This window comes from Odocoileus virginianus, chromosome 31, assembly GCF_023699985.2.
Source record: "Odocoileus virginianus isolate 20LAN1187 ecotype Illinois chromosome 31, Ovbor_1.2, whole genome shotgun sequence".
Taxonomy (NCBI): Eukaryota; Metazoa; Chordata; class Mammalia; order Artiodactyla; family Cervidae; genus Odocoileus; species Odocoileus virginianus.
The window spans coordinates 43,097,654-43,152,167 of record NC_069704.1 but is presented as its reverse complement, the minus strand read 5'-3'; the positions used below and the strand labels follow the sequence as shown (position 1 = coordinate 43,152,167).

The following is a 54,514-nucleotide window of genomic DNA, read 5'->3' as shown; positions in this document are numbered from 1 at the left end:
ACACTGTTTTCCATCCATGCTTATCTATCATCAAACACATTAACTTTTGTCTGGGACTGAATACAAATTGGAAGACACAATGGAACCAGGGTACAGAGCCTGTCCCTTGTTACTTAGTCAGAGACTTCCACATATCCAGTTGCTTTCTGGAAAGAAACAAATATTAGAACATCCACAGGACCAATTTTTAAAAAGACAAAAATAAACAAAAAAACTGCAATTCTCAAGTATAAAAATCCAACTCCCATGGCCTCTTTGGAGGCATCGACTGCGCACTTCCATTTTTATTTCCCAAAGCTAGCTCAATGCCTAGCACATAGCAGCCTCCAGTAAATATTTCTTGTGTTGATGACGGGATGGATGGGTTACATGAGAGAGGATGGCTCTTTATGGAAGCTTGGAGTGGCCCTATAGGTCTATACTCTTATGACATTGAAGAGTCATCACTAGGGCAAAGAACATGCATGCTAAGTCACTTCAGTCATGTCCGACTCTATCTGACCCCACAGGTTGTAGCCCGCCAGACTCCTCTGTCCATGGGATTCTCTAGGCAAGAATACTAGAGTGGATTGCCATTTCCTACTCCAGGGGATCTTCCTGAACCAGGGATCTAATTCTTGTGACTCTTGCTTTGACAGGCGGGTTCTTTACCATTAGCACCACCTGCGAAGCCCATGCAAAGAACATAAATAATTTATAAAAAAGCAAATACAACTTTTGAGCAGAGTAGCCGCAGAGTTTTCCTAATTGTGCAAGTTGTAGCCCCTCCTAATTGTCTTAATTAACTGAGGAACTTTCAACTTAGGGCTTAAAAAAATAGAGAGATTTAAAGAAAAACTGGGGAAAAAATAGGAAGGAAGCAACAGAAACAGGAGGAGGAAGGGAGTATATGAGTTTTCTATTGCTGATGTAACAAATTACCACACACTTAATGGCTTATAAAACACAAACATATTATCTTAGAGTTCTGGAGGTCAGAATTCCAATATAGGCATTACTGGGCTAAAACTCGAGGAGCTGGCAAGGTTACAGTTATATGTTTTCAGTTAACTGTAGCCATATTAGTACTTACAGACTAGCCAAGTTTGGAGTGTTCTCATACATGCTCATCATTGTTAATAATCAGAGTGTTGTCTATCAAACAGAGGTGAGTTCTTATCTTCCTCCTGTTTAAATTTCTAAAGTTAGGGGAAAAAAAGATGGTGTGAGTATATGCTCAGTTGCGTCCAGCCCTTCGAGATCCAATGGATTGTAGCCTGCCAGACTCCTCTGACCATGGAATTTTCCAGGCAAGAATGCTGGAGTGGGTTGCCATTTCCTTCTCCAGGGGACCTTCCCAACCCAGGGATCGAACCCTTGACTCCTGCATTGGCAGGAGGATTCTTTACCACTGAGCCATGTGGGAAGCTCAGTATGAATATAGGGAAATATAAATTTAAATACACTATTAGTGTGCAAATAGATACAGTTCTTTTAAGAAGCAATTTGACTTTCTATCTCTTGTCTTTTTTCATTTTGTGGTTTGGAATAATTTTTTAAATTGATGTATAGTTAATTTACAATGTTGTGTTAGTTCCAACACAGTTGGACTAGTCTAATGACACACAGACTGAGCTCTTACTTTTACTGGTGAATTTTTATTTTTAAATGTTTTCAAAATAATTTGCATAATAAACAAAAAGTCTATAGTTTTTGCCATTTAGCATCAGTCAGTTTAGTTCAGTCGCTCGGTCATGTCCAACTCTTTGTGACCCCATGGACTGCAGCACGCCAGGCTTCCCTGTCCATCACCAACTCACAGTTAGACTCAGTTATATATTAATATGTATATATAAATTTTTTCAGACTCTTTTACATTATAGATTATTATTGAGTACAGTTCCCTGTGCCATACAGTAGGTCCTTACTGCTTACCTATTTTATATACAGTAGTGTGTATATATTAATCCCAAACTCCTTATTTATCTCCCCCATCTCTTATCTTTCAAATCATAAAATATCCATATCTTTTAAGCTAGCAATTGCACTTTTAAAGACTCTATTCTAGGAAAATAAGCTAAAATATAGGGGAAATATCACAGGTCCAAAATTTTTATCAGCAGTGAGGGAAAACTTAGAAACATCTCAATGTCCAACTGTAGAAAAAGATTTAAGTGTATGGATTTTAAGGACTGACATGTTGATGCTAAAACAAGGAAAAAAGGTTTATTATGAAGGCTATATGTCAACCTGGAAAAAAATATGTTTATACCTAAATATTACAATGGGAAGTAAATAGTAGAATATAAACCTTCATGTAAATTCACAGCAGCATTGCGCACAATTACCAAAAGGTGAAAGCAAACCAAGTGTTCACTGATGAATGAACAGATAAGCAAACTGTGATATTTGCATACAGTGGGATACTATTCAGCCTTAAATATGAAGGACATTCTGACACATGCCACATGGATAAATCTTGAGGACATTAGGGTAAGTTTAATAAGCCAGTCACAAGAAGACAAATGCTGTTTGATTTCACTTATTTGAGCTAACTAGAGTAGTGAAATTCATAGAATCAGAAAGTAAAATGGTTTCAGGGATCTGGAGGGAGGAGGAAGTAAGTTTTTGCTTTGTAAGCTGAAAAACTTTCAGAGATTGGTTGGTTGCACAACAATATGAATATACTTAATGCTACTGAACTGTCACTTTAAAATGGCTACAATGATAATTTTTTTATTATGTGAATTTTATTATAATCAATTTTAAATTTTATGTGCATTGCAATTTTTTATCTATAAAAATTCCATACGCATAAGACAAATGCATGCATGCATGCTCAGTTGCTTCAGTCGTGTGCAACCCCATAGCCTGTAGCCCACCAGGATCCTCTGTTCATGGGATTCTCCAGGCAAGAATACTGGAGTCGGTTGCCATGCCCTTCTCCAACATAAGACAAATACACCTAAGTTATATTAGTGGTTATGCTAAACGGCATAACAGTCCCATCATCTAAATGCTAAATGGAATCCAGTCCTATCACTTCATGGCAAATAGATGGGAAACAGTGGAAACAGTGACAGACTTTATTTTGGGGGACTCCAAAATCATTGCAGATGGTGACTGCAGCCATGAAATTAAAAGACATTTGCTCCTTGGAAGAAAAGTTATGACCAACCTAAACAGCATATTAAAAAGCAGAGACATTTAGCTACAAAGGTCCAACTAGTCAAAGCTATCATTTTTCCAGTAGTCAAGTATGGATGTGAGAGTTGGACTATAAAGAAAGCTGAGCACTGAAGAATTGATCCTTTTGAACTGTGGTGTTGGAGAAGACTCTTGAGAGTTCCTTGGACTGCAAGGAGATCCAACCAGTCCATCTTAAAGGAAATCAGTCCTGAATATTCATTGGAAGGACTGATGCTGAAGCTGAAGCTCTAATACTTTGGCCACCTGATGGGAAGAAGTGACTCGTTGGAAAAGACCCTGATGCTGGGAAAGATTGAAGGCAGGAGGAGAAGGGGACAACAGAGGATGAGATGGTTGGATGGCATCACTGATTCAATGAACATGAGTTTGAGTAGGCTCCGGGAGTTGGTGATGGACAGGGAAGCTTGGCGTGCTGCAGTCCATGGGGTCACAAAGAGTTGGACATGACCGAGCGACTGAACTGAACTGACTGATGCTAAATGGCAAAAAACTATAGATTTTTTTTTATTATGCAAATTATTTTGAAAACATTTAAAAATAAAAAAGTCACCAGTAAAAGTAAGAGCTCAGTCTGTGTCTCATTAGACTTGTAGATGCTGAGTCTCCAGGACTAATCCATTTCTAGCCGGAGCAGCCTGTTGAGAATAATCTAGAACTGAAATAGAACTTAGAGGCTCTTTGACAGTGGTTCTGTTACCACTCCAGTTAAAGTGGCTGGAAAACAAGCATCATCAGACAGACAGCTTTTTTCTCCAGACCAAAGAACATGTATAAACCAGTTACACTTACATTTGGCTGCGGTCAATGTGACCTGCCAGAGTAGATGGTCCTATGACTGCGATGCAGAGGGTGCTTTTGTTTCTCATTGCTTCCTCTTTCTCTTGCTGTTCAGATATTTAACAATCAGTCCCAACTTCCTCTTATATTAAGTATAGGTCAGCGTTCCAGCCTCAGACTGGAGAGGTTTGGTTCTTGTCGGAGACTTCTGAAAAGGCAGCCAGAGGATTGTTGCATTAATAGTTGTGATCTACATGGCACTGTGTGTGCATGCTCAGTCGCTCAGTCATGCCCAAGTCTTTTTGACCACACCGGTAGGCCATCAGGCTCCTCTGTCCATGCAGCTTTCCAGGCAAGCATACTGGAGTGGGTTGCCATTTCTTCCTCCTGGGGATCTTCCCGATTCAGGGGTCAAACCTGTGTCTCCTGCTTCTCCTGCATTGACAGGCAGATTCTTTACCACTGTGCCACCTGTAGGCCCTGCAAATGGGATCCGTGTCCCCAAACTTGGGAATGTCTTTGTCTTGTAAGCCAGGGGAAGAGCCTGTTTCAGATAAACAGAAAAAAGATGTTTAAAAAACCAAACTCAAAATAAGCTGGAATCTCACTGAATGTATTATAGAGAACTGGTAGCAAACAGCAATACATAAGTAGACTGAGGATGGGGACATTCAACCACCTCCCCATGTGCCCACTAGCATAATTTCTCTTTCAGTGCTCTTAAGGAGAAAGCCTTGCCTATGGAGGCGGCAGACTCCGAGAAACTAGCTCCCTTATCCCTGCAGCCAGGTCCCTTCAGACAGTCTGGACTTCCTTTGGCCAGTGCCACCAAGGGGAGCCTGCACCTGTCCTATCACAGTGGAGAATATGGTAGGAGAATGCCCTGGTTGGACTTGTCCGTGGTGGGCGCTTCTGCCTGTTGCTTCTCATCTGCTTGTTGCTGTTGCCCAGTCACTAAGCTGTGTCTGACTCTATGCGACCCCATGTTTCCTTGTCCTTCACCATTTCCCAGAGATTGCTCAGACTCATGTCCCTTGAGTTGGTGATGCCATCCAACCATCTCATCCTCTGTCACCCCCTTCTTCTCCTGCCCTCAATCTTTCCCAGCATTGGGGCCTTTTCCAGTGAGTTGGCTATCTCACTCTTTTTTCTTTGATTCTTCAGTACAGCCCTAAGCCTCATGTCTATACACTTGGCTATCTGGAACTCTCTGCTGCTAAGTCACTTCAGTTGTGTCCGACTCTGTGCGACCCCATCCCTGGGATTCTCCAGGCAAGAACACTGGAGTGGGTTGCCATTTCCTTCTCCAATGCATAAAAGTGAAAAGTGAAAGTGAAGTCGCTCAGTCATGTCTGACTCTTCAAGACCCCATGGACTGCAGCCTACCAGGCTCCTCCGTCCATGGGATTTTCCAGGCGAGAGTACTGGAGTGGGGTGCCATTGCCTTCTCCGCCTGGAACTCTCTACCTACTATCAACACCCCTTCATCTTCTCTTCCCTGGCCAGGGCCCTCCTTTCTAATTCTTTACTGCCTCTCGTTATGTCATTTCAAAGTCTTCCCTTAACCTGGCATCTTCCCCTGATGACCAGGGGGTACCACCTCTGCCTAATTTGACTCAGGCCTGCTCTGCTCAGGACACACAGCCCTGGCTACGCCTTACCAGCCAGTGTCCCACCTCCTTTCCTTTAGTACCCATTGTATCTATGCAGGAGTTGGTTAAGAACAAAACTGGCCAATATGGGGAGAGGGAAGGATTATTATGAGATCATATGAAATTTTCTGTGTGCAACTTTTAAAAATTGTAAGAAAGAAAGAAAGCAAAGTGTTCAGTTGTGTCCAACTCTTTGTGAGCCCATGGACTGTAGCCTACACCAGGAACCTCCATCCATGGGATGTTTTAGGCAAGAATACTGGAGTGGGTTGCCATTTCCTCCTCCAGGGGATCTTCCCAACCCAGAGATTGAAACCGGGTCTCCTGCATTTCAGGCAGACGCTTTACCCTCTGAGCCATCAGGGAAGCTATCCCCAAAATTGTAAAGTACTACAGAATTTTAATTATTTTCTTGGGCTCCAAAATCACTGTGGACAGTGACTGCAGCCATGAGATTAAAAGACACTTGCTCTTTGGAAGAAAAGCTATGACAAAACTAGACAGCATGTTAAAAAGCAGATATCACTTTGATGACAAAGGTTGGGATAGTCAAAGCTATGGTCTTTTCAGTAGTCATATACAGATGAGAGAGCTGGACCCTAAAGAAGGCTGAGAGCCAAAGAATTGATGCTTTTGAACTGCAGTGCTGGAGAAGACTCTTGGGAGTCCCTTGGACAGCAAGGGGATCAAGCCAGTGAATCCTAAAGGAAATCAACCCTGAATATTCGTTGGAAGGACTAATGCTGAAATTGAAGCTCCAATACTTTGGCCACCTGATGCAAAGAGCTGACTCACTAGAAAAGACCCTGTTGTTGGGAAAGACGGGAGGCAGGAGGAGAAGGGGATGACAGAGGGTGAGATGGTTGGATGATATCACTGACTCGATGGACAGGAGTTTGAGCAAACTTTGGAAGATTGTGAAGAACAGGAAATCCTGGCATGCTGCATTCCATGGGATTGTAAAGAGTTGGACATGACTTAGCTACTGAAAAACAACAATAGAATTTAAATAACCTGGGGCTTCCCTGGTGGCCCAGCAGTAAAGAGTCCACTATACAATATAGGGGAAGTGGGTTCAATCTCTGATGAGGGAACTGGAGAGCCTGTGCACCAAAACTACTGCTCCTGTGGGCTCTCTAGAGCCTGTACACCACAACAAGAGAAGCCCGTGGAGCACAACTAGAGAAAGCCTGAGCATGCAGCGGAGAATCCAAAGGCCACAGTAAAGATCCAGCAGAACCAAAGTTAAAAAAAAATTTTTTTATTTATTCCAATAAATAAAAATAAAATGTAAAAAAAAAAAAAACAAACAAAAAATAAGGCTGACCAAAAGCCAGATGCAGAGATATAATATTTTATAACACTTGTGGCATTTTCCCTTGAATTAAGTTATCTGTTTCTAGACTATAAGCTACTTAAGCACAGTTTCTTTTCTTTTTAATCTTAGTCAACTTTGTATTTCACACAGCACCTGACATCTTGCCCAGTAGAGATGCTCTGTAACTATTTATTACTATTGTCCATGATGTCTATGAATATTCTTGCCTCTCTGAGCGTAAGACTGGCTGAGATATTGGAAGCCCTGAAGGAGTTTTGTTGTTTCTCAGAGCCTCACTGCTTAAGAATGAGAATAAGGAAATTCAATCTTCCATTCAGAATTCAGCTACCAAATGTACCCATCCTTGAAAATGTGAGCAGAATTCCACAACCAGGACTGAGGGTTTTAAAATCCACTGCTAACCCTTAGAATCAGAGCCTCAGTCATGGCCCCTTATTAATTGTATTTATTTATTTTTTTTAATATTTTTTCCATTTATTTTTATATATATGGAATTATTAATTGTATTAAAAAAATTTTTTTTAACCTCACCGCAAGGTACGTGGAATCTTAGTCCCCCAGTCAGAAATTGAATCCATGCCCCCTGCTTTGGAAGCACGGAGTCTTAACCACTGGAGCACCAGGAAAGGCCCTCCTTATTAACTTTAATTTGTAGACCAGAGTTTGTAGACCTAAAAAACCATTGACCAGAAGGCCTGTGGAAATGTCCATGACTTCAGTGTAAGTATGAAAGGCCAATGGTAATTTCTCATAGGAACAAAAGCCACGCTTTCTATAAATATCTTTCTACAAATACCAGGAAACAGAGAAGAAGCACCTAGATTAGCAGAGCTTGGGTCTTACTTATGCCATTTATTAGCTGTGAGACTTTGGAGAAACTATCTAATTTTTCTGTGCCTCAACTTAGAGAGTTTTTGCTAAATTGGCTAATTTATAGTACTTTGTAATTGATTGAGTTCCTGTGAAGATTCAGTGAATAAATGAACAGCAAGCACTCAGAAGAACACCCATCACATGGAAGGTACATATTAGATCCTACACACTTATCAGAAAAATAATAATACATTGACTCTGCTCTGACTAAATTCCTCTGTTTATTGGGGGAATTTCCAGACGCTAAGTTCCCTAAAATCAATTCCTCTTCAAAATGCACTACCCACCATGAACTGCTTCAGAGCTATTACGTCTTGCTAACCATGAGAATTTATGGGACCTTACTCAACAGTCACATGGGACATGCCATATTGCTCCCTAATTCAAGTTAGCCCCAAATTCTGTCTAACCAAACAGATCTGCCTTCCTATGAAGACTAATCTGACCTCAGCAAGGCCTAGATGAGCTTTCTGTTGCCAGTTAGGCAATCTAGCAAGTCACCCCATGCTGTTTCACACCTTCTCTCTGTCAAATCGTACGTGTTCATCTCGTCTCTACAATTTAGCCTTTCGCTCCTGAGAAACAGGGCTTCCCTTGTGGCTCAGCTGATACAGAATCTGCCTGCAATGCAGAAGACCTGGGTTTGATCCCTGGGTTGGGAAGATCCCCTGGAGAAGGGAAAGGCTACCCACTCCAGTATTCTGGCCTGGAGAATTCCATGGACTGTACAGTCCTTGGAGTCACAAAGAGTTGGACATGACTGAGCAACTTTCACTTCACTTCCTTAGAAACATTCTTTATAGTAAGGTTTGTTATTGTTTCGTCGCTAAGTTGTGTCTGACTGTTTGTGATCCTGTGGACTGTAGCCTGCCAGGCTCTTCTGTCCATGAGATTTCCCAAGCAAGAATACTGGAGTGAGTTGCCATTTCCTCCTCCAAGGGATCTTCCCAACCCAGAGATTGAACCCAGGTCTCCTGCATTGGCAGGCAAATTCTTTACCACTAAGCCACCAGGCAAGTTCCATAGTAAGGTTACCTTCACTTTAAAGATGGGGCACAGTGTACAGGAGAAACTGATGTGACACTGCGAAGCAATTACACATCAATTACAAAAGAAGACGTGACACAGGGTCAGAGATTCTCTGCCTGAGGTTACAGAGCTTAGCCCAGTGCTCTCTAGTTCCTTGGAGGCTTTCCAGTGCCTAGCACAATGCTGAGCGCATTATCAGTGCTCACTCAATATGCATGCATGCATGCTCAGTCACTTCAGTTGTGTCCAACTCTATGCAACCCTGTGGACTGTAGCCCACCAGGCTCCTCTGTCCATGGAATTTTCCAGGCAAGAACACTGGGGTGGGATGCCATGCCCTCCACCGGGGGATCTTCCCAACCCAGGGATTGAGCCTGCATCTCCGACATCTCCAGCATTGCAGGCAGGTTCTTTACGCACTGCGATACCTGGGAAGCCTCATTCGATATGCATTGCTTGCTAAAAAATGTCACTCAAGCTCTCAGCCTTAACACCATCTTTTGAGAAACCTCTGTGATATGAGAGCAAAGTGGAGGAAGAAGTGAATGTGCTGGCTGAAGCACAAAAGAAGAAAGATGAGCAGAGGTCCAAGTGAACTTGTACACCCAAGGAAGCAACAGAAACAAGAGAAGCCAGGGACACTGGTACTAATTGTTGGACTGCATGCCTACAATCTAGAACTTGTCTCAGTGGGTCTGGAATATCTATGGCCATTCTGATCACCTCAACCACCTTTGAGAGACCCACCTTGCTCATATCTAAGTGGTCCCTTTTGGTCCTTTGCCCTGGACCTGTTATATTATGGACTAGTTCTCTTCTCAGTTGTGGCTGAATGTAAAATGTGTATAATAAACCATCTCTTGTGCTGTCTTAGCTAAAGAAAACAAAAAATGTCACTCAAGCTTTTACTGCACCTCCCATCATACATCATAAGTAAGCCAGGAAATAAGGCCTCTTTCTGGCAATGGTCAGACTCTGATGTCGAGACAGTACATGCACATTGCCATGACAACTGATGGAAAAGTGGAAATGATCCAAATTAGAATAAACCCCTAGAATTTTTTCCTAAGAATCCCAGATGTTCCAAGTCTAGGTTATCCCCAGGTCATCTTTGCAAGCAAAGAAGGGGCTTCAGACAGATACCAGGTCAGAGTTAGTTCTGGAATCCTCATTTAAGATCATCAGAAGCACCCACCTGTCTTAGAAATAATTTGGTCTTCCAAAGTTTCCCTACATGGAGATAAGAGCAGCTCATCTAGAATTAGCCTGCATCAGAGGGAATCTTCCAGATTTATCCAAAAGCATAATTGGGGACAGAGCCAGAACTGGGCAGCTATGGATGCTATAGAGCAAAAAAAAAAAAAAAAAGCATGGTCTAAAGTCTAGGAAGGTTAGGACTTCCCTGGTGGTCCAGTGGTTAAGAGTCTGCCTGCCAATTCAGGCTACATGGGTTCAATTCCTGGGCCCAGAAGATCCCACATACTGTAGAGCGACTAAGCCTGTGTGCCACAAGTACTGAGCTCTTGTGCTGCAACTACTGAGGTCCATGCACCCTGGAGCCTGTGCTCCAAAACAAGAGAAGCCGCTGCAGTGAAAAGCCTGAGCGCCACAGTGAAGAGGAGCCCCTGCTCTTTAAAACTAGAGCAAGCCCACACACGTCAACAAAGACCCAGTGCAACCATAGATAAATAAAATAATAAGAAAATTAAAAATGAAATCTAGGAAAGTTAGATTTGTCTTCCTAGCCTAGCCACTACCTTGCTTCTGCAACTTGGGAAATCATCTTACTTCCCTGAACTTCAGTTTCCTCATTTGTAAATTGGAGAGGTAAGGTTTAGTTGATCCCCAAGCAGGAGACGCAAGAGACATGGGTTTGATCCTTGGGTCAGGAAGATCCCCTGCAGTAGGAAATGGCACCCACTCCAATATTCTTGCCCGGAAAATTCCACGAGCAGAGGAGCCTGGTGGGCTACAGCCCATGGGGCCGTGAAGAATCGGACATGATTGAACAACTAAACACATACACACACAAGGTCTACAGTTTTAACAATCAAACTAGTCTCAGAGGTAAAAACAACAAGCTCCCATCAAATGTTGAGTCTATGTTGTCCTTCACCACTTTCTTTGTCCCAAATTCCTTCCAGATCTCTGCAATACAGAACTTTAAATTTGCCTGAACAGGTGCTTATTTTACCATGAGTTGAAACTGCTTCCTATTAAAATGAAAACCATAATATTCTAAACAGATGTATCTTAATATTCCTAATTTTATTTCTGATTAAAAAGTATAATGTAAGAGTATATCAATAAAATGACAATTATAAAGAATGCAAATATCCCATAACTCAGAGATAGTCACTGTTAACATCTATATATATATATATATTTCTTTCCAATATTTTCTCAAAGGGTGCATGTACATCTATAGATAATAGAAATTTTACTGTGTATGACATTTCCTATAGAATTTTGACTTAACGCTGTATTGTGAAGAATTTTCCCATGTTTAAGATATTTTTCCGTCTGTCCAAGAGTCTGAATAATATTTGATCAAATAGATGCATCAACATTTACAGAAATGATTCATTTTGTTTGCAACATTTGGGGTGAGAAACAGCTGTCTTTGAAATAGCAATAAAAGGACGTCTTTGACAAAGGGCACCTAGAGTTTCAAGGACACTTTTTCCCATGACCATATCATGATAAGGCCAACATCTTATTGCATAAACATTGGTGCTATATGTTTAAACACTGCTCACTCTTAAGTAGTCATGTTCTTATCATAGGGGGCCCTTTTCTGTCTGCATCCTTTCCACAACACAACAGTGACCCTAGTGACAATGAAAGTGACATGAAACAGAACCAGAGGCCTCAGTGTTCAGAAGGCCAAGGTCAGTTTCAAGTCTATAAAGCTCACTCTGCCTCTGAGAGTCAAAATCAGAAAACACCCATATACATAAATATGTTCAGTTCAGGTCAGCCGCTCGGTCATGTCCAACTCTTTGCGACCCCATAGACTGCAGCACGCCAGGCCTCCCTGTCCATCACCAACTCCCAGAGCCTACTCAAACTCATGTCCATTGTGTAAGTGATGCCATCCAACCATCTCATCCTCTGTCGTCCCCTTCTCCTCCTGCCCTCAATCTTTCCCAGCATCAGGGTCTTTTCAAACGAGTCGGTTCTTCTCATTAGGTGGCCAAAATATTGGAGCTTCAGCTTCAGCATCAGTCCTTCCAATGAATATTCAGGACTGATTTCCTTTAGGATGGACTGGTTGGATCTCCTTGCAGTCCAAGGAACTCTCAAGAGTCTTCTCCAACACCACAGTTCAAAAGGATCAATTCTTCGGTGCTCAGCTTTCTTTGTAGTCCAACTCTCACATCCATACATGACTACTGGAAAAACAGTAGCTTTGATTAGATGGACTTTTGTTGGCAAAGTAATGTCTGTGCTTTTTAATATGCTGTCTAGGTTGGTCATAACTTTTCTTTCAAGGAGCAAACATCTTTTAATTTCATGGCTGCAGTCACCATCTGCAGTGATTTTGGAGCCCCCAAAAATAAAGTCTGTCACTGTTTTCACTGTTTCCTCATCCATTTTCCATGAATATATATGAAAATATATAAATATACATAAATATAATTAGCTTCTTCTCCCATCTCAGGCTGAAAATTTCATATTGATGATATTACTCTTGTTGATGCCTTGTTACATGGAAATGTATAGACCTAGTGATTTAATTTGCTGTGATTTGTCTTCATAATGTTTTCCTTGTCCCAGATTTTCCAGCAAAGAGAGACACACATTATATGGAGGAAATTAGGTCACTGGCATGAGCTTTTCTTTCCCTGCCCTTCTTTAATATAATTTTCTTCCTCTTAATCGTTTGTGAAAAAGAGTAAGTTACATTTACATTTACAGTAAATTTACATTTCTGTTTGCAATGTTGATTTCTGGAAGTCTTCTTTTACATCCTTGAAAACAATGACATGAAATCTTCCCAGCTGATATAAGGAGACTCAGAGACAAAAAGAATTGAGGACTGGTCCAGGGTCACACTGTTCATAAGGGGACAGTCTGCTGAGACGGAGCTGGTGACTCTGAGTCTCATGTTCCAACCACATTCCCTGCTGCTGAGATCCACTGGTCTTGCCTTCCTTGGGGTAAAATAAGGATAGGATTTCAATACAACAAGAAGATAGTAACCAGCATACAATCTGACAGGGTGAGTGTTCCTTAGGAAAAACCCTTCATTTAGAAGTTAGTGGAGAACTATTCATCCTTAGGAAAAGAGAAACTCATTTGTATTCATCTACTAGATATTTTGGAGAAGGAAATGGCAACCCACTCCAGTATTCTTGCCGAGGGTAATCCCATGGACAGAGAAGCCTGGTGGGCTACGGTCCAAAGAGTCGCAAAGAGACAGACACGACTGAAGTGATGTAGCATGTACAAACTAGATATTTATTATGTTTATGTGCAAGTTACCTTGCACTAGGTACTACAGATAACTACTACAGGTAATACCTACAGATATCTAGGTACTACAGATAGAATACACAAGATATTTATAAGATGTGTGTGTGTTCACATGTGTGTGGGCATGCACGTGTGCATGCTAAACCACTTCAGTTGTGTCTGACTGTGCGACCCTATGGATTGTAACCCACCAGGCTCCTCTGTCCATGGGATTCTCCAGGCAAGAATACTGGAGTTGATAGCCATGCCCTCCTCCAAGGGATCTTCCCGACCCAGGGACTGAATCCACGTCTCTTAAGTCTCCTGCATTGGCAAGCAGGTTCTTTACCACTAGCGCCACCTGGGAAGCTCACTTATAAGATATGCTGCTAAGTCACTTCAGTCGTGTCCGACTCTGTGCAACCCCGTAGACAGAAGCCCACCAGGCTCCCCCTTCCCTGGGATTCTCCAGGCAAGAACACTGGAGTGGGTTGCCATTTCCTTCTCCAATGCATGAAAGTGAAAAGGGAAAGGGAAGTCGCTCAGTCATGTCCGACACTTAGCAACCCCATGGACTGCAGCCTACCAGATTCCTCCATTCATGGGATTTTCCAGGCAAGAGTACTGCAGTGGGGTGCCATTGCCTTCTCCAACTTATAAGATATAGTCCCTGCTTAATACAAACTAGTCAGGGAGATGGGCCATTTATCAAGCTGTGAGAAAAGAGCCTGAGACAAAGTAATTAATAGGCACATGATTGATCAAAGTATACAAAAATAATGCTACTTAAAACATATTTAGCACTTGCTATTTGCCAAACACTTTGCAGTAATCTCTTTTAAGGCTTACAACAAGTTTATGAAGATGGTAGCATTGTGATCTCCAGTTTGCAAATGAGACCTAGAGACAATAAATAAGCAAATGAATTTTTGTTCAAGACCACAGAACTAAGGAAACTGAGACTTCAACTAAGCTGTCTGGGTCCAGAACCTGTTAAACATAATACTGTATTCCACCCCCTCCCTCAGGTGATGCTGTGTGTGTGAATGTATGTGACTTTGAACATTTAACATTCAATTTAGAACAGAAAAGTAGACCTCTGCAATTATCAATTATTTATATCACTGCACTATGTCTTCTGACTTTTAGCAGTGTACAAAAGTGTTTTACAATATTGCAATTGGTCAATATCTGTGTTTAGCTCACTATTATTTTATATAAATAGTTCCATATACTTAAATTTCACTAGTTTATATATACATCATGTGCATGCCGCTAAATATAGAATCCTTGTCTAGATCACTATTGCTATTTAGGTTATTACTTCATTTTCTCTATGAGTACTCATTTTGCCATAACAAGCTATAAACACATTCCTTTGGTTAATAATCCCATTGCTGAAATTGCTAAAACAAACGATTGGATCAAACACTATGAACAGTTTTATGATCCCCAACCCATACCGGGTTGCTCTCCAGAAGGACTGGCCAATTTACAAAGCCAGGAGTAATGTGTTGGTGCCCTTCTTATTCCCCAATCCTGCCAGTGCTGAAAAAAGAATCACTGGGTTAGTTTTGCTAATTTAACAGATACGGTAAAATCTCATGATATTCCAGCTTGAGTTTCTTCATTATTAATTTGTTATTAAATTTATTTTTCTAAAAAAAAAAGAAAGCTAAGATTTTCCCCATGATTTCCTATCTATATTTTTCTATGTGTACAATATTTGTTTCACCCTTTCTCTTGCTTATATGCTAAGGAAATACTTTTTTAAAAATGAGAAAAAAATAAATAAAAAGAAAAAAATGAGGAACAGTGTTCAAATATTAATGCTCTAATAACTGGGAAATTCTCATATTCAATTCACTTGACTAAGATTTTTTAATTACTTGTACTACACAGATACCATCATAAGACTCTAAGAAATTGCAAAATAAAAATAATTGTAATTATTTAAAAGTTGGAGATGGGACTTACCTAGTGGTCCAGTAGGGAAGACTCCATGCTCCAAATGCAAGTTTGATCCCTGGTCAGGAAACTAGATCCCACATGCCACAACTAAAGACCCAGTGCAGCCAAATAAATAAATAAATACTTATTATTTTTTATTTTATTTAGAATCATTTATTTTATTTTAAAATAAATTCTAAAAGTTGGAGATAGTGCCAAGTAATACCAGATATCTGATACTACCATTCAGAAATATGATTCTATAAATGAAAATACCACTTTTTCAACTAATGACACTTAGCTATTTTGTTTTCTTTAAGAGTTTCAGGCTTCTTTGAGATTCTGACAAAAACCTATGGGTCATCTCCATGAAAGATACCCATATGCATACATTTTGCACAAGGTCTCATAGATTTCCATGGGTCCCCAGTTAATGATTCCTGTCTCAGCAGTATTATATCATTTTTTTTTCTTCAAAATGTTTCTCCTAACTACCCTCTTCAATATATCCCATTGCCAACCCCCCTGGTTTGTATCTGGGGTTACAGACAGGAACAGCAAGGGAGAAAAGTATAAATAACCCTGATGCTGTCATGACAGTGATGAGTTCTTTAATGGAGGTAAGGCCAGCATGTGGTGGGGCTGTGCTGAAGGAGAGCCATCAGTATAGTTTGACTCACCACTGCTCACCCCAGACAACTTCAGTAGCTTCCTAACTGGTCTTGATTTCTCCTTTGCCTTTTGCCCCAATGCACTTTTTGCTTACTAGAGCAAAATGCCTTCTTAAAGCCTAACCAGATCACATTATCCCTTTGTAAAACTCTCTCATCACACTAAGAATAAAATTCAAACCCTTATCCATAGCTCTCAAGGCTCTACTTCGTCTGGCCCAGTCCTCTCTCTTACTGCGCTTTGCTAAGTTGAATCCATCCTAGTGCCACTGCCCTTTCACCCAAGGACTTTTGCACTTCTTTCCCCACCTGAATCACACGTCTCCTGGAGCTTCCATGACTTTCTTTCTCTCTTCATTTAGATCTCAGGTGGCTGAGAGGTGCATTCCCTGAACACACTGTCTATAATCTTCTCTCAGGACTTCCCTGGTGGTCCAGTGGTCAAGACTGCACATTTCCAAAGCAGGGGCTGCAGGTTGGACCCCTGGCCAAGGAACTAGATCCCACATGCAGCCACTAAGAGCTGGAACAGCCAAATAAAGAAAGAAATATTTTAAAAAGCTAAAATAAAATCTTCTATCCACCCTGATCATTCTTTTACTGTTCACTCTGTTTTATAATTTTTCATCACACTTGCCATCACCAGGCACTTTATTAATATGTGGTTTGGTTTCTGATTTTTCCACTCATAAATACCACGAGTAGAGGGACTTTGTTTAGGTACTGGTGCAACCGTACCTAACAGTGCCTGCCCAGTACACTTAATAAGTTGTTTCAATATTTATTAAATAAATGTTGGGATTCATATTTTGCTTATGCACTACAGAGCATAACTGTTTTCTGTTTACAGAGTAAAAAGCTAAAGAAAACTTTTTAAAAGTTAAAAATCTTCAACTACTATGAAAGGGTAAAGGTGTAATGATAGTTAGCAGTCTAGTATTCATATTTTAAATGTACCTACTATTGTGAAAAATTACCATGAGAAGACCAGATTACAATTTTTATAAAAAAAATAAAGCTGTCTATAAAAAGGAATGCATTTCAGTTCTAATGAGATGGATAAACCTAAAGTCTATTATACAGAGTTAAAGTAAGTCAGAAAGAGAAAGACAAATATTGTATATTAATGCATATATATGGAATCTGGAAAGATGGTACTGACTATCCTATATGCAGGGCAGCAAAGAGACACAGATATAAAGAACAGGCTTTGGACACAGTGGGGGAAGGAGAGGGTGGGATGATTTGAGAGAATAGCATTGAAACATATACATTACCAAATGTAAAACAGATAGCCAGTGGGAATTTGATGTATGACACAAGAAACCCAAAGCCAGTGCACTGTGACCACCAAAAGGGATGTGGTGGGAGGGAGACAGGAGGAGGGTTCAAGAGCGAGGAGACACATGTACGCCTGAATCATGGCTGATTCATGTTGATGCATGGCAAAAGCCACCACAGTATTGCAAAGTGATTATCCTCTAATTAGAAACAAATAAATAATAAAGCTGTCATACACTGCATTTGAAAAAGTTCAGTGTAAACACATATTAAAGGGTTGAAACTACATGGAAATTTAGTTAATTAAAAGTAGAATTCTCTCCTATTCATATTCAAATATCCGTGTGTGCACCAAGTTGCTTTAGTCCTGTCCAACTCTTTGTGACTCTAGGGACTGTTGCCCACCAGTCTCCTCTGTCCAAGGGATTCTCTAGGCAAGAATACTGGAGTGGGTTGCCATAACCTCCTCCAGGTAATCTTCCTGACCCAGTGATGCAACCCACATCTCTTACACCTCCTGCACTGGCAGGTGGGTTCTTTACCACTAGTGCCACCCAGGAAGGCTTCATACACACACACACACACACACACACACACACACATTCACATATGTATATGTATATACTTAAAATGTATACAAATTAATCTACTCTACATACCATTTTTCCATTTCTTTAAAAAATGCTGAATTTATCTTGGAGGATTTTTAAGATTTCAACACTTAATGCTACATATACATACACCCAGGAAGCCTTCATACACACACACACACACACACACACACACACAATTTACATATATGTATGTATATATATAATATATGTATATACTTAAAATGTATACAAATTAATCTACTCTACATACTGTTTTTCAATTTCTTTAAAAAATGCTGAATTTATCTTGGAGGATTTTTAAGATTTCAACACTTAAGGCTACACTAAGGGCTTCCCTGATGGTCCAGTGTCTAAGACTCCACGTTCCCAATGCAGGGGTCCTGGGTTTGATCCCTGGTCAGGGAACTATATCCCCCATGCTACAACAAAGAGTCTGCATGTCTCTAAGAGCTCATATGCCACAGCTAAATATTCCACATGCTGCAACTAAAGATCCAATCCCACATGCTGAAACTAAGACCCCAGGGCTCCCAAAGGAATAAATAAATAAAAATATTAAAGCAAAAAAAAAGCTACACTAATTCTTCAAAGGCTGAGGAATACATTTGACTAAACAGGTCATAACTTATGAATGGGCATTTAATTTAGATTAATTCTACAATTTTGCTATTTCTAAAATGGTTCAATAGATATCTCTGTATGCATGCTTAGTCACTCAGTTGTGTCCGACTCTTTGCAACTTCATGGACTGTAGCCCACCAGGCTCCTCTGTCCATGAGATTCTCCAGGCAAGAATACTGGAGTGGGTTGCCATTTCCTTCTCCAGTCTCTGTATAGATACATGTAATAAATATAGATTAATAGGGATCATACATATTATATAATATGTGATATTTAATATATCATGTATAATTGAAAACATTTGCCATATATTATAAAATTTTACTGAGGATAAATAAAGTTCCTGGAAATAAAATATTTGAATTTGATACCATCAAACTGCTCTTCTAGATATCAATTATTCTTTAATAAATAAAATGTGAAACTTCTTGTTTTCTTATACTGTTGACAACTTTGGACATTAATTAAAAATTACAGTCATTCCATGAATTAAAACAAAATGGTGCCTCATATTGTTTTGCCTTTTTAAAAAAATTATAAGACATACTAAATGATGCTCTATCTGACTCAAAATTATGGAATACTTCCTTCAGTGATTCAGTTCAAAAAGGTTATGAGTATTTATGCCAAAAGGAAAATAGACTTTAATTAACTTAAATAATGATCACTTCATTTGTAACATAACACCATCACATTCAGTTCAACTCCTACAATTTCCACCTATGTAAACAAGTTTATTATTATCCACTAAGCATCTATCTTTCCATTATATTACAATGGTCTTCTAAAGGTCAAATACACAGAGTGCTAGTACTACTTTTATTATGTGCCTTCTCTTCAGTTTTTGGCATTAACAGTACAATAACCCCTCAAATTTTTCTCTTTTTTTTTGCTTCTAGGACATGTGCTCTGGGTTCTAACTCCAATATCATTCCAGGTTTGATTACAGCATACTCTTCCTCGGTACATCCCCTAACCTTAGGGATCTCTTTAAAGTTGGTCTTTAGCATCTTCACAACACACACACAATCTGGCTTACCTCTTATATTTTCATATTACCAGCATGGTGATAAGTTATTGATTTTGAGGTCAGTTCAGCCCAGATATCTTCTCCTGGGATATTCACCTATTTAGTCAAATAGAAATCTCATTCTGAACATTCCACAAGAAACTTAAAACTGAACAGATCCCCAGACAATTGGCTTTTCTCTTTTCTTTCTCCACCACCAGTAATGTTCCTCACTTCCTTCTCTCTGTCCACCCAGTAAATAGCACCACCATCAAGCAATCACTCAGGCAGCAAGCCGTCACAGATATGTTCTACAGCCAACTACTCATTCCTGCATTAGTGCTATTATTACCGAGCCCAAGCTTTCTCTGCTCGCCCGTACCATAGGCAAGAGACGAAATGTTGAGACAAGGAAGAGACTTTAACTGGGAAGCTGGCAGACCAAGAAGATGGCAGGCTAGCGCCTCAAAATAACCATCTTATTGGGGTCCGGATGGCAGGTTCTTTCATAGATCAGAGAGAAAGAAGCAACGAGTAACTAAAGTCAAGAGGCAGAAGAGAGCGGGAGATGCAGTGGTGAAGTAAAGCGAAAGGGTCTTCAGTCTCGCAAGACATCTCCAAGGGAATGGCCAGCCTTTGGAAGGGATAAGTTAATCTCTTCTATTCACAGGTGGGCAGGGACTAACTCTCTCTCTGCAAGTTGAACAAAGGCACTTTAGTTTACAGCCAAGCAGAGGGACAGGGTCCTCCAGGCAAGCCATTGAACATGATGATAATAATAAAAGCAAATCAAAGAAACAGTTTCCGACACGGAGTCAGAATTGGCTTCCTCCCTCCAACACTATCCTTTAAATAGTCTCCAAATACATGACAGCTTGTCTTTCACACTCTGAAACAGTCCAATATGCTTTTTGAATGGTCACGGGAGCGAATACATTGGAAAGGAAGATAATAAAGTGAGAAAAATGGTGGCACATAGTGCCCTATGTTAATATTCAACGGAATAGGTTTTATATTGTTTTTCAAAGTGTTTCTCTTTTTTTGAACTTGAGGTCTCTTCATTCAGCGTTAGGAAATGCCTGTTGACTTTTTTCTTGAATGACGTTGTCTTTCTTCCCTCTCCCTCCTTTCTCCTATTTCTCCCTTCAATATTGCCTTTCTTTGGGTCCCTCTCGCTGCCCGGGAGCCCTCCGCCCAGCACGCTGGTCAGCTCCTCTCCCAGCCCGCCGGCTTAGCCCCGCCCACGCGCAGCCCGAGTCACGAGGCCGCGGGCGGGGCGCAGCCAAGGGGGCGGGGCTCCACAGCGCGCATGGGCGGAGCGGGGAGCGGGCCGCCCCAGCTATATCTGCGCCTGCGCGGTGCCGCTGCGGGGCCAGTCGGGACGGAGGAGACAAGATGGCGCTGCGGGCGATGAGGGGGATCGTGAACGGGGCCGCGCCTGAGCTACCAGTACCCACCAGCGGGCCCCTGGCTGGGTCTCGAGAGCAGGCGCTGGCAGTTAGCCGGAACTACCTCTCCCAGCCTCGTCTCAGTAAGTATCAGAGAGCAAGACGAATCCTGTCTTTGCTCTTAGCCCCTTGCTCCCACTCACCTGCTTAACCAGAGGGGTGGGGTGCGGTGGGGTTGGGTGGGGTGGTTCTCGGTCTCGCGCCCCTGTACCCCGACCTCCGCGTTTCTCTCTAGAAGGAGATTTTCAGTGTTTCTTAATTTCCGTGCCAGCGGTGGGCTAAGGGGAAGAGCACCATCGGGAACTTTTTCCTGGGTTGGTGGGCTCCGGGCTGTTGCCCTACCCTGTGCAGCTTCCCGAGGCTGAAGCATGCTCAGGCGCTTGCTTCCTGTCCTGGAGGCAAGGCCGCTCCTTGCAGCGCTCATCCTGACCTTCTGGCCTCGTTTGGATCTGCAAGGGTCGAGGGAACGCCCCTCCCCATCCCTCTGCCTCGGGTGTGGACCTCAGGGCAGGTTGTGAGCTCCTGCCGAGGGATACGGTGTAGTGTCGTCGCTGACGTGGTCAGGCTTTTCTCGGGTGGAGGTCAGGCCCGCAGCCAGAGGGAGATGTTGTTCGGTGGAGAGGCAGCCCCGCAGGAGGACACCTAGAAACCAGCGAAAGCCAGAGCTGAAAAGTACCCCGCGGGTCATCCCAGTCTAACCCTCTCATTTTACAGTGAGAAACCTAAGGTTCTGAGAGAGACAGCCTTGCCAGGCTTAAGACATCTAATTACTGACAAAGCAGGAAAATTCCAGATGTCTTCATTCCTGCTGGACCTTTTTCCTACCATTAACTTGAGTGCAAGGTTGTCTTAGGGAAGACAAGCAGTTTTGCCTGTATATGTAGAATATATGCAGAACTATGCAGAGGCATGTTTAAAATGTTGTTATTGTGAAAAAAATCCTGATAACCAGGCTTAAGTGGGCTGCTCAGCAATTCCAAAAGAAATGGTTCTTGATTACTAAACAGTACCAATGTGTAGCGTCAGACCTTTAGGCATTGGGGATGAGCCCTGAAAGTAGACTCTCTACAATTTAGGAAAGCACCTGATGTTTTCCAGCACTAGTTAATTGCCAGAGTGCCTATTTGTGGGTGGCTCTTCGGTTAAAAAGAATTTCAGATGAAGGGTTTCAGTCTGGGCGCTCTCTTCCTGACTAATCCCATCCTGATCAGTCACTGGGTCATGTGACAGCACTGCAGTGTGAAGAAAAGGAAAGACTTGATCATAGGTTTGCTGAGATGGCCTCTTTTTTCTTTTTTGAGATACAGTTGATCTGTAACGTGTTAGTTTCAGGTGGACAGCAGAATGATTCAGTTATATGTGTGTGTATGTGTGTGTCTCCTTTTTTAGATTCCTTCCCACTATAGGTTATTACAAGGTATTGAGTATAGTTCCCTGTGCTGTACAGTATGTCCTATTGCCTAGTAGTGTATAAATTTTAATTCCAAATTCCTAATTTATCCTGCCCCCCAACCATGTGCTTTTTATAATGGGAATTATTTGCATTAGAGAATGCCTGTTGGGAGTTTGTGTGAGCTGAAATAAATATTTCAAGAAATTGACAGAAGTTACATTCATAAGAATACATTTGTGCCTAACAATTACAGATACTCTCACTAATTGTATTTGTATGCTTTGATGTTCTTTGGGTAGAACAGATAAGACATTAGTGGTGCTTCTAGGAAAAGATTAGAAGAGGCAGTAGTCATTTTTCCATATAATTATTCACTGGGTCTCAATTCAGAGTATCAACTGAAACATAGTTGAAAGAGTACTCCATGAGTAAGCTCTTAAGGGAGGTGAGTGTGATTTCTGGACATTCTGTGTGTGCTTAGCCCCCTAGCTGAAGAACTTCAGGAGATGAGATTCCTCCTGACAAGATACAAGATTGCAACACAGTGCTTAAAACTGAAACTCTGTGGCTTAGGAATCCATTTTATCCTCAGTGCCTAGTCCAGTGCTCACACATAAAGAAGCTTTCTGTTTTGTAATTGTTGTTTAACTTGCATTTAAACCCATTATTCTAATAATTGAGTGTTTGAGTCCTTAATGTGGATGGAACCGGAGTAGGGAGTTGGGGTACTTGGTTGAAGTTTTCCTTCTGTGTCTGGATTATTCTAAAAAGCACAAATGATACCATACTTATGCTAACAGCTAACAGCATTTGAATGTCATTTTTTTTACATTCTTGGTTCTGGTTAACACTTTAATCACTTCTGAATAAATATTGGTTAACCTTGTCACTTTTCTAATTAAAGATGTTACCATCCTAAGTGAAAAGTTATAGTTATTTAATGTGTGTTCTTTGAATAAAGGAATGGAATATTGGCACTTCCACTCTACAAATAGGATGCTGGTTTTGAAAAATTTGGGAATTGTGGGGCTGTTAACAAGGTCTGGAAAATGAGATCTGCAGGCTTGAAATAATCTTGAGCACATTGGTTGAATTTCTAGTCACAAGGAAAGAAAACTTGATTTTCTTTTACACTTTGAGCATGATTCAGTAATACATGTAGAGCTTTTGGATGTTAAACATTTTGAGTTAATCTCCTGTTTCTTGAGATCCTAGATCCTCCGGTCTTGCAGTTCTTATGTCACAAAGCAGACTTAACCTCAGTGAAAAGTCCAGTAAAGGAATCATTGGCCTGCCCTTTTTCTACAACCTCTCTCTCCTTGCCCCCTGCAAGGTGTGAGTCCCTACTTTTCTTGCACAATAGATGATGATTGTTCTGGTTTTGTTTTGCTAATAAGGTAGAGGCTGAAGGACCAGATCCCATGTTGTGCAATGGTTGTTGAATTTTCTCTTTGAAAGTTTCACAATCATTAAGTAGTGTTCTGGTGAATAGTCTCATATCCTGAAGGAGGAAGAGGATGTCATCTGACCAAGTACATGCTTCTTAAAACCTTTGTAGATTTGGGGTTTAAAATGTTGTTGTCTAAATATTTATCACTCCCCTAAATATTCAGGATCAAAGATATAACCATGTCTGCTTTGTTGTCAGAAGTTCTAATCTTTTCCTGCAGACCCAAGTTCTTGTTTGTTTGGAATTTATCACTCCCCTAAATATTCAGGATCAAAGATATAACCATGTCTGCTTTGTTGTCAGAAGTTCTAATCTTTTCCTGCAGACCCAAGTTCTTGTTTGTTTGACAGTCATTATTACTGTCAAACACAGGCATATTTATGTAATTTGTGAATGGATTTTGATTATTTTGAAGAACAGCTTAATGTTTTTGGCAGCTTCACTATAAACAGTTGTCTCTGCTTTGGGCTGCTAATAGTAATGGTGAGGTGTGTGTGCGTGCTTAGTCGCTTCAGTTGTGTCAGACTCTTTGCGACCCTGCGGAGTGCCCACCAGGCTTCTCTGTCCATTGGGATTTTCCAGGCAGGAATACTGGAGTGAGTTGCCGTGCTCTCCTTCAGGGAATCTTCCTGACCCAGGATTCGAACCTACATCTCTTATGTTACCTGCATTGGCAGGTGAATTCTTTACCACTAGTGCCACCTGGGAAGGCCCAGTAATGATGAGGAAAGCTGGGCAAATGTTGTTGAGAGATGAAAGGTGGTGTTTGATGTTGTTTTCTTTGCTTGTCCCCCCCCCCCCCCCCCGCCACTGTTTTATTATTATGGAAAGGAGCTATAGTTTGTATATAAACTGTCTTCTCCCTGTTTGTAGTCCAATGCTAGGAACTGTGCTATCTCCATACTTTTAAATTATACTGGAGACTAAGGATTATAAAGTACAAATTTAGAATTAGGAGAAGGAGGCACAAACAAACAAAAATAATTGTAACCCGGTCTCTTTGATTTAGTAACAGATTTCTCAGAGATGTAGTTTAAATGTGGAATTTGTGTGTCAGCCTTGCCTGCCTCCCAGTCCTTCCTTGTGAACTGGAATGAGGTAGCCTATCTGCAGATGCTCTGTGAAGTGTGAAGCAGTTTGTTTTGGTAATATGTTTTGTTTAGTTTGGATTATGCATGTGTTAGTTTCTTTTGTATCCAACTTTAATTTAAATCAAGCATGTTGCTTAAACTCTGCTTTTTGTCTGAAGTGGTCTCCTGCTGCTTACCAGGGAGAGAAAACTGTTGAAACATCTCCATCAGTTTCTACCTTTTCTGCTTTAACTTTCCTAATTGGAGAAAGATTATTTTTCAGTAATGATACAAGAGTGTCCCAGACCACAGAAAAGCACCAGTGCAGTGTTAGAATTTGAGCTGTAGCACAGAGTTAAAGAAAAAGTGACTGGAGATGGACTGTGTACGTTCAGATCCTTAGGGAAGTTACTTAATTTCTGGGGGGAAAAAAAAACAAACTTGGAATAATACTCATTAACTCATAGACCTTTTATGGAGAGTAAAAAAGAATTCCTGACAAGTACTCATGAAATATTATTGGTGGTTTTGGTATTAATCAATTTGAATGGTTCTAGGCTTTTTTGAAGGCTGTGTACATTGTTTTAAATTTCGAGACTGTGGTGAAGCAGAATCTTGTCTTCTGTAGTAGCAATCAACTTGATTCACTATTTCCGGGAAAATCAGTCATTAGTGGGTTTTTTTTCCCCCCTTGGTCATACTTTTGTCTTGTGACTGGCAAAACTTCATAGTTTTGAATGAGCTTGAATTTAAACATGAGATTCTAAAGGATCATTGTTGAAGAGGTTAAAAATTCAAAGAAGTTGCAAATCTTGTCCAGAAAGTAAAGAGAATTTCAGAACCTGAAGCGTTTTACTGATGTTACAGTCAGCAGTTGCCTATAAATCTCAAAACTGAATTCCTCTACCCTCACTGGCCCACTCTCTCCTCCTGTTCCCAACTGTTAAGTTTTTTGAAAAGGTCAGTGTTTTAAAAGCCAGGTGCTAAGAAAATGTGTTTCTAATGTAGTTCACTTTGCATATCCACATAGCAATTTTAGAAAATCATTGAAAATCAATATTAGAAATCTTAAAATGAGAACAGTGAGGGAAAGAATCTAAAAAGAGTAAATGTGTGTGTGTGTGTTTATAACTGATTAACTTTGCAGTACATCTGAAATTAACACAACATTGTAAATCAACTATATGCCAATAAAAATTTTTTCAAAATTATATACAAAAGTATTCTTAAAAAATGAGAAACATCAGGGAATTCTCTGATGGTCCAGTGGTTAGGATTGTGCACTTTTAACTCCCCAGCCTGGGTTCAGTCCCCTATCAGGGAACTACGATGCCTCACTCCAGGTGACACTGCCAAAAATAAAATAAGAACAAGGAAGAAATTGTTTCAGGGGTAGGAATTATTTCTAAGAGTATTAGGTTGTTTTAAAACTGTAGGGAGGATGAATCAGTAGTATGTTAACTGTCTTTCAGGTTGGTGGCAGTCAGTTATAACATTTGTAATATTCTCTACCTGGTCTGTAGCTGTAACTGTGATGTACAGGCAAAGCATAAATTAAAAAAAGAACTTATGAAAACAAATAATGCAATGATACTAGGATATGTGCTTTTGTATTTTTATTCTTATATAAAGTCATTTGCTGGCTATTGTTGGCCTCTAGTTCAGTCTGTGTTATTTAAAATCTAATATATGAATTATTTGGATTGAATTCATGTTTGGGGCCATGTTGTATGTATGGCTGTACAGCCTTGAATGTGAATAATTATTGTAAACTATATTTTGCAACTTTTTTTTCTGGCTTTATTACACACATTTTCTATTTGGTCGATGATTTAATCATATCATAATTTAATGAATCTTTTTTTTTCCCTCCAAATATCTGTGCTTTAGATATAGTTACCGGATCATGAATTTTCCACGTATGCCCAGTAGTCTTATAATAAAAAAGTTAAAGATAAAAAACAAAACAGAGTCGGGAGGATTACCATAAAAGTGGTAGAAAATATAACAATTGAGATCTTTCTAATAATCTTGAATTGCTTGCTTGGTTGGGTGCTCAGTCATATCCTACCTACTCTTCTCGACCCCATGAACTGTAGCCCACCAGCCTCCTCTGTCCATGGGATTTCCCAGGCAAGAATACTGCAGTGGGTTGCTGTTTTCTCCTCCAGGGGATCTTCCTGACACAAGGACCGAACCCACATCTCCTGTGTGTCTTACATTGCAGGTGTATTCTTGACCACTTGAGCCATTGGGGAAAATCTTGGAGGCATGGTTAACTTGTTTACACGGCCATCCATTCAGGTTGTGACTTCCTTTTTATCTAATGTTGAAAAAAGAAAAAAGAGCACGTAGGGACCTCTGTTGATCTTTACAGTCATAAATGTATTCAAGCAAATATCCGGTGTCAGGAGGTCAGTGTCCTCAGAATGAGACGGGTGTTCCTGACGGCGCTGGCCTGCACTCTCCCTGTTGGTACCGGAGCACTTGCTCCCTGGCTAAAGAAATTGTGTTTTTAAATTCTGAAGCTCCTTGAGTGATCAGACTGCTTGTTTAAACGGTTTCCTTATTCTTGGGCATCTACATTCATGCAGAAAATAAGAAATCACACAAGTGAAAGTTTCCCAACTGATCGACAGCTTCTTATAAATTATTTATTTCGTTTGTTTTTTCAGCTTTTCTGACTATGAAATGTTGTTGGTTCTGACATTGTTGGATTTTCTCTCCTGAGTTCTGGTTTATATATGATCACTGTTAATTACTCTTGACGTGTGCGGAGCTGTGTTGTGGCTCACCGATGGCCGCATCTTTTCTAAAATGAGGGATTTGGGTAGCTTGTTGCTACGCGTAATTTGCAGTAGAAAATATAAGCTTCTACAATGACAGTAACATTTGACTTTTTTTTAATAGGATACTTGTATGTTCTCTGGCCTTTTATCCCCCTTCGTAAGCTCTTTTTTCACATTTTTTATGGTACCATTTAATGATGGCTTTTTATCTTAACAGACTACTTTTTCTCAGATTTCTTTCATGAGTTTTGTCACTTTTGCTTAAAAAGGGTTCCCTTCCCCTTCTCTGTCTACTTTGCAAAGTGCCACCTTATCTATAAAGTCATTTCTCTTCTAAATAAGAACAGCTGCACTGTCTTCCCCATGCTCCACAGATCCTCTGAACACCTCTGTGGAACCCTTAACTCCCCTCCTCCTCGTAAAATTGTGGACTCTCAGGAACTCTCTCTCTTTGCCTTTGTTTTTGTAGCCTGGGTCCTTGAAGCAGTGTGATTTATACTAAGAATTCAACATGGTTTGTGTTGAATGAAGGGGAATTATAAAAAGTTGTACAGATGGGGGCATATTTTATGAATTCAGTGAAAACTTTCATACTGTTTGAGTGCTCCATATAATAATGGATGTGACAAAGCAGAGGATTTTTGGTAATACCAGAGAGGTAATGGAAACTGTTGTCCTATTTGATTAGCACTGACTGTTTCTGTTTCTTTCCAGCATACAAGACAGTATCAGGAGTTAATGGTCCATTAGTGATCTTAGATCATGTTAAGGTAATACCACTATCATTATCGTCTAACTATTTATGCAGTTAAAAGCATAGTACTAAAAACTGTAATTTTTTGTAATTAAAAATTACAAATTTTAAGCCATTCCTTGGTCTGAATGTCATTGCTACGTAGGAGATAAGAATTTTGGAGCAGAAGTCAGAAGATAGGATTCTAGTACTGGATCAGTTGTGGATTCTGTTTGTGGCATTGAGTCCCTTATCTGCAAAATTTTTAATTTCTATTTTTTTAAAAAATTAAATTTTTAATAAAATTAAATTATTTTATTTAATTAAAATTAAATTTTTAATGAATTAAATTTTTTTTGAATTACATTTTTAAATTTAAAGAAACCTCACATGTTTATTAGGGAAATAACTGTAATATCTGTAAGTATGTTTTATGACTTGTAGGATATTAGATATACAGTATCTTATGGCTCTTGTCATAGACTATCATATATTATAAGTACTTGTTACATATATGTCTTATCTTCTCTACTAAATTTTAAGGTCTTTAAATGAATAAACAATAAACTTTATCTTTGAGGGCCTGACACTGGTGTTCAATTAATGAATAAACAGATTATCTCAACAGTGGCTAAAACCATAAAGAATAGCTTTTACTTACTCAGTTTGTTGAAAGACTCTTTTGTTACATTTTTTTTTTTTAATTACACCTATATAATAAGAATTATCTTAGAAAAAGAAGCATGTAATATAGTTTGTAATTGAGTACCTTGGGTGAAGTCTCCTGAGTTCTGTGATTAAAATATCTTCAGAGGAGATTATTTGTGTAATAGGCTCAGTGATTCTGCTTTGGTTATTGTTGAGAGTGGATTTGGGGAAAGGTACACATTTATTAGTTTGTTGAGAGAAGTAATGATAAAAGTACCTTTGGTATGTGGCCCTTCTAGATGCAGAAAGCAATCAAAAGACATTTCCTAAAAGAGTGCAAAGTGCATTGTCTGTTCAGCTTTATCACTAAGTTAATATTTTTATGCATGACAGGGTACCTATACAAATCAGATTAAGCATGTAGCTTACTCCTGGCCATAGCTTCATGCTAGTATGCAGTTTGATTCAGAGCTTCAGTATGTAGCACTGAAGTTGTACAATATATATGCAGATACCCATTAATGTTTTGTGAAAGGGTGGAGCATACGCTTTTCTTTTTTGAGAAAATATTGAAAACATTATTTGTTTTTTTGTCCTTTATTCTTTTTTACATACTTTTTATTATATAAAATTGGGGCTTATATTTTAAAAATATGAAGCATATTAGTAAATATACTTTCAAACAGTTTAAAAATACTCACGTTTCAACTATATTAAGTGTTGGACTCAGCACCAAAAATATACAATACAAATATGTAAATATTTAATTGATAAGGGCTCTGAAGGGTAAGTACAAGATACTATGAGAGTCAGTAACAGGAAGGACTTCAAAAACATCTTGGAGGAAGTAATTTTAAGAAAGCTGAGAAAGTTTTATTGAATGTTTGGGGTATGACTCCAACTGAGGAGAAGCTGGTAAATAACACTTATGTAGTTGTAAGCATTTATATGGCATAATGCATATACATAGGATCAAGGAATAGATAATTTTATACAAATTGTATCAGAATAGATGATGGAGACTACTATACTTAACTCATTTTCTGAAGGTAGCACATCTTTCATTCCTAAACCAGACAAAAGGTAGTATCAGAGAAGAAACAGTATAGCTATTCTCACTCACAGGCATAGATTCCAAAATGTGAGCATAAATGTATGCTCACATATTGGATATTAGCAGGAGTATATTTTAAAAAGTCAACAGAATTATGACAAAGTAGAATTTATCCTAGTAATACAAAGGTGATTTGATATTAGAAAATGTCAGTATGATTCAGGTCCTTCATAGATTAAGCTAGAGAAAGCTTATGCTCCCCTCAGTAAATACCAAAAATATATCTGATAAAATTACTTGCTTCTTTTAAAAAAAAAAAAGAAGAAGAAGAAAAAGAGGGTGGTTTTAGAAATAAGGGGTATAGCAGACCTTCAAAACCTCTTAAAGGCTATCCACAGTAACCTACCGCAGCAGCATCCTTAAGGGAGACTTTGGGAACGTTCCCATTCAAGTCAGGAGCAACATGAGGGGCCCGTTGTCACCACCACTCTCATCTTTGTTGGTTCTTTTGCTTGAACCCTAACCAGTGTTGTGGGAAAAAGAAACTAGGGGATATAGGGATTAAAAAGGAAAAGGCACAACTATCATCATTTCTTGGTACTATGATTAAACAGAAAACACAAGTCATTCAGTGGACAGACTATTAGAAACAGTGGTGTGAAACATTGTTGCTGGATACAGAAGATCAGTCTGTAGAAATCCGGAGAAGGCAGTGGCACCCCACTCCAGTACTCTTGCCTGGAGAATCCCATGGACGGAGGAGCCTGGTGGGCTGCAGTCCATGGCGTCGCTAAGAGTGGGACACGACTGAGCGACTTCACTTCCACTTCTCACTTTCATGCATTGGAGAAGGCAATGGCACCCCACTCCGGTACTCTTGCCTGGAGAATCCCATGGATGGAGGAGCCTGATAGGCTGCAGTCCATGGCGTCACTAACCGTGGGACACGACTGAGCGACTTCACTTCCACTTCTCACTTTCATGCATTGGAGAAGGAAATGGCAACCCACTCCAGTGTTCTTGCCTGGAGAATCCCAGGGACAGGGGAGCCTAATGGGCTGCCGTCTATGGGGTCGCACAGAGTCGGACACGACTGAAGTGACTTAGCAGCAGCAGCAGTGAAACTTTTATTGAAAGACATAAAAGAAGACTTCAAATAAGAGGAGATTCCACACCCATAAGTGAAAAGACTCAGAATTCTCCCCAGGTGACAAAATCAGTTAGAAGCAGATAATAAAGATTTGGTGCAGGAGTGAGCAGGCATTTCAGTGGAACAAAATTAAGATTCTTAAAACCAGCTCTTCTCACACCTGAGAATTTGACTTGGTAAATGATAAAGGCTACATTACAAGTCAATGGGGGCTATTTGTGTTGCTCAGTAGATAAGAATTGGGGCATTTGGCTTCCTATATGGAAAAAAGAAAAATGAGGAAAATACAATTACTTACCAGAAATAAATCCAAATGGATTAAAGATCTAAACATGAAAAACGTATCAGAAGACAATATAGAAGACCGTTTTTATTTATGACTTTAGATTGGAAGGTTTTCCTACAAAAAAAAAAGAGGCAAATCATAAAGAAAAACAAGTCATTTTTTTGCAAAAACTTCTGTATGATTAAGATTACCATAAATAAAATTTAAAAAACAGACTGGGAGCAGATACTTGGAAAAGGATTAATATTCAGAATCTGTGAAACTTGTCTAAAAGCAGATTTAGTTGAAAAGTGAGGAAAATATGTTAATAAACCAATTACAGGAAGTGAAGTCAGAATTGTTAGTGAGCATGAAAAGATGCTTAGTATTAATAGAAAGTCCATTGCAGTATGTTTGTGCTAGTATAAATTTGTAACAACCTTGAACACCAGTGGTAGAAGAACAGCTGGATGAAATGTAATATCACTTGATTTTATCTTAAATATTACCATGACAGACCCAAAATATTTGGGCAAGTGGGAAAAAACCAATTGCAAGATGATATGTTTAGTATGTTACCATTTAGGTAAATGAAGCATTAACAGTATGTTTTTGGAAACATGCAATTTAAAATATTAAAATGGACTAGAGGAATGCACTTCTAGTTAGGAGAAGTGTATATTGAGGGAGGTATATTAGCATTATTTATAAGGAGTAATTATTTTATTATTTAGTTGCGTTTTATTCCTGTTCCCCGACAGCAGGAGGTGACTAAACAGCCCAGAAGCAAGCATCATTGCTGAGTAGAGGGAATGTAGTTATTTGTCAGTTTTACCATCGTTCTGTAGTCTGAAAACTTAAAAATATGCATGGAAGAAGAGAAAAAAATTAACTGCTGTGTTTCCATAGAATCAAGATTCTTTTTTCTATACGTTTTGCTGTGTTTGCCAGAATGTGTGCCAGCAGTGAGTGTTTTAAGGATTTAGACTACCTGGGGATATTTTAACCTCTTGATATATACCTGCATGTATAGGGGATGTGTAGGGATTGCACAAGCATGTGTGCTATGACAGAGCCTATAGAGCATTTGGGCTTCTGAAACGTTGGTTTACTGAGCCTTTGTTTTTTTCCTATTTAGTTCCCCAGATATGCTGAGATTGTGCACTTAACACTACCTGACGGGACGAAGCGGAGCGGGCAAGTTCTAGAAGTTAGTGGTTCCAAAGCTGTGGTTCAGGTAAGCATTACTTTAAAAATCTGGCCAGTTGAACATTTTTCTAATCACAAAAAAGCATAAGAAACACCAGTTGTGTTTTCTGGTGATAATCACATAAGTATTCAGATCTTCCTTGACTTAGTAGTGGGGTGACATCTTGATAAACCTCCATCAGTAAGTTGAAAATACCATTTAAGTTGAAAATGCATTTAGTACACAGAACCTACTAAACATCACAGCTTAGCTTAACTTCCATTGAAGGTGCTCAGAACACTTAGATTAGCGTGCAGTTGCACAAGACCGTCTAATGCAAAGCCTATTTTATATATATATGGTACATATCTAATGTATTTCTACCATATGACCCCTCTGTCTCTTTAGAGGCTGATTACTGACTGTGACGGAAGAAAATTAATTTTTCTTGTTTTCTTGCCAAATATCTGCCACCTATCTGCATTCTAGCCCAATAGCTCCACTGGTAAAATGGCTTTTTTTTTTTTTTTAATTGGTAAAATGAAGCAGATAATCACATAGAAGGAAAGAGATAAAGAGGCAGAATTCACAGCTTGTGTATTGAAACCAAAACAAGATCTGAATCTGTGTCTTTAAATTGTCTCTGATAAGTCTAGTTTTTAATGTTACTGACTATAGAAAGGGGCAGTTTTCTCGAATAACATATTGCCCTAAAAAGTAATCTGGATGGCACCACTGACTCAATGGACATGAGTTTGAGGAAGCTCTAGGAGATGGCGAAGGACAGGGAAGCCTGGCGTGTGGCAGTCCCTGGGGTTGCAGAGTCAGACGTGACTGAGCAACTGAACAACAGCTAAAGAGTAATCTAAAGCAGACGTCAGCAGAATTTTTGTAAGGGACCAGATAGATTTTTTTTTTAAAAAAAGAAAAACCACTCTTTAAAACTGCGAAAACAAAAATACATTCTTAGCTTGTTTGATAGGTTTGGCCTGCAAGCATGACCCTGGTTATTTAAGAGGTGGAAGTCTGGTCCATCACCCACCATGAACACTTCTTCGTTAGTGATATTAAAAGTAGTATATACATTTATGTATTTTACTTTATAAGGGCCATTTAAGAGGCAAATAAATTTTAAGCATTTATGATCAAATTTATTTTACTCTTCTGTTTACCTTTGTTTCTTGATAGGTATTTGAAGGGACTTCAGGTATAGATGCCAAGAAAACGTCCTGTGAGTTTACTGGGGATATTCTCCGAACGCCAGTGTCTGAGGATATGCTTGGTAAACAGATATTATTATTCATTCTGAGCAGAGATTTGTTTCCTTTTTAATGTATTTCCATGTAGTCTTTTTAAGAATGTTTAGAAACATGATTTAAAAAGTAAATATTTGAGTCATCGCCCTCTCTGTCCTGTCTTAACAGGTCGGGTGTTCAACGGGTCAGGAAAACCCATTGACAGAGGTCCTGTTGTCCTGGCTGAAGACTTCCTAGACATCATGGGTAGGGACAGAAAATGGACTTGGTGTTTAGGGGAAATAGCATCTGTCTTACACCTTTGTCAGAGAAAGGGTGATTTTTATGAAACTTAAGTAGATAACCAACATGCTTCATATTTAATTAGTTATTTTGTTAATTATTTAGTAATTTTATTTTTCCCAGAGCTTATCATAGTTTTTTAGGTCAAATACTGTAAGATATTGTAAAATATTACTAGGATATACCTGAAATATAAGTAGTGGAGCCCTAATGGCTTTGAAATTAGGATTTCTCTCTTGCTACACTGTATAATTTATGAATCTACAGAAGATTAATGCAAAAAAGGTTCCGATTTCAAAAATATCTCCTTTTTTAAGAGTAGAAAGAAATGCTTTATATGATGTAGTCTTAATAAATAGATGTATTAAAATGTTCTCTTTTGGAAATGCATTAGGCCAGCCAATCAACCCTCAGTGTCGAATCTATCCAGAGGAGATGATTCAGACCGGCATTTCGGCCATAGACGGCATGAACAGCATTGCTCGGGGGCAGAAGATTCCCATCTTCTCTGCTGCCGGCTTACCGCACAATGAGGTGAGAACCAGGGTCTGTTTGATCCGAAATTTAAGAAGGAAGGGTCTCCACGTGTTTCACTGTTAGTGAGAAACCAGGTAAAGGATGTTTAAGGTAAATACCCAGTGTTACTGTTTATATAATCCAATTCCATTGACTCTCTTATCCATGTGTATGTATCTGACTTCTTCCTTACTCAGGAATCTTTGCAAAAATTACAGAATAATTTTGTTAGCAAAAGACCTTTAAGACATTCCAATTTCATTTATGATTTAATTCCCAGAAGTTTAGGATAAAGGTTATTTTGTTATAGAAAATATTATTTTAGATTTCAACTCGGTGTTTTTATACTCCCCATCAGATTGCAGCTCAAATCTGTCGCCAGGCTGGTTTGGTAAAAAAATCAAAAGATGTAGTGGACTACAGTGAGGAAAATTTTGCGATTGTATTTGCTGCTATGGGTGTAAGTATAATCTTTTTCTGTTTTAGAATGAAATGTAAAATTGCTTATGTTCTTATAACAGTGTAGAAAAATACACATGTATCATTCAATTTATCTCCAGGTAGAGAACTTTCAGCTTGGCATTTTGGGCAAACCATGGATTAGTATTTAGCAGTTGACTGGAATATAAGAATAATTTTCTCTTTGTACCCAAAGCTGACTGTTGACTCTCTTGGCTTTTGTGAATGTTTTGGGAGTACCTGAAGCTTTAAAAGAAGGAACAGTGCATATCTATAGCTTGGCCTTCATTAGAAATAAATGCTGGGGGAAAAAAGAGAAAGAAATAGCTGAGACTCTTACATCTCTGAACACTGATGAAGTCATTGCCATTTAGGTAAACATGGAAACTGCCCGGTTCTTCAAATCTGACTTTGAGGAAAATGGCTCAATGGACAACGTCTGCCTGTTTTTGAACTTGGCTAATGACCCAACGTAAGTAAACAAATATGCTGTTTCTCTCTGTTTACACAGGCTTCTGGTCAAAAATATTACTTTAGACTAGGGAGGTAAAACATTATAATGAAAGCTTCATGGGCCTAGGAATAAGATAACCGTATGTAAATTCCAGCTCTGCTTTTTGCAAGTTACTTGGTTTTGGGCAAGTTATTCAAGCTCTGAAGCTCAATGTCTACTTTTGTAAAATGTGATAAATGATACTTGTCTCACAGAGTTGTGCATATTAAATGAGATAATAAGTTACTTAGCACATGGCCCATACTCAATAGATGACCTTTTCCTCTTACCTGTAAAATCTGGCCCCTGTTGTTTCCTCCTTTCTCCTTCTCTCTTGCTTCCTTTCTTGCTAAATTTTGAGAACTATGTAGATCTGAGAAATTGTGGGGCATTTATAAAATAATCAATTTAGCTGTGTAGCACTGAGTAAATACATAAAAGATCTCTGCCTTACTTAAGAATTTTAAAGAAGTAATTTCTTCACCTTCCTCAGTTTGTGTAAAACTTTAAAAGGGAGATTGTACTGTTATTTCCAGAATCATTTTGGTTTTGGCCTTTTGTCTGAGTGACGTAGGACTTAATGTTTCATTTCAGTATTGAGCGAATTATCACTCCTCGGTTGGCTCTAACCACGGCCGAGTTCCTGGCCTATCAGTGTGAGAAACATGTATTGGTTATCCTAACAGACATGAGTTCTTATGCTGAAGCACTTCGAGAGGTAATTTTTCTCTTAATTACAGTAGGTTATCTTGTTAGGGTTATCTTGTTGCTCTGCAAGTTTTCATTTTTTTTAAATAAATCATTTTTTAAAATTCATTATTCATATATTAGTGTAACACCTTCATCAGGAAAGAAAATGCTATTTTTGTCAGCCTAGTTGAAATGATTGAAGATGAGATTTAAATTATTAGCCTGTTTATCATACTGTCACTATCTCCATTGATGAAGACTGGGTTCCCAGGACTTTTCCTGGTGGTCCAGTGGTTAAGAACCCACCTTCTAGTGCAGAGGTTGCGTGCTCGATCCCAGGTGAGAGAACTGGGTTCCCACACGCCATGGAGCATCTTAAGCCTGTGTGCTGCAGCTACGATGTGATACAGCCAAATGAATGAATGAATGAATGAATGAATATTTTAAAAAAAAGATTGGATTCTTAAAGAGAGTAAATCATGCAAGCTATTTAATCAGCTACTCTACCAGGAAGTTCTGTCTCTGTCTGGACAGTCCATTTTTAGCCCTTTTCAAGAGTTTCATTTCCAGTGACGTAAATTTTTATTTATTTACATGAATAAAGACTATACTCTGGCAGAACCCTCTTCAGAACTTTTTCCCTTCAGAAAACTCAGTATTTAGAAACAATATAAGATTCTAGCGTCCAGAAGTGTGGGTTGTGTTCTGATGCACGTTAGGAAATTTTGAGTGAGTTGCTCTTTTAAGAAAGAGAAAAAGACTTCTGAAGAGACATGCTATATAAATATCTAGGTTCTTAAAATTCCCTAAGATCTGTCACCATATCTTACTCTGCTTTGGTGCTTTTCCACTGAAGGACTTTTTTTCTCCCATCCATCATAAATACATAAAAGGCAGTAAAAATAAGTATTAATGAAAATTTTTAGGAAAGACGATTTAAAAGCCCTTTTAAAAAAAATTATTATTACATTCAACAGACAGCTATTTTGTCAGATAGCCACTTAAGTTTTCTATATGTTTATCTTTCTTTCTACATGATCTCCTTTGATGTTCAGTTGCTAAGTCATGTATGACTGTAACCCCATGGACTGCAGCATGCCACATTGATAAAAACTGGTCTGCAGGCCACAGTTTGAGTAGCTCTGAGCTACTCAAGCTACTTTCAGGCATACTCTTGGAGGTGCCAAAGTAGCCCTTAGAAGTTGGGCTTCATGCTTTTGGGTTCTTAGTGGTTGTAGATTAATATGTATACATAATATTCTAGTGTGCATGTCTCTGAGAGAAAGACCTTTTATTACTGTTCTTGTGCAGTGATCTAGGGAAATTATCTGGCCCTTGATTCCAGTTGTAACTTGGGGTTAATATTAATTTCCTCATTAGAGTTCTTGTGAGGATTAAATTAAATGATGTATGTAAAGTGTTATCTGGAGAAGGAAATGGCAACTCACTCCATTCTTGCCTGGGAAATCCCATGGACAGAGGAGCCTGGCGGCTACAGTTTGTGGGTGTGCAGAGTCAGATGCAACTGAGCATACACGCATAAGATGCATCAAATGGTTTATGTGTGTGTTTTTTTTCCCTTTTGATTTTTTCAGAGTTAGTTTATGTAAATCTGCAGGATACATAACATGAAATAAATCTTGTGAACTGAGAATGTTCTCTTGGTTTTAAAATGGACTTCCTTTGATTTATAAAATTGCAAGCTGGATTTTTTTCTGGCAAGCTGTTTAAAGATTCTTGTTATGGCAGTAATGATTTTAACAAAAAGCTTTTGGTCCCCAGTTGTCCACATTTCTGTTGTAAAATAATTTGAAATTTTGTTGCTAGATTTTTCTAAATGAGACAGTACTTAAAATGAACAAGATGATATATCTGACTTTGTAATTTGGCCTATTCAAATGTGTTCTGACCAAGCATTAGTTCTCATATCCTGGTTTGTGATTCTGTTCTCCTTGACTCACTGTCAGGTTTCAGCAGCTAGGGAAGAGGTTCCTGGTCGACGAGGTTTCCCAGGTTACATGTATACAGATTTAGCCACAATATATGAACGCGCTGGTCGAGTGGAAGGTCGAAATGGCTCTATTACTCAAATTCCTATTCTCACCATGCCTAATGATGGTAAGTTTTGCGTCTTTGGATCATAGCAGGCCCGATCATTGTAAGTGCTTTAATTTCAAGAGAGGGGATCATCTATCATTTTGAGAGTATGCTCCAGGAGTTGAGTTTACCTAATGATTTGTTTCTAATAAAATTTTTTCATTTTAAAGCTACCTATAATTATTATTATTTAGTAGAAAAATTTTTCTTGTAATTTTAATTTTTATTTGTTAGCTAGAATTTAGTGTCTGCTATTTGCAGGACACTGGTCCAGATGTAAGGAATTTTTTTTTAATGTATGAGCTCTTCTTATTATAAAGCTACTCATTCTACTTGGATATTATGTATGTGCACCAGTAATTTAAGTTAGCTTAAGTGCCAGATAAAGAGCACATGTAGTAAATGCCACAAGACTGGAGGTAGAATGATTGACAAAGGCTTGTTAAAAGTGCTTGGTTTTACCATCTGTGTAAGTGCACAGTGCAGTGCCTGCCTGGGTGTCTGCCCAGTAGCTCCTGGGTGAGACTTTCAGCATTCCCTTTATGCTAGTGTCTTTTTCTCTTTATCTCAGTTGATTGATTGTTTTAAATACTTTCACAGAATATTTTCAGAAACAGTAATAACTATAACTGAGCACTGTTTCAAGTGTTCTGTAAATATTGACTCATTAATTCTTCATGGTGACTTGGAGGTGTCTGCTCTCCTGTGAGGCACAGGAAGGTAAAGTGTCCCAGATAGGAAGCAGCGGCTTTAGAACCCAGGCAGTCTGAGCAGTACCTCAGACGTGACAGTGACTTGTCCCAAGGAAGTAGCTGCGAGATTACTCTGGTTGAACAGACTGCGGGACACCTTGCTCTGCGGGGCCTATCTGGGCTGCCTGTAGCGTTGCTTTACTGGTTTAGCCTGTTTATACTTCCCATGTTGAAATGTTGGGTGCCCATCTGGGATAATTTATGGATGAATGCTGTCTCATTATACATCAAATGGTCAAATCTCTGCACGCGAACTTTGTGTTTAAATGGAACTTTATTTATACTTGAGGGAGAGGCAGTGCATCTAGGAGAAAGAGTACATTTTATGAATGTAGCTAATTTAACTTGTGTCAACACATATCTGACTGGTGCTGCAACCAGGTAAGTTAAACTGGCCATTGTGGTAACCTCTAACCATTTTGTCTGTTTAAATTCTAAACTTTATTAAAATCAGGTAAAGTTTTGAAATAAAGTGTTTCAGTCACAGTAGCCACATTTCATGTGTTCAGTAGCCACATTTGACCAGTGGCTGCCGTATTGCATAGCACAGATAAAGAATTTTTCCATCATCACAGAAAATTATTTTATATAGCACTGTTTTAAGTAGTACAGATAACTTCCTATGGTTTTGTTGATATGAGATGGACAGTAACTAACATCAGATGTCTTCCTCTGGTAGATATTACTCATCCGATCCCTGACTTGACTGGATATATTACAGAGGGGCAGATCTATGTGGACAGACAGCTACACAACAGACAGGTATTGAACACTTGTGCAGTGCTATAAGCTTACACATCTATTCTTCAGTTATTCTTTAGTGTCTCTGACTTTGCTCTTAGGAATTATTTATTTAGAAAATATCAACTTGAATTGTTTTTAATATGACTGTGAAACTGTCATTTCTGTAATACTAAAATCTAGTGTGAAAAAGACTGCCAGAATTAATTAAATTTCCACTTTCCTTATTATGCCTTAAAGTAGAATCCGTTGTCTCAAAGAACTTTTTTTGGGTCTTTATTCCAAAATAGTATGGTCCACCAATTTTGTTACTAATATAAAAATAGATTTTTCAGATTTTTCTCCTTTTTATTGTTGTTTTTAATTGACATATAATTGATAGTCACAGGTGTACAGTGTTATGTTTGATATTTGTATTTGTTGCAAAATGATCACCACAATAAGCCCAGTTAATGTCTATCACCTTACATAGTTAAACAGTTTTTTTCTTAACCTCTGTCACCTTACATAGTTACAGTTTTTTTTCTTAAGATGAGAATTTTGTGGAGTTCCAGTCTTCTAGCTACCTTTAAATATGCAACACAGCATTATTAACTTATGTAGTCACCATGCTGATCATTCCATCTGTGTGACTTACTGACTTTATCACTTACCTTTTGATGTCCCTCACCCATTTTTCCCACCCATATCCCCTGCCTCAGGCAGCCACCAATCTGTTCTCTGTGAGCTCAACAATTTTTTTTGTTTAAGATTCCATGGATGTGAGATGATACATACTCTCTTTTTTTATACATTATACATATTTCTCTTGTATCTCTTTCTTGCTCACTTACTTCACTTAGCATAGTGCCCTCAAGGTCAATCCATGTTGTCACAAACAGCAAGATAGCATTCTTTTTTATGCTGAGGAATCAAAAATGGAATCTTTTCATTGTTTTTTAATAGATGCCAGCTTCTAATAATGAGCTTTTTGATGAAACTGTTAATCTTTTTATGTGTTGTTTGATGAGAGTTCAGAGCCATTTTGGATTTGATATTACAGACAGATTTTGAAAATTCAGTTTTTTAAATATAATCTTGTACTGTTTTGTAGATTTTACATTTTGGATTTGATTTCTCAAAAGAAGTCTTAAGCTTTAAAATATTTCTTCCTTATCAGGAAAAGATATTAGGACTCATCTAGGAAACAAATGTAGCAGCTTTATCCAATTTAAATAATAATAATGAGTTTCACAATCCTTTACTACTAGTAAAGCTTGAATTTTGTACTTTAATATTTTCTCCCTTCCCATTTTACCCAAGATTTACCCACCCATTAATGTGCTGCCCTCCTTGTCGCGGTTGATGAAGTCTGCTATTGGAGAAGGCATGACCAGAAAGGATCACGCCGATGTGTCTAATCAGCTGGTATGTGTGTGCTCTCCAGGATGAATGCTTTCTTAGTTCCTTCTGCTTTCTTAACACCTTTTGTCTTTTTTCCACATCACTTTTTTCTCCACCATCAAGAGTGTAATATAGAATACTGCAATATCAGTGGAATTCATTAGAGCCAAGTAGTTTTTTCATAAGGATAAATAAATGCTCATGACAAAGATCAAAATTCACATGCCTTGGAGAAGGAATTGGCAAACCACTCCAGTATTGTTGCCTGGGAAATCCTATGGACAGAGGAGCCTGGCAGGCTACAGTCCAAAGGGTCACAGAGAGTCGGACATGACTGAGTGACTAAGCACATAGCTACTGAGGTCTTAGAAGCTGGCCCTTTAGTGTGGAGCACTGCTCCCTCTGGCGCTGGGCCCAGGGTCTCTCCCTGAGCTGCCGGTTGTCAGTAAAGAGGAGACCTTTCCGCTCCCTGCCCCGTTTGTCCCCTGTCAGCTGTGTAGGGCCCCATGTGTCCCGAGTGAGATGGTGCCTCCACCTGCTCCTCAGGTCCTTCATCCCTCCCACCCCATCCCCTCGCCAATCTCAGATGCGAATAAAGTTTAAAGACAAGAAAAAAGAATCACATGCATGAGACCTGCCTCCCAAAGTGTATGAAGTAGTTTTTAAATAAAAAATCAAGACCTAAAGCCTTTAAGTTTTTATTAGTAATCTTAATAGTAATGATACAGTATTTCTGAAAGGATATTCTACCTTATTTTTTGTTTAACATAGTAGGCAATCACCAGAACACTAAGGGGTACATACATATTCTGTGAAATCCTTGGTTTCTATAGCCCTGAGATTGTATAGCAAGCATAATTAAAGGAAAATGCATGTGACCTTAAAATAGGCATGATAAACCTACTAATATCACAAATTTTTTTGAATAGAATTTAGAGATGAATTTCTCCCATAGTGTAAGTTATATGAAAATGCTTTACAAAATGTAAGCCCATTGATATGTTGAGGGAGCATTTTTTTGTAAATTTTAGTAATGTTGATGTATTGTATGCCTGAAGACTCCTTTATGAGTGAGACTATTGTATAGTAGTCTTTCTGCCTTGCATATGAACTTTGTGAATTACATTTGGAAGTACTGTGAGATCCGATGAAGACAGCTGTAGCAGTACACTTCTAGAGCCCAGATCCCTGTTAACATTTATGAAGCCTCGTCTCTGCCTTTGTCTCTAGTACGCGTGCTACGCGATCGGTAAGGACGTACAAGCCATGAAAGCGGTCGTTGGAGAAGAAGCCCTCACCTCAGATGATCTCCTTTACTTGGAGTTTCTGCAGAAGTTTGAGAGGAACTTTATTGCTCAGGGTAAGATGACTGTTTTCCCATGAATGTAAACAGCATTCTAGGTAGTTTTGAGGACTTCTTTCCTAGTCTGAGAGAATTTACATTGGTCTCCATGCAGTTTTCCCTTTGATCAGAGAAGAGGCTCTTCCTGCCACCTGCCATGTCTTTGTTCTTAGCCCTCTGCCTTCAACTCCTTGATCCAGCTGTTTGGCTCCTGTCTTAATCTTTCCCTTCTTACAACCAGCCTTCTGCTCTGCCGCCTCCCTTGTCACTTCTTAACCTCTCGGCAGTGCTCTACTCTGGTTTTGGGGCTTTCAGACTTTTCCAATCCATCTATCTTCATCTTCCTGATTTCCTATCTTCTTGCTTCTTAATTGTTAATGTTTCCAAAGGCTTAATTACTTCTTCTTTCTGTGCTTTTCCCCCTACGCTGATGACTGACTTCCTGTTTATGAGCCTTTAGCCTCTTTCTGAAGCTCTAATCCCACGTTTCTAACTGGGATACCTTTGTTTATGCCACGATCTTCTCAGGCTTAGCCTGCTGAGAACCAGAGGATTTTCCCAGCTGACCACCTGCCTAGCAGTTAACTCCCTTTTCAGTTTCTGTCTGCCTCTGGCATGACCGTTGTCCCGGTTAGCCCAGGCTCCGGAATTAGGGATTCTTAACCTTTTTCATTTATTTTCCACTATCAAATACTGACTAATTTGCATTGTTCTCCTTTAAAACATCCTGTTCTGTTTTTTTTGTTGTTGTTGTTCCTATTATAACTTAGGCTAGTGTTTCTCAAAATTGAACATACTTTTGAATCTACTGGGGATCCTGTTGAAATGCAGATCTCATTCAGTAGATCTGGGTGGGGCCAGAGAGTCTGTTTTGACAAGTTCCTGGGTGATGTTGAAGCTGCAATGATCTCTGTCCACTCTGAGTCCAAAGACCTAGTCCAGTCCTTCTCTCATCATCCGTGCCTGGTGTCTTCACCAGTCTCCCCAGTTCTATACCACAGCAGGAGTAAATTTACTGTTAACTATATTGATTGTCCTTCTGTTAAAAAGTCTGTAGTAGTTTTAATCACATAGCATATGTAGGGCTTTTGAGCTGTGTTGTTTGGTCTCTCCCCTGTCACTTCTACTAACGCTGATGAACTCTTATTTTTTACCTCAGTGGTACTTACAAAAGATGTGTTTATTTTGGAATAATGCTTCAGCTATACACATAGGATTTGTGCACTTTTGAGTTTACTTGATACAGTTTTTGTTAACATTAAAAATCCCCCAAATATGTTTGTTGGGTTTTCTTTTAAAAAAAAAAAATTACGTGGAACTACAAAGGATAACAATTACTCTGGTAGAGAAAAGGACCAGGAAGTCTTAATTCCTTAGCCAAAATATGAGATTCATTTGCAGGATAAGGATGATTTTGCTATTAAAAATAATAATGGCAGTATCAACTTTGAAAACCACTGCCTTATTCAGGAGCTTAATTGGCCTTTAAGGCCTTTTATGTGTCTGTATTAGACTCCTTCAGGTCAGCCTCTTTTCTGGGGAACAGCTTTCTCGTTACTCCCTGGATAAAACCCTGACTCTAGTTTCCATTATTCAGTGGAATGTATTTAGATCCCACCCAGTTATCAGAAAAAGACATGTGTACGCATACATCAAGAGACACTGCTGTCTTGCCTGTGGCTTTCTCGCTTTTCTCTAATTCTCAGAGATACTTACTGTTTAAATCCTCATTTCTAAATTCAGTCACATCCAGTCCGGGGAGACCTAGCTATTTGTGTCTCTTTTTTATACTCCACGCTCCCAGTATTAGGTCCATAACAGAGTAAATTTTTAATAACTCTGGTAAGTTGATAGTAGTTGGCCTTTACTCATCTGATCTTAACTTTTTGTAAGGTCCTTATGAAAACCGCACTGTGTATGAGACTTTGGACATTGGCTGGCAACTGCTCCGAATCTTCCCCAAAGAAATGCTGAAGAGGATCCCTCAGAGCACCCTGAGCGAATTCTACCCTCGAGACTCTGCAAAGCATTAGCTGCTACTTCATCGCTGGCTCGATGCTCTTGTGAAGTACTGGTTCTGTTTTCTTTATTCCTTTTGCACTCCCCCATCCCCACCTTTGTGTTGGAGTTTACTGTGTTACCCTGTAATTAAAAACAAAGACTAGGTAACATACTGTGCCAGTGTTGCAATGTTTTAAACTGCTAACAGACTTTAAAATATCCCCTGTTTAGAAAAACCTGGATACTTCCAACGCTTTCTTTAAAGCATCTGAGAGTTGGAGGTGAAGTTTTTCATCGATGTGTGTTATTTGTACATAGTGGTGTACCTGTCTAATGTCCTCATTATTGGAGTCTCTTAGCCCTTCCCTCTCCACCCTGGCAAGAGTATCACTATCTGAAGTTCAGTGCTTTGGTCTCCAAGCTAGGGGCAAGAGAGGGGTCTGAAAGACACTTCTCAGAGCCAAGAGGCTTTCCTGAGCGCTGGTTTCAGATTCTGGTACGCCTCAGGGTCTGTGCCGCTCCTCTCAGCAGATGGTTTTTACTGCCGCCTGCTCTTTCCTGTCTAATGGATAGATTAGAAAAGGAGTTTCCTTTTCCTCTTTGGTACGGATTAGCTTCAGCCCGTGTCTTACTGCTCTTCCTCCTATGAGTAACACGGAATCATGCACTTTTGCCCTGCTGGCATCGCTCTGAGCAGCAAGATAGCCTGTCCTAATGATCCTTATTGGGTTTCCATGCAGAAGAATCATCATTACAGTAATTAATAGAACTGTTGCTTGGGAAGAGTTGGGATACAATTTTTTAAGAATAAAAAAAAAAAAAAAAAAAATATCCTTTCTACATTTGGCCATGCCAACAGTGGTTTTAAGTTTCTAGAATGTTGACCAGATGCTAAAAAGGCAAGTGGGGAAGAGAAAGCACTTCTGTGTATGGATTTGTTAATTTAATGTATGGATATTTTAAACTCTGTTAGATAGTAGCCTTTGGGAAATCCCCTGTTCGGTCCTGCTTTTCGACCTCTTTGCCTTTTCAGGGTAATCTTGTGGCGCAAGTGACAGCGTTAAAAGCTTTAGCCTTTTTACTCCTCCTCCTTCCTGCTGCGAGCCCTGAGCTGTCTTCTATGCACTTCTGACCTGTCTGCTGTTGGGTCTGTCTGTGTTCTTGGTTCCTTGGGTGCAATAGCAGCTTCTCCGTGCATTCCATCTTTCTTTCAAGTTGTGTAAAGTTCACGTTTTTCTCTGAAGGTGTAGGGGGTGGGGGTGGGGGAAGTCAGCATGATTATATTTTAATGTAGAAAATGTGACCTGGATATAAAATGAAAATAAATATTAAATTAAACGAAAGTTACCTATAGTGACTGTGTATTTTCTCATCAAAAGAGTAACAGCAACGAGCAAGTATATAATAATGCACCTCTTTGATTCACAGTTTGAGCATCATAACCAATATTGTGAGCCAGGTCCTCTTACAGGGGAGCTGTTTGGTATTCCCGTCTGCACTGTAGGTTGCCCTTTCAAGCTCTCTTCTGTAATCCCTCCTCTACTATACTGTAGTTTGAGTCAGGGTGGGAGTCCCGAAGGGTGTTATACCGCTGTTTGTTGCAGACATTCTCCAGATGCTGAGAGCCTGCCTATATGCCGTGAGTGAAAGAGGGTAATAAATAGGAAGTGAAAGACATACTGAAGCAAGCCGAAACTTATTTCCAGTAAAATCTGAAACAGATTTCTAGTACGTAAAGAAAACAGAGTGGGAGGGAGCCAAGATGGCGGAGGAATAGGATGGGGAGACCACTTTCTCCCCTACAAATTCATCGAAAGAACAATTCAACTCTGAGCAAATTTCACAAAACAACTTCTGATCGCTAGCAGAGGACATCAGGCGCCCAGAAAAGCAGCCCATTGTCTTGGAAAGGAGTTAGGACAAAATATAAAAGATAAAAAGGGAGACAAAAGAGCTAGGGACGGAGACCCGTCCCGGGAAGGGAGTCTTAATAGAGGAAGTTTCCAAACACCAGGAAACCCTCGCACTGGCGGGTCTGGGGGAAGTTTTTGAATCTCAGAGGGCAACCTAACTGGGAGGAAAAATTAAATAAGGCCCACAGATTATGTGCCTAAAAGCAACTCCCAGCAGAAAAGTACCCCAGAAGCCCGCATCCACCACCAGCAAGCAGGGGCGGAACGGAGAGGAGCGGGCGGCATTGCTTAGGGTAAGGACCGGCCTGAAGGCCCTGAGAGCAATCGGAGGGAGCTTTTTTAAACTGTGGGATAGCAAGAGAGAAAATTAACCAGCTCAAACACACTGCCGGCCATTTGCAAAACAAAGGGATTGAGAAACTCCAGAGAAGAGCTAGCCTGCGGCGGACCGGCCCATCCCCACCGGAGGTAGGAGGCAGGGCGGAGGGGAACGGGGCAAACTCGGCCCCAGAGACGGCATCCCCTCCCACACTGCAAACAGGCCTCCAGTTTCTATCCAAAGACTCCCTGAGATTCTGGATGGTCGACATCCGCCAGGAGGGTCTCGGCTAGAGGCCAGCTCCTGAGAACAAACACAAGCCACTGGCACCCGACTGGCACGCGCAGAAACTGAGGCTGGGGCCGCGGAGGGGAGAGGGCGCACCTGGGGAGAGCGTGCCCGTCAAGCTCCTGGCTGCCTGAGCCGCTCAGGCCAGGGAAGGCTCAAAACACAGGTGCAACCAAATCCGTGCTTTTGTGGAGTACCCGAAAACTGGAACCGCACACAACGTGGGGCACGCTCCATATAGAGAAGCCGGGAGCCTGAGCAGGGTAGACGGCGAAACCACAGACACCTGTGAGCAGGGGCAAACCCAGTGTGGCCGGAACACGGTGAGTGCTATCCACACAGAGCGGTATCTGTCTGCAGTGCCCCACCCTCCCCGTAGCAGGACTGAACTGAATTAGCGAAACTAAATAAGAGATCACCTACGCCCACCTGTGTCAGGGCGGAAATTAGACACCGAAGAGACGGCAAACAGAAGCCAAATAAACAAAGGGAACCGCTTCAGAAAGGACCGGTGCAACAGATTAAAATCCCTGTAGGTAACACCAACTACACTGGAAGGGGCCTATAGATATTGAGAAGTGTAAGCTGGAATGAGGAGCTATCTGAAACTGAACTGAACCCACACTGACCGCAACAGCTCCACAGAAATTCCTAGATATATATTTTTTTTTAATTAAAAAAAAATTTTTTTCTTTCCTTTTCTTTTTAATTTTTTCTCTATTATTTTTTTCTAAATTCCCTATTACTCCCCCATTACTCCTTAACTTTCATTTTCATATATTTTTAAGATTTTTTTTTTAATTAGGGAAAAAAATTTTTTCTTGTTTTTTTTCTTTTTTTTTCTTTTTTTTTCTTGGTCTTGTTTTTCTCTCTTATTTCCTTTTAAAGTCCTCTAATACTCCTCTATTATTCCTTAATTTTCATTTTCATTTCACTATAACCTTGCAAAAAAAAAAGAGAAGCCCCATATTTAAACCGAAGTTCATATATATTTCTAAATTTTTTTGGTGTTTTTGTTTTTAAATATTGTATTTTAAAGACTGTAACCTCTACGCTAGATTTTTAATCTTTGTTTTTCAGTATGTTATATAAATTTTGGACATTTAAGAATCCAATATTAGTTCCCATTTCTATTCAGGAGTGTGTTGATAACTCTCTCCCACTTTTGACTCTATGTTTTCTACCTCAGAACACCTCTATTTCCTCCTTTCCCCTTCTCTTCCCAATCCAATTCTGTGAATCTTTGTGGGTGTCTGGGCTACGGAGAACACTTTGGGAACAGATAACTGCGTAGATCTGTCTCTCTCCTCTTGAGTCCCCCTTTTTCTCCTCCTGGTCATCTCTATCTCCCTCCTCCCTCTCCTCTTCTTCATGTAACTCTGTGAACCTCTCTGGGTGTCCCTCACGGTGGAGAATCTTTTCACCATTAACCTAGAAGTTTTATTATCAGTGCTGTATAGTTGGAGAAGTCTTGAGACTACTGGAAGAATAAAACTGAAATCCAGAGGCGGGAGTCTTAAGCCCAAAACCTGAGAACACCAGAAAACTCTTGACTACACGGAACATTAAGTAATAAGAGACCGTCCCAAACCCTCCATACCTACACTGAAGCCAACCACCACCCAAGAGCCAATAAGTTTCAGAGCAAGACATACCACGCAAATTCTCCAGCAATGCAGGAACATAGCCCTGAGCGTCAACATACAGGCTGCCCAAAGTCACACCTAACACATAGACCCATCTCAAAACTCATTACTGGACACTCCATTGCACTCCAGAGAGAAGAAATCCAATTCCACACACCAGAACTCTGACACAAGCTTCCCTAACCAGGAAACCTTGACAAACCAATCGTCCAACCCCACCCACTGGGTGAAACCTCCAGAATAAAAAGGAACCACAGACCACCAGAATACAGAAAGCCCACTCCAGACACAGCAATCTAAACAAAATGAAAAGGCAGAGAAATACCCAACAGGCAAAGGAACATGAAAAATGCCCACCAAGTCAAACGAAAGAGGAGGAGATAGGGAATCTACCTGAAAAAGAATTTAGAATAATGATAATAAAAATGATCCAAAATTTTGAAAACAAAATGGAGTTACAGATAAATAGCCTGGAGACAAAGATTGAGAAGATGCAAGAAATGTTTAACAAGGACCTAGAGGAAATAAAAGAGAGTCAATTAAAAATGAATAATGCAATAAATGACATCAAAAACACTCTGGAGGGAACCATGAGTAGAGTAACGGAGACAGAAGATAGGATAAGTGACTTAGAAGATAAAATGGTGGAAATAAATGAAGCAGAGAGGAAAAAAGAAAAAAGAATCAAAAGAAATGAGGACAACCTCTGGGACAATGTGAAACACCCCAACATTCAAATCATAGGAGTCCCAGAAGAAGAAGACAAAAAGAAAGGCCATGAGAAGATACTTGAGGAGATAATAGCTGAAAACTTCCCTAAAATGGGGAAGGAAATAGCCACCCAAGTCCAGGAAACACAGAGAGTCCCAAACAGGATAAACCCAAGGCGAAACACCCCAAGACACATATTAATCAAATTAACAAAGATCAAACACAAAGAACAAATATTAAAAGCAGCAAGGGAGAAACAACAAATAACACACAAAGGGATTCCCATAAGGATAACAGCTGATCTATCAACAGACACTCTTCAGGCCAGAAGGGAATGGCAGGACATACTTAGAGTAATGAAAGAGAATAACCTACAACCTAGATTACTGTACCCAGCAAGGATCTCATTCAGATATGAAGGAGAATTCAAAAGCTTTACAGACAAGCAAAAGCTGAGAGAATTCAGCACCACCAAATCAACAAATGCTAAAGGATCTTCTCTAGACAGGAAACACAGGAAGGTTGTATAAACGTGAACCCCAAACAACAGAGTAAATGGCAACGGGACCATACCTATCAATAATTACCTTAAATGTAAATGGGTTGAATATGCCCCAAACAAAAGACAAAGACTGGCTGAATGGATACAAAAACAAGGCCCCTATATATGCTGTCTACAAGAGACCCACCTCAAAACAAGGGACACATACAGACTAAAAGTGAAGGGCTGTAATAAAATATTTCACGCAAACGGAGACGAAAGCAGGAGTCGCAATACTCATATCAGATAAAATAGACTTTCAAATAAAGGCTGTGAAAAGAGACAAAGATGGACACTACATAATGATCAAAGGATCAATCCAAGAAAAAGATATAACAATTATAAATATATATGCACCCAACATAGGAGCACCGCAATATGTAAGGCAAACTCTAATGAGTATGAAAGAGGAAATTAATAGTAACACAATAATAGTAGGAGACTTTAATACCCCACTCACACCTATGGATAGATCAACTAAACAGAAAATTAACAAGGAAACACAAACTTTAGAGGACACAATGGACCAGCTAGACCTAATTGACATCTATAGGACATTTCACCCCAAAACAATCAACTTCACCTTTTTCTCAAGTGCACACGGAACCTTCTCCAGAATAGATCACATCCTGGGCCATAAATATAGTCTTGGTAACTTCAAAAAGATTGAAATCATTCCAGTCATCTTTTCTGACCACAGTGCAGTAAGATTAGATCTCAATTACAGGGAAAAAATTATTAAAAATTCAAACATATGGAGGCTAAACAACACGCTTCTGAATAACCAAGAAATCATAGAAGAAATCAAAAAAGAAATCAAAATATGCGTAGAAATGAATGAAAATGAAAACGAAAACACAACAACCCAAAACCTATGGGACACTGTAAAAGCAGTGCTAAGGGGAAGATTCATAGCATTACAGGCCTACCTCAAAAAACAAGAAAAAAGTCAAATAAGTAACCTAACTCTACACCTAAAGCAACTAGAGAAGGAAGAAGTGAAGAACCCCAGGGTTAGTAGAAGGAAAGAAATCTTAAAAATTAGGGCAGAAATAAATGCAAAAGAAACTAAAGAGACCATAGCAAAAATCAACAAAGCTAAAAGCTGTTTTTTTTGAAAAAATAAACAAAATTGACAAACCATTAGCAAGACTCATTAAGAAACAAAGGGAGAAGAACCAAATTAACAAAATCAGAAACGAAAATGGAGAGATCACAACTGACAACACTGAAATACAAAGGATCATAAGAGACTACTACCAGCAGCTCTATGCCAATAAAATGGACAACTTGGAAGAAATGGACAAGTTCTTAGAAAAGTATAACTTTCCAAAACTGAACCAGGAAGAAATAGAAGATCTTAACAGACCCATGGCAAGCAAGGAAATCGAAACTGTGATCAGAAATCTTCCAGCAAACAAAAGCCCAGGACCAGATGGCTTCACAGCTGAATTCTACCAAAAATTTAGAGAAGAGCTAACACCTATCTTACTCAAACTCTTCCAGAAAATTGCAGAAGAAGGTAAACCTCCAAACTCATTCTATGAGGCCACCATCACCCTAATTCCAAAACCAGACAAGGATGCCACAAAAAAAGAAAACTACAGGCTAATATCACTGATGAACATAGATGCAAAAATCCTTAACAAACTTCTAGCAAACAGGATCCAACAACATATTAAAAAAATCATAGACCATGACCAAGTGGGATAAATCCCAGGAATGCAAGGATTCTTTAATATCCACAAATCAATCAATGTAATACACCACATTAACAAATTGAAAGATAAAAACCATATGATTATCTCAATAGATGCAGAAAAAGCCTTTGACAAAATTCAATATCCATTTATGATTAAAACTCTCCAGAAAGCAGGAATAGAAGGAACATACCTCAACATAATAAAAGCTATATATGACAAACCCACAGCAAGCATTACCCTCAATGGTGAAAAATTGAAAGCATTTCCCCTAAAATCAGGAACAAGAAAAGGGTGCCCACTCTCACCACTACCATTCAACATAGTTTTGGAAGTGTTGGCTACAGCAATCAGAGCAGAAAAAGAAAGAAAAGCAATCCAGATAGGAAAAGAAGTGAAACTCTCTCTGTTTGCAGATGACATGATCCTCTACATAGAAAACCCTAAAGACTCTACCAGAAAATTACTAGAGCTAATCAACGAATATAGTAAAGTCACAGGATATAAAATTAACACACAGAAATCCCTTGCATTCCTATACACTAACAATGAGAAAACAGAAAGAGAAATTAAGGAAACAATACCATTCACCATTGCAACAAAAAGAATAAAATACTTAGGAGTATATCTACCTAAAGAAACAAAAGACCTATACATAGAAAACTATAAAACACTGATGAAAGAAATGAAAGAGGACACAAACAGATGGAGAAACATACCGTGTTCATGGATTGGAAGAATCAATATTGTCAAAATGGCTATACTACCCCAAAGCAATCTATAGATTCAGTGCAATCCCTATCAAGCTACCAACGGTATTTTTCACAGAACTAGAACAAATAATTTCACAATGTGTATGGAAATACAAAAAACCTTGAATAGCCAAAGCAATCTTGAGAAAGAAGAACGGAACTGGAGGAATCAACCTTCCTGACTTCAGTCTCTACTACAAAGCCACAGTCATCAAGACAGTATGGTACTGGCACAAAGACAGAAATATAGATCAATGGAACAGAATAGAAAGCCCAGAGATAAATCCACGAACGTATGGACACCTTATCTTCGACAAAGGAGGCAAGGATATACAATGGAAAAACGACAACCTCTTTAACAAGTGGTGTTGGGAAACCTGGTCAACCACCTGTAAAAGAATGAAACTAGAACACTTTCTAACACCATACACAAAAATAAACTCAAAATGGATTAAAGATCTAAATGTAAGACCAGAAACTATAAAACTCCTAGAGGAGAACATAGGCAAAACACTCTCCGACATGAATCACAGCAGGATCCTCTATGACCCACATCCCAGAATACTGGAAATAAAAGCAAAAATAAACAAATGGGACCTAATGAAACTTACAAGCTTTTGCACAACAAAGGAAACTATAAGTCAGGTGAAAAGACAGCCCTCAGATTGGGAGAAAATAATAGCAAACGAAGCAACAGACAAAGGATTAATCTCAAAAATATACAAGCAACTCCTGCAGCTCAACTCCAGAAAAATAAATGACCCAATCAAAAAATGGGCCAAAGAACTAAACAGACATTTCTCCAAAGAAGACATACAGATGGCTAACAAACACATGAAAAGATGCTCAACATCCCTCATTATCAGAGAAATGCAAATCAAAACCACAATGAGGTACCATTACATGCCAGTCAAGATGGCTGCTATCCAAAAGTCTACAAGCAATAAATGCTGGAGAGGGTGTGGAGAAAAGGGAACCCTCTTACACTGTTGGTGGGAATGCAAACTAGTACAGCCACTATGGAAAACAGTGTGGAGATTTCTTTAAAAACTGGAAATAGAACTGCCATATGACCCAGCAATACCACTTCTGGGCATCCACACCTAGGAAACCAGATCTGAAAGAGACCCGTGCACCCCAATGTTCATCACAGCACTGTTTATAATAGCCAGGACATGTAAGCAACCTAGATGCCCATCAGCAGACGAATGGATGAGGAAGCTGTGGTACATATACACCATGGACTATTATTCAACCATTAAAAAGAATTCATTTGAATCAGTTCTAATGAGATGGATGAAACTGAAGCCCATTATACAGAGTGAAGTAAGCCAGAAAGATAAAGACCACTACAGTATACTAACACATATATATGGAATTTAGAAAGATGGTAATGATAACCCTATATGCAAAACAGAAAAAGAGATAGAGATGTACAGAACAGACTTTTGGACTCTGTGGGAAAGGCGAGGGTGGGATATTTCGAGAGAACAGCATCGAAACATGTATATTATCTATGGTGAAACAGATCACCAGCCCAGGTTGGATACATGAGACAAGTGCTCGGGCCTGGTGCACTGGGAAGACCCAGAGGGATCGGGTGGAGAGGGAGTTGGGTGGGGGGATCGGGATGGGGATGGGGAATACATGTAAATCCATGGCTGATTCATGTCGATGTATGACAAAAACCACTACAATATTGTAAAGTAATTAGCCTCCAACTAATAAAAATAAATGGAAAAAATTTTTTAAAAATTTAAAAAAAAGAAAAGAAAACAGAGTGGTTAAAGCACCAGAACATGGCATCATGGTAGCCTCCCACTTCTTTTCCCCCCTCAACTAAAAGCAGCAGTAAGATGTGGGGAAAAAAGCTCCATCAGGGCAAAAACAGGGAGACCTGGGCTCTGACTCTGGTGCTGCCACTGACCATGTGATCTTGCTAAGTCACTTAACAGGTCTGTGTTCCTATTAGGGTTATTA

General features: G+C 39.5%; 1 protein-coding gene across 1 annotated transcript; it reads left to right on the top strand.

Annotated features, from left to right (window-relative positions):
* Positions 1-20,816: 20,816 nt before the first annotated feature.
* ATP6V1B2 (ATPase H+ transporting V1 subunit B2) lies at positions 20,817-46,011 on the top strand. The gene is made up of 14 exons (XM_020893046.2): positions 20,817-20,994; positions 28,328-28,383; positions 32,602-32,700; positions 33,841-33,934; positions 34,077-34,154; positions 34,585-34,724; positions 35,065-35,166; positions 35,540-35,637; positions 36,253-36,376; positions 38,316-38,466; positions 39,877-39,959; positions 41,241-41,345; positions 42,552-42,681; positions 44,557-46,011. Exons 1-14 carry the CDS (start codon positions 20,859-20,861, stop codon positions 44,694-44,696), a joined length of 1,536 nt encoding a protein of 511 aa, XP_020748705.1. The 5' UTR covers positions 20,817-20,858; the 3' UTR covers positions 44,697-46,011.
* The last annotated feature ends 8,503 nt before the right edge of the window (positions 46,012-54,514 follow it).

Coding starts and splice junctions, on each gene's coding strand:
- ATP6V1B2 (XM_020893046.2), top strand. CDS start 20,859: ATGGCGCTGCGGGCGATGAGGGGGATCGTGAACGGGGCCGCGCCTGAG. Junction 20,995..28,327: donor CCTCTCCCAGCCTCGTCTCA/GTAAGTATCAGA, acceptor GTTTCTTTCCAG/CATACAAGACAGTATCAGGA. Junction 34,725..35,064: donor CCGGCTTACCGCACAATGAG/GTGAGAACCAGG, acceptor ACTCCCCATCAG/ATTGCAGCTCAAATCTGTCG.